Source organism: Vipera ursinii (genome assembly GCF_947247035.1).
Source record: "Vipera ursinii genome assembly, chromosome: 7".
NCBI lineage: Eukaryota > Metazoa > Chordata > Lepidosauria > Squamata > Viperidae > Vipera > Vipera ursinii.
In genome coordinates, this window is record NC_139521.1 from 71,743,847 (window position 1) to 71,815,935 (window position 72,089).

The 72,089-nt window shown below is 44.7% G+C and overlaps 1 protein-coding gene across 1 annotated transcript; it reads right to left on the minus strand.

Moving 5' to 3' along the window:
- Positions 1–11,494: 11,494 nt before the first annotated feature.
- Positions 11,495–33,277, minus strand: GC (GC vitamin D binding protein; the record flags this gene model as incomplete). The annotated part of the gene is made up of 10 exons (XM_083368041.1): positions 11,495–11,608; positions 11,758–11,899; positions 16,803–16,897; positions 17,489–17,621; positions 20,689–20,891; positions 21,525–21,654; positions 25,149–25,243; positions 26,703–26,925; positions 30,026–30,237; positions 33,215–33,277. 10 exons carry the CDS (start codon positions 33,275–33,277, stop codon positions 11,495–11,497), a joined length of 1,410 nt encoding a protein of 469 aa, XP_083224167.1.
- Between the last annotated feature and the right edge of the window lie 38,812 nt (positions 33,278–72,089).

Genomic DNA, 72,089 nt, shown 5'->3' on the forward strand with positions numbered 1-72,089 from the left:
AGAGAGAGAGAGAGAGGGCTCAAAGTCATTCAGCTGGCTTTGTGCCTAAGGCAGGATTAGAACTCACAGCGTCACGGTTTCTAGCCTGGTGTCTTCTGAATAACAGAGTTGGAAGGGACCTTGGAGGTCTTCTAGTCTGACCCCCCCTGCTCAAACAGGAAACCCTATACCTGGGGTAGGCAACCTTGGCTCTTTTATGACTCGTGGACTTCAACTCCCAGAATTCCTGAGCCAGCATGGCTCAGCTTGGAAACCTCTCCCTTTCCCCTCAGCATGGCTGGCTCAGGAATTCTGGGAGCTGAAGTTCATGAGTCATAAAAGAGCCAAGATTGCCTAACCCTGGCCTAGGCCTAGGCTGCTTTATGACTCATGGACTTCAACTCCCAGAATTCCTGAGCCAGCCATGCTGAGGGGGAAAAGGTGTGATTTCCAAGCTGAGCCATGCTGGCTCAGGAATTCTGGGAGTTGAAGTCCACAAGTCATGAAGGGGCTATAATTCCCCATGCCGGCTCAGGAATTCTGGGAGTTGAAGTCCACGAGTCATAAAAGAGCCAAGGTTGCCTACCCCTGCCCTGTACCATTTCAGACAAATGGCTGTCCAATTTCTTCTTAAAAACCCCCAGCGATGGACCACCCACAACTTCTGAAGTTATGGGTGCTGATTAATTGTTCTCACAATCAGGAAATTTCTCCTCAGTTCTTAGGTTGCTGCTCTCCTTGATAAGTTTCCATCTGTTGTTTCTTTTTTCTGCCTTCTGGTGCTTTGGTGAATAGCTTGACTCCCTCTTCTTTGGGGCAGCCCCTGAGATACTGGAAGACTGCTATCGTATCTCTCTTAGTCCTTCTTGTCGTTAGAGTAGACAAAACCAATTCCTGCAACCTTTTTAATGGGCTGCTCTGCAAATCTGATCATGATTAAATCCATCACATTGAGCAAGTTGTATAAATGCCGCATGTAGGTTTGCAGCTGATGTGGTTTTGTTTCGGGTGAAAAGACACCCAACAGGTTTTGGAAGCTCTTATGATGGCACAGAGATTTCTGGATAGGTAATAACTCCAGTGTTGGAATGGAGTGGCTTTGCTCTCTTTTTATACACTAGTCTAGGGGCCTGCCCTGTCAGTATTGGTGGGAGTTTTCTGGGTGATTCCTTGATTAGGCTGTGGTTTACTGTCAGCTTGTTTGTCTGAGTTGGTAGTTCATTGATTGGGAACAGCACTGATAACGTTACCGAGTTGGGTTATGAAACGTCTGCAAGAAAAACACCAAGCTCAGAGAGCAGCAAGGACCCCACAGTCCTCCTCCTCCTCCTCCTCCTTCTCCTCCTCCTCCTCCTCCTCCTCCTCTCTGCAAACCCTTCTCCCTTCTAGCACTGATGATGTTACCTAGTTGGGTAATGAAACGGCTGCAAGGAAGCCACCAAGCTCAGAGAGCACCAAGGACCCCACAGTCCTCCTCCTCCTCCTCCTCCTTCCAAACCCCTCTCCCTTCTAGCACTGATGATGTTACCTAGTTGGGTAATGAAACGTCTGCAAGAAAAACACCAAGCTCAGAGAGCAGCAAGGACCCCACAGTCCTCCTCCTCCTCCTCCTCCTTCCAAACCCCTCTCCCTTCTAGCACTGATGATGTTACCTAGTCGGGTAATGAAACGTCTGCAAGAAAGCCACCAAGCTCAGAGAGCACCAAGGACCCCACAGTCCTCCTCCTCCTCCTCCTCTTCCTCCTCCTCCTTCCAAACCCCTCTCCCTTCTAGCACTGATGATGTTACCTAGTTGGGTAATGAAACGACTGCAAGAAAACCACCAAGCTCAGAGAGCAGCAAGGACCCATCATTTCAATCCTGAGCTGCAAATGTTCTCTTCTATTGATAACTTCTGGTTATATTTCCTGTCTGGTCCGGTCAAACTTGAAGTTCTGACCTTATAATGCCTCTGTTTGATTGCTTTATTGATCTACATGAGCTTGTCTGGAGACAAATAGGGTTTTGAGACACACAGTCCTCGTCACCCCTGGCAACCCTGGCTCCGATAAAAGCTGTAATTCAAGATTTGATCCAGAAGCTGGGTTAATGAGGGGTCCCTAATCCCTTCTTGGGAAGCTCAAACCTGATTTTTCTCAGCTTCTTGACCTTTACAGACAGAGTGATTAACCACACATTTAATGAGAAAAGGAGAAGAGAAAGAAATCACAGCCAAATGTGTGATTCCTGGGGAACCAGCTAGCAGCGTCTATCTGGCGGGGCCCTCGTGGGAATTAACGAAGCGCCTTGAACTCTGAGGGAGGCTAAATAATTAGATGGGTTTGTGATATTTAGAGGCATTGATCCTGTTTAGGAATAATCATGGGAAAGTTCACTTCTTCTCAAATGTCAGCCAGGACATAAATTTAGAAAAAAGAGAAAGAGTAAAACCCACAAGGCCATCCCTGTCAGAACAATAGCAAACTAACACAACACATTAGTCTAAAGATAAGAAGCTGCCTTACATTAATCTAATTTTTTTTAAAAAAGAAATCTTATTTGATTTTCTGTTCTAAGAAGCCACCCCTTCTGTTCCTGGAATAGGGGGGTGTGGGGGGACCAAATTTTAGGTACCGTCTGCAGACAATCCAGGTTTGCCACAAAATAGTGATAATTTTTTCCCCCCAAGAGCCAGGAAGGACAAAATAACTAAATACAGGTGGTCCTCAGCTTACGGCCACAACTGAAGCCAGACTTTCTGTTGCTAAGTGAGACATTTGTGAAGTGAGGTTTTGCCTCACTTTACGAGCTTTCTTGCCGCGGTTGTTAAGCGAATCACTGCAGTTGCTGAGTTAGCAACCTGGTTGTTAAGTGACGCCGGCTTCCCCCGTTGACTTTGCGCATCAGAAGGTCACAAAAGGTGAGCATGTGACCCCCTGGGACACAGGAACGGTTGTAAGTATGAAGCCATGGGCAAGCATCTGATTTTTGATCGTGTGATTGTGGGGATGCTGCGAAGGTCGTAGCTGTGAAAAATGGTCATAAGTCATTTGTTACCGGCCCTGCAGAAAAGGCAGGGACAACCCCTTTTACAAGAAGGCAAGAGGCTGGAATTACGCCTGCCAAATTTATTGCTACAAAAACAAATAGAACAAGACACGAACCAAGAAACAGGAGCTTTTCAAGCGGTTGCCTTCAGCAAACCAGCCCTCCCACGCACTCCCCCTTAAATACAGTTCAGGGCGTGGCTTCTCTCTGCCTCCTTCCAAGGAGCCCCATTGCCTTCCTCTGTTTACTCCTGATTGACTGCCTCCTGCGTCGGGCGTCCTTGAACAGGGCCAGCTGTGGGTCACCTTCATCCACGCTGTCAGGCTCACACAGCTGGGTCTGCGTGGTGACCAGGTGAGAGGGGCCTGGCTGGGGGCTCTCATCAAGCTCTTCAACACCCCCCTCCTCCTTCTCCTCTGAGTCGTCCGACCCAACTGCCGAACCCACAGGCTGACCCTGAATCACAACATTCAGGTGCTTTGGAGAATAGCTTGTCTCCCTCTTCTTTGTGGTAACCCCCAAGATATTGGAACATAGCTATCGTGTCACCCCTTACCCTTCTCTTCATTAAACTAGACATACCCAATTCTGGAGTTGTTTCCTGTTCCTGTTTGAGGCTTTGTATTTCCTGTGCCATGTATTCTGCCCTGAGTCTGGGTGTGCCCTTTGGAATCTGTGGGTTAATCCTATTATGTCCTGTCTTAGACTTTGGGTGGAGTATGTAGATTTTAAGGGTCTTTGTCTTCCTAAGCTTCTAGCTGGAGGGCTTCCAACCTTCCTGAATGGATTATCACATCTGCATTTCTACAGAGCTGGTTTCTGCTTGGGGGAGGGAGACTTGTGGCTATTAAGAAAAACTGGGCATGCTTTTTCCTGCCTCTTGAAGATCCTTTGCGGAAATATATTTTTCTGCCCTTTTAATATTTTCTTCTCTGGGGGGGGATGACTTGCCACGAATTGAAGGAAAAGTCTTCATCAGTTCCATACCCATTTGGAGTCTGATTCAAGGGGCTTATACCGCCATCTTGGATATTTAACTCGCTTCCTTGTGAGAAGCATAAAGCCTTCATTTTTCACTCGGGGACAACCTGATGTCATTCTGATGGTGTTGCTCGGGAAAAAAAAATGTATGAATCTGTGCCAATGCTCAGTGGCACTTAAAAGTCTACCAAGTTAATATTTGATACGTTGATAATCTCATACTTTGGACTGCCTGTTGAAGATGCAAAACTGGGAGGAAACAACCTTCATTTTAATAAGTTATGGAAAAGTTGTTGACTTAGAAATAACCAATGGCCGTTTCTCTGCTAGGGGCTGGAAAAAACAACAACCCACAGTCCAGTTCCATTTGGTTGATTGATAACTTACATTGGGTTGAGTCTTTGATCACAACCTAGGACAGAAGGTCCAATGTTTTTTGGTCAGCTGAAGGTTGAAAGACAGCCAAACCCTTTTCCCTTTGGTCTCACAGATTGTGGTGATTGATGAGGATTTAAGAAGCTTGTGGGAGATATGAGCTCACAAGATCCAGGAGTACCCACTGGGGATTTATCAGTTTTAGGCATTTTCCACATAGCTGCTAGTGAGGACTAGAAACTGCTTTATTTATTCTTGTCTATCTCGTTCCCTGGAGAATGTAATCCTGACAGACTACGTTTCTCTAACACGGAGGGCAGTGAATTTTATGCTCTTTCTAGATATTTCTCAAAGAGAACCATTTTAGCATCCCTAGATGTTGCTGTATTCTCTCTTTATTTCTACTAACTTTATTCAAGCTATATCACAGGTTTTCTTAACCTTGGCAAGCTTTAAGACCTGTGGACTTCACCTCCCAGAATTCCCCAGCCAGCCATCAATATATATATCACAGGGCTGAATACAAGATACAACGGAGAACTCAAACTCTTGTGAACTCAAAACAAATTAAACAATTAGCCGGAACAATGTCACGCAAAGATGCCATGCTGGTTAATACCTAACACGAAGGGAACAAAAATAGGTTTGTTCTGTGTGCACTTCACTTGATGCCTTCATACCTCTAGGAAATTAATGGCCATCCCCAGGCGAGACAAAGAGATGAAATATGATGGCCTTCAGTGCTATAACAGAAAATAGCTAGCGATCTATTAGGTGTTAAAATTAAGGGCATAGCAACCCTTTTTTTCTCCTTTCATAACCTACATAGAGGGTTTAAATTTTCCTCAAGGTTCTGAGAGCATGATTAGTGGACGAGGATGAGGGATACTATTTTGAGAAAGTTCCAGGTTGGGGAAGGTGATGGAAGCCCAGCCAGTGGCCTTATTACGAAGGGTTAGGGTTAAGGTTATGAAGAACGGCTACAGGACTTGGGTTTGGCCAGTCCAGGGGTAGGCAACCTGGGCTCTTTTATGACTCGTGGACTTCAACTCCCAGAATTCCTGAGCCAGCATGGCTCAGCTTGGAAACCTCTCCCTTTCCCCTCAGCATGGCTGGCTCAGGAATTCTGGGAGTTGAAGTCCACGAGTCATAAAGCGGCCTAGGCCTAGGCCAGGAGTAGGCAACCTTGGCTCTTTTATGACTCCTGGACTTCAACTCCCAGAATTCCTGAGCCAGCATGGCTCAGCTTGGAAACCTCTCCCTTTCCCCTCAGCATGGCTGGCTCAAGAATTCTGGGAGTTGAAGTCCACGAGTCATAAAAGAGCCAAGGTTGCCTACCCCTGGGCTAGTCTAAAGAAAAGAAGAAACGGGCGGGGGGCGGGGGGGAACATGATAGCAGTATTCCAGTATTTAAGGGGCTGCACAAAGAAGAGGGAGTGAAATTATTCTCCAAAGCACCTGGAGGTAGGACAAGACGCAATGGTTGGAAACTCCCAACAGTGCTAGTGCACACGTGCATGTGCAAACTGGAGTGCTAGTGCCCACGTGTATGGGCAAACGGGGAGCTAGCATGAGTGGGGGGGCAGTGCGTACACACAGCGATTCCCATGTCCTGATGGTCAGCAGGCCACGGACCGGTAGTGGGCTGTGGCCCACAGGTTGGGAACCCCTGTCATAGGGTTTAAAATGGCACAAAATTATCCTGGTTTATGATCTAAATCCATGTTTTTATTCTAAGCACTAGAATAGAATAGAATAGAATAGAATAGAATAGAATAGAATAGAATAGAATAGAATAGAATAGAATAGAATAGAATAGAATAGAATAGAGCTGAAAGGGACCTTGGAGGTCTTATAGTCCAGCCCCCCATTGAAGCAGGAGAACCTATACCCGTGGTAGCAAACCTATGGCACGCGTGCCACAGGTGGCACGCAGAGCCCTCTCTGTGGGCACATGCGCCGTCGCCCCAGTCCTAGGCCGTTAGCTGGGTTTTATAAAACCTTTTCGCTTTAGGCCTCCGCCGCCGTGTGCAAAAAAAAAAAAAAGGTTCAATCAATCAATCAATCAATTTCAACTTCTCGCAGGAAAACAAAAGATCTCGCAAAGTTGGAACTGATTGATTGAACTAGTCCCACCCAGTCTGCTGTTACCACCGCAGCCACGCCCACCCAATGGGTCACGTCCACCCAGTGGGCCACACCCACCTGGCACCCGATGATACATTAAGTGGGTTTGGGGTTGCAAGTTTGGGCACTCGGTCTCTAAAAGGTTCCCCATCACTGCCCGATACCATCTCAGAGAAGTGACTGCCTAGCCCAGGGGTAGGCAACCTCGGCTCTTTTATGACTCATGGACTTCAACTCCCAGAATTCCTGAGCCAGCCAAGCTGGCTCAGGAATTCTGGGAGTGGAAGTCCATGAGTCATAAAAGAGCCGAGGTTGCCTACCCCTGGCCTAGCCTCTTCTTACAAACCTCCAGGGATGGAGCGCCCACGATTTCCGGTGGCAAGCTGTTCCACTGGTTGATTGTCCTCAATGTTAGGAAGTTTATCCTTAATTCCAGGTTTCTTCTCTCTTTGGTCAGTTTCCAACCATTGTTTCTTCCCCTGCCCTCTGGTGCTTTGGGGAATAATTTGACCCCTAGCACCGAATGATGTTACCTAGTTTGAGTTACGAAACGTCTGCAAGGAAACAACCAAGTTCAAGGAGCACCTAGGGCCCCTCACTTAACGTCGTTGTATCTTCCACCACAATATATCGGAGGTGGTGACCCTTTGAGAGCTGTATGCAACGAAATTTCATTTTGATGTATGCCGATTGGTGTACATTCAAAGTGACAATAAAGTTATCATCATCAAGAAACCCACGAAACGCAAGAAGGTAGAAAGTTATAAGGTTTGATAGACGGTGCTCTACTCCCACCCGCAGGCTGAAACAGGAAGCATTTTGCTATGACCTAATTCTAGGTAGGACGATCTTTTCCAATTTGTTGGCCCAACTTATTTCGGAAATAATTCTGGACTTTTATGATAGAGATTTTCCCTCGTATCCCTTTGATACCGATTCCTTCTTCTTTTTGGGATAGAGTTTTTTTTTTAAAAAAGAAAACAAACGGAAAAATTAATAACAGGAGGATGGAGGAAGATAACAAAAAAATGTTCTTTTAGAGCAAAGTACTCCTGAGCGTTAAAAAAACACACACAAACCTACATATTTCTTTAGTATGCAATTTCCCCCCCCCACACCCTCTATTCTTAGGAGAGGGTTAGAAATGGAGAAGAATTCAATTCTACACATCAGGCCTCCAATCAAAGTTTGAAACGTTATCAACGCAACCTATGCTTGCTAATAAACCACACTACTTAACCAGGATTACTGGGGGTGCAATGGCTGAGTGGTTAAAGACACTGAGGTTGTCAGCTAGATGGGATGAGCGCCCCCCCCCCGTTCCTTGCTCCACCTCTTATCCATCTAGCAGTTTGAAAGCATGCAAAGTTTGGCATGCAATAAATCCGTTCTCAATTTTTGAAGGCGCCCAGATCTTTTCAACAGGCAATCTTGTTCCTCAGACCAGCAGGTGGTAAAAATTAAACACCTTTTTAGAATGAGGGCATCTGTTCATTTGGGGTGGGGGTGGGGGGCTTGCTGCAAAATCCGTTTGAAATGGAAAGTATGGACCAGATTGGAAGATCAGTCTAAAAAAACACAAAACCCAGCAACATCTCTGATGCTGGGGGATTTCATTCTGTTTTTTTTTTTTTAATGTGCAACCGAATTTTCTCTTTCTGGGTTCAGGTCAAGCAGGAATTTAATAAAACATGCATGGTGTGGTACAGGGTGCTTCCACTTCCAGACAGAATAACAGAGTTAGAAGGGATTTTGGAGGTCTTCTAGTCCACCCCTCCCCCTGTTCGAGCAGGGAATCCTATATCAAGAGAGGTAGTTGCATTTTGACCTGAAATGTGACAGCTCAGCCATTGTCTGAACCTGTTTCCATCATGATAAGCCATATTATGATTGAGAATACAGAATACAGTACAGACTAACAGAGTTGGAAGGGGTCTTTGAGGTCATCTAGTCCAGGGGTAGGCAACCTTGGCTCTTTTACGACTCATGGACTTCAACTCCCAGAATTCCTGAGCTAGCATGGCTGGCTAAGGAATTCTGGGAGTTGAAGTCCATGAGTCATAAAAGAGCCAAGGTTGCCTACCCCTGATCTAGTCCAACCCTCTTTTATTATAAATTTAATAAAATAAATTAAAATAAATAAATAAAATAAAGCAGGAGACTGTATACAAATGGATGTCCAATCTCTTCTTATAAAGCCCTCCATTGATGGAGAACCTAAAATTTCTGGAGAGAAGATGTTCCACTGATAGTTTCCACTGACAAGAAATTTCTCCTTAGTTCCAGGTTGCTTCTCTCCTTGGTTAGTTTCCATCCGTTACTTCTTGTCCTGCTTTCAGGTGCTTTGGAGAATAGCTTGACTCCCTCTTCTTTGGGGCAGCTCCTGAGATATTGGAAGGCTGCTATCCTGTCACCCCTCGTCCTTCTCTTCGTTAAACTAGACATACCCAATTCCAGACACCGTTCCTTATATGTTTTAGCCAGTGGTGGGTTACAAATAGGTGAATAACCGGTTCTCCGTGTGGATGCCGCTTCCAGAAGTCCGTTCTGGGCCTGGGCAACAAAAAATTCTGTCGAAGTGGTGCCAACTGGCTGAATCCCACCACTGGTTTTAGCCTCCAGACCCCTGATCATCTTTGTTGCTCTTCTCTGCACTCTTTCCAGAGGCACAGCATCTTTTTTATAATGTGGTGACCAAAACTGGATGTAGTATTCTAAGTGAGGCCTTACCAAAGCAGTATAAAGAGGTACTAACCCTTCACACGACCTTAACACTCCCAAAGCAGTTGTGTTTTCTTTAACAACATCAAGATGTTGGCATGCTAGGCTGGCCCAGCCTCACTCTTTTTCTAGTTTCCCTCCTACCTGACAATTATTTTTTTTTTTAAAGAGCATGTTCTCAGGATTTGTTTTCTAGGCAGACAACTAGGAAACAAATGGAAGCAATTAGGTCTTTGACCTGAAAAACAGCAACAACACCTTGATGGATTAATTCAATTACAGCTTTTAATTCTTTTGTGTACATTTTTGGGACAAGAGACTTGGAACACATGTCCCAGTTCCACTTAATCAGGTCTCATCCAGTTAAACTTGACTCATTAATTGCTGTAAAGAAACAAGATTTAATGTGATGAGTATTTTCTAAACGGAACACGACTTGCCCACAAAACACATATAGCTTCTTCTTAGATGTTTTTTCTGACTTCCTAGTCTACTTCATCCTTCTGCCCTGGTCTCTCTGATCCATGTATTAATGAGGTCTGAGCTTTTTTGAACCCTGTCGATCAGTCCCAATTAACTAACACCTCTCAATTTCAGTGATGGTGACCTGATTCACCTACATCAGGGGTCTTCAAACGTGGCCCTTTTATGACTTGTGGACTTCAACTCCCAGAATTCCTCAGCCAGCGTGCCTAGTTGAGGAATTCTGGGAGTTGAAGTCCACAAGTCATAAAAGGGCCAGGTTTGAAGACCCCTGTCCTATAAGCTGCTGGAGCACAGCTGTATACTTTATTATACTTTGTCTGAAAGCATATAGTCTCCTGTTGGAATAGGGGTCTTCAAACTTGGCCTTTTTATGACTTGTGGACTTCAACTCCCAGAATTCCTCAGCCAGCGTGCCTGGCTGAGGAATTCTGGGAGTTGAAATCCACAAGTCATAAAAGGGCCAAGTTTGAAGACCCCCTGACCTACATTATTGGGTGCTAAGGGGGATTGGTTCATTCATGGCTGATTTAATCAATCTCTATTAGGTGGGTTCACACAACTTGCTAAATCCTAAACCTGTTTGACCAACCATAATAGTGAGAATTGAAGACTAATAACCCCAAATTAAATAAAAAAAATGTTATGGCTTAAGTCAAAGATGGGCAACCTATAACTTCAAAGTGTACTCTCCCTTTCTTTGACTCTTTGAAATTATCGGGAAGCTTAACCTCTGCAGATGCCTACAAGCAGAAAGGGAAAGAGGTTTTTTTTGGAATTTTATTGCTGAGGCAGGCCTTTAGATGTCCCCAATTATTTAAGGATGGAACCAGGAACCCTTGTGGCGCAGTGGTTAGATTGCAGTATTGTAGGCTAACTCTGCCCACTGTCTGGAGTTCGATCCTGATGTGGCTCAAGGTTGACTCAGCCTTCCATCCTTCCAAGGTCAGTAAATTGAGGACCCAGATTGTTAGGGGAGAGGGTCGATATGCTGATTCTGTAAACTGCCCAGAGAATGCTGTAAAGCACTGTGGAGAGGTATATAAGTGCTATATACCTCTCCAAAAGTGCAGTGTGTGGAAGGAGGATCAGGATAAGAGAGTTGGGAGGGACCTAGGAGGTCTTCTAGTCCAACCTGCTGCTTGAGCAGGAGACCCTATACCATTACAGACAAATGGTTGTCCTATCTCTTCTTAAAAACTCCAGTGTTGGAGCATTCACAACTTCTGAAGGCAAGCCGTTCCACTCATTAATTGTTCTGTCAGGAAATTCCTCCTTAATTCTAGGTTGTTTCTCTCCTTGATTAGTTTCCATCCATTGCTTCTTGTCCTGCCTTCAGGCGCTTTGGAAAATAGGTTGACCTCCTCTGTCACAGCTCCTTAGATATTGAACACAACTATCATTTCACCCTTAGTCCTTTTCATTAAGCTAGACAGACCCAATTCGTGCAACTGTTCCTTCATATGTTTTAGCCTCCAGTCCCCTGATCATCTTTGTTGCTCTTCTCTGTACTCTTTCTAGAGTCTCAACATCTTTTTTACATCGTGGTGACCAAAACTGGATGCAGAATGCCAAGTGTGGCCTTACCAAGGCCTTGTAAAGTGGTACTAACACTTCATGTGATCCTGACGCTATCTCTTTGTTAATGCAGCCTAGGACTGTGTTGGCTTTTTTGGCAGCTGCAGCACACGGCTGGCTCATATTTAAGAGATTGTCCAGTAGGACTGCTGTCCCCAACCTTTACAGCTTGGTGGCCCAGCAAGGAGGGGAGTGGGGAGAGGGCAACCGCCCCCACTGCTTGCTACTTGTGTGAGTCGAGCTGCGGCACGCACGCCTGTGCTGTCCAGCTGCTTGCATGGCCCGATTCCGAACAGGGGGGTTTGTGATCCTTCACTAAGATGATTTCCTGCATAACCTGAATAAGTTACGGCGAATTGTCAGGTGAGGAATTTGAGGTGTGATTATGTTCTTTGTTCAGAAGAACGTACTAGCAAGTTGGCTGGGAGTCCTCATGAGTTAAAAGACTCTTTTGCTAAATGTGGCGCTTGATAGCTCAGACCTTACCTGTATTCCACAATATATTGGAGGTGCGTTCAGATAGCAGCACTTGGTAACGTAACTAATCCTTTGTTCAACCAGAGCAGGCACCTGATCCTCGGTCTCCAAAGTACCAGGAGGAAGCCGGGTTAATACATTTGTTTTTAGCCTGCAATTCGATACAGGAACGCGTTAGCAACCCCTTTTTCAGGTGAGGAAACACCGTCGCCCCCCGAAAAGGTCTGATGTTAATATCTTCAGGTGCAAGAAAAGCTACTACAGGTAGTCCTCAACTTAAAACCACAGCTCAGCCCAAGCTTTCTGTTGCTAAGCGAGGCTGTTCTTAAGGGAGTTTTGTCCCAGTTTACGACCTTTTCTTGCCACAGTTATGAAGGGAATTATCGCAGTTGGTAAGTTAGTGACGTGGTTGTTGAGTGAATCTGGCTTCCCCATTGAAATTGCTTGTCAGTAGGCCGCAAAAGGGGATCACAGGACCTCAGGGCTAGTGGTGGGATTCAGCTGGTTCGCACCGGTTCGGTAGAACCGATAGCTACATTTTGTTGCATTTGGAGAACCGGCTGGCTTCCAGAAGTCCACTCTAGGCCTCGGAGGCCTGGAGGAGGCCTCCCAGGCCTAGAAGAGCCCACTGGAAGTGCATGGATGCCACTTCCGGAAGTCCGTTCTAGGCCTCGGAGGCCTGGAGGGGGCATCCCAGGCCTAGAGCAGCCCAATGGAAGTGCATGGATGCCATTTCCGGAAGTCCGTTCTAAGCCTCGGATGCCTGGAGGGAGCATCCCAGGCCTAGAACGGCCCACTGGAAGTGCATGGATGCCACTTCCGGAAGTCCGTTCTAGGCCTCGGAGGCCTGGAGGGGGCGTCCCAGGCCTAGAACGGCCCACCGGAAGTGCATGGATGCCACTTCCGGAAGTCCGTTCTAGGCCTCGGAGGCCTGGAGGGGGCGTCCCAGGCCTAGAACGGCCCACCGGAAGTGCATGGATGCCACTTCCGGAAGTCCGTTCTAGGCCTCGGAGGCCTGGAGGGGGCGTCCCAGGCCTAGAACGGCCCACCGGAAGTGCATGGATGCCACTTCCGGAAGTCCGTTCTAGGCCTCGGAGGCCTGGAGGGGGCGTCCCAGGCCTAGAACGGCCCACCGGAAGTGCATGGATGCCACTTCCGGAAGTCCGTTCTAGGCCTCGGAGGCCTGGAGGGGGCGTCCCAGGCCTAGAACGGCCCACCGGAAGTGCATGGATGCCACTTCCGGAAGTCCGTTCTAGGCCTCGGAGGCCTGGAGGGGGCGTCCCAGGCCTAGAACGGCCCACCGGAAGTGCATGGATGCCACTTCCGGAAGTCCGTTCTAGGCCTCGGAGGCCTGGAGGGGGCGTCCCAGGCCTAGAACGACCCACCGGAAGTGCATGGATGCCACTTCCGGAAGTCCGTTCTAGGCCTCGGAGGCCTGGAGGGGGCGTCCCAGGCCTAGAACGGCCCACCGGAAGTGCATGGATACCAATTCCGGAAGTCTGTTCTAGGCCTTGGGGGCCCAGGACTGCATCGAATAAGAGAACCGATTGTTCAGGTATTTGAATGCCATCACTGCTCAGGACACTGCGACTGTCATAAAGATGAGGCAGTTGCCAAGTGTCCAAATTTCGATTATGTGGCCATGGGCAGTGGCGGGATTCAAATATGTGAACAGCCAGTTCTCTGTGTGGATGCCGCTTCCGGACGTTCATTCTGGGCCTGGGCAACAAAAAATTAGCTGCCGGTTCTGCCGAACTGGTGCGAACTGGCTGAACCACCGGCTGAACCATGCAAACCACCACTGGTCAAGGGGATCCTGCAATGCTCATAGGTGTGAAAAACGGTCATCTGTCACTTTTATTCAGTGCCATTGCAGCTTCAAATGGGCACTCAATGAACTGTTCTAAGTTGAGGACTGCCTGTTAATCTGTATAGCCAAGCCAGCTATGTCTACATGCATATCAACGTTACAGCTGCACAATATTTTTTTTTTGAGTGAGGATTTGAAATTTTCAGTCTCTGAGGGGTACAGCCTATGTTGATGGATGAAGCCGTTACAGAGTCAAAGTTTGTCCCTTTTCCTTTTCCCAAGTTTGAGCCCAATTTACAAAAAAACACAAACAAACAAGTGTATAGTCAATGAAACTCAAGCTTATACTCTGGACAGGTAGTCCTCGACTTACAACAGTTGGTTTAGTGACCATTTGAAGTTGCCTCCGAGAAAAGGGACTTATGGCTGTTTTTCACACTTACAACCATTACAGCACCCCCATGGTCACGTGATCAAAATTCAGATGCTTAGCAACCGACTTGTATTTATGACGGTTGTAGAGGCTCCGGGGATTATGTGATTCCCCCTTTTGCAACCTTCCGACCAGTAAAGTCAATGGGGAAGCCCAGATTCAACTAATAACCGTGTTACTAATTTAACAAGTGCAGTGATTCGCTTAACAACTGTGGCAAGGAAGGTCGTAAAATGGGGCAAAACTCACTTAACAAATGTTCTGACCTAACCACGGAAATGTTGGGTTCAGTTGTGGTCATAAGTTGAGGACTACCTGTATTCAGACTAAACCAGGGGTAGGCAACCTTGGCTCTTGTATGACTCGTGGACTTCAACTCCCAGAATTCCTGAGCCAGCCACGCTGAGAGGAAAGGGAGAGGTTTCCAAGCTGAGCCAGGCTGGCTCAGGAATTCTGGGAGTTGAAGTCTATGAGTCATAAGAGCCAAGGTTGCCTACCCCTGGCCTAGGCCTAGGCTGCTTTATGACTCGTGGACTTCAACTCCCAGAATTCCTGAGCCAGTCACCCTGAGGGGAAAGGGAGAGGTTTCCAAGCTGAGCCACGTTGGCTCAGGAATTCTGGGAGTTGAAGTCCACGAGTCATAAGAGCCAAGGTTGCCTACCCCTGGCCTAGGCCTAGGCTGCTTTATGACTCGTGGACTTCAACTCCCAGAATTCCTGAGCCAGTCACCCTGAGGGGAAAGGGAGAGGTTTCCAAGCTGAGCCACGTTGGCTCAGGAATTCTGGGAGTTGAAGTCCACGAGTCATAAGAGCCAAGGTTGCCTACCCCTGGCCTAGGCCTAGGCTGCTTTATGACTCGTGGACTTCAACTCCCAGAATTCCTGAGCCAGTCACCCTGAGGGGAAAGGGAGAGGTTTCCAAGCTGAGCCACGTTGGCTCAGGAATTCTGGGAGTTGAAGTCCACGAGTCATAAGAGCCAAGGTTGCCTACCCCTGGCCTAGGCCTAGGCTGCTTTATGACTTGTGGACTTCAACTCCCAGAATTCCTGAGCCAGTCACCCTGAGGGGAAAGGGAGAGGTTTCCAAGATGAGCCACGTTGGCTCAGGAATTCTGGGAGTTGAAGTCCACGAGTCATAAAAGAGCCATGGGCATAAAACCAAGGAAGGTGGAGACTGAGCAGTGAGACCAAGAGGAAATATGGACACATTTCCCCCCCTTTATTTTTTTATTTATTTTATTTTATTTAATCCCATTTATATCCCGCCCTTCTCCGAAGACTCAGGGCGGCTTACAATTTTAAGCACAAACCAATGTGCTTAGCAATTTTGACCCAAAGAAGCCCAAATTTCTGCAATTGGCATTTTAAAGAGGAATCCCTACAGCTCTACAACAGGCATGTCAAACTCGCGACGTCACGTGACATCGCGCAATGTACTGGAACTTTTTCCCCATTGCCGGCCATGGGGTGGGCGTGGTTTTGGCGTGATGCATCCGGCCCGCGGGCCGGCAGTTTGACATGCCTGCTCTACAGGGACCTTATAAATAAGGACGCACCCTGAAAATGTTCTTCTGTCTGAAAAACAAATGAGAACAAGCAAGGAAGCCATTTATAACGGCTTCATGCAGATTGTGGGGCGAGCACAGCTGGAGATTACAACTTGATTAATCCAATGTACGGTAGTGGCGGCCAAAATTGTGGAAACCTTTTTTTGGAAAAGTGTACAGTAGAAATGCCACCTTTGGTTAAGTTTCCACCAATTTTTCTTCTAATTTCTTCATAACTGTAGCCTTGTTCACTTAATAATTCTATTATACATCGCTTTCTGGGTGACCGGTCAACTCTTTGCACCGTTACTTTAATTTTATTACGTTTTACAAGCTCACTAAATGAAAGAACGCAAAAAACCCCCAACCGACTTGATAGCCATCACATCACACACTGAGAAATGTCCTCCTCTCAGCTTCAATACAGGACATCGATAACCGGATCCTACCGTGATCCGATTGGCTCATTGCCAAAACAAGATGACACCCGATTGGCTCTCTCAACACTCGTGCTCATTGGCTACGATCGGATGAAGGAAAGCTACCCGATCTCAACCTAAGCAAGTTGTGCTTCCTTTTTCTGGTTAGTTGGCTATAACTTTTCCTAGAACACAGCACAGATAAACGAACAAACTTTGTTGCATTACGTTCTTGATTAAATCATCTTTCCATTGATATATAATTTTGTGGTATTACAAAACAGGGGGGTGTTGTTATTAGCCATCAAACCTCAAAAATACGCTTTTCCCAAAAGGTTCCCACAATTTTGGCCACGGCCGTATCTTATCGCATTGAAAAACTCAAATCGTCTGTTCCAGTGGATTTGTTTGACAATGTGATTCTTGGATTGAGTATATCCAGAACAAATATGGGACTAAGAAGTTTCATGTAGCATTTGAATAAGTCTTCCTTTTTTTTCTCCTCTTTTTTTCTGTTTTCCTTTTCTTATATATCTTATATTAATAGTGTTTGTAATTACCCTATATGAGCTAGAGAGAGATGGATTTCAGAGTTTATGGTTGTTAGCATATGAATGTTTACGATTGGTTTTTTTTTGTTCTTTATACCTTGTACTTAGCTCTGGGAAGTCGGGGGGGGGGGGGAAGGGGTAGGGAGGGAGGGATAGGGGAGGGCTAGGGGGGATTGTTAAAGATAAAATGTATGATAAAACTTTTCAATAAAAAAAATGTGATTCTTGGTCAGAGAGCCAACCCCTGCAGTGTGGATAGAAATCAGATTTTCACGCAAGCACGGTGGAAACTTTTACCTCTTGAGGAATTCCATGTAAGTATGATCTGCATATTCCCCACAAATCTCATTTCCTTTTTCAATCAAAGCCAGCAGAGGCCCTATTCTGGAGTCCTAGAGGTCAGAGGAAAGGGTCACAATGCATTAGTGAAAAATCTTGCCACATGATATAGTATTCCAGCAAAGTTCTCCCCAACAGCTTCCTGTTGAGCTCTGGATGGCTCCCGACCTTCGCTCTTTCCACCGCGACCTGAAGACTTGGTTATTTGAACTTGCTCGCCTGGACTGAGGGATTGGGGTTTTAGATTTTAAATTTTAAATTTTAGAACGTGTTTTATTGTTTAGGGCTAACTTGGTTTAATTTATTTTAATTTTTGTATATTATGTGTTGTATATAGTGTTTTAATTGCCCTATACACCGCCCCGAGTCCTTCGGGAGAGGGGCGGTATATAAATCCAAATAATAAATAAATAAATAATAAACACAGGTAGACTCGGGACCAAAATTGAGTCCCAAATTTCTGTTGCTAAGCTAGATGGTTGCTAAGTGCATTTTCCCCCATGTTATGACTTTTTTTTTTACCACAGTCGTTATGTGAACCCCTGCAGTTTTTAAATTAGCAATAAATGGCTTTTCTTTGGACCTTCACACATGGACCTGATCTTTTGTGCCTGACATCATCTCAGAAGATTCTGAATTTTTACCCTGTCCGCGAAACATCTTTTGACGTCTAGCAGGTCACAGCAGTCAGTGGCAGCAGCTTGGCTGGCAGAATACAAGGTAATGATAAGGGCCTCTGGAGCACGGGTATATATCCGAGCCACGTCAAAAATATTTCTGCGAAAGAAAGAAAGGTCAGGTAGAAAGGTAGAACTTTGGCGTCCATTGCAGCTGTGAGCTCTGGAACGTAACGACAGTAACACATATCATTTTAGAGGGACGGGCGGGGAACAATTCTAATGCGGGTCGTCCTCAACTTATGACCGCCACTGAGCCTAAAATTTATGTCGCGGAGCGAGAGAGTTGTTTCATGAAATTTGCTCACTTTTTCAACCTCTCTTGCAACAGTTGTTAAGTGAATCACTTAGTAACACGGTTGCTAAGTGAATCTGGCTTCCCCATTGACTTTGCTTGTCAGAAGGTCACTGAAGGTGATCACCTGCCCCCGGGACACTGCGACCGTCATAACTACCAGTCAGGTGCCAAGTGTTTGAATTTTGGTCACCTGATCGTGGGGATTCATTAGTGGTCATAAGTGTGAAAAATGGTCCTAAGTCACCTTTTTTCCCAGTGTTGTTGTGACTCCAAATGGTCATCAAACAGTTGTAAGTTGAGGACTAGCTGCAAATCAATCAATCAATCAATCAATCAATCAATCAATCAATCAATCAATCAGAAGTTGTGAGTGCTCCATCACTGGAGGCTTTTAAAAAGTGACTGGAAGCCATTTGTCGGAAATGGTATAGGGCACAGGTCTGCAAATATGCAGGGTAGGTGCATATCTCGCCTTGGCTCCACTCTTCAGTCAAACCCTGTTCTGCGCCTGCGCGCATGTACGCTCATGTGCACACATTTTTTGCGGCTCCCAGTTTTTCCTTTTGTGAGGGAACCGGTTCCGAGTGGCTCTTTCACTGTTTCAGGTTGCTGACCCCTGGTATAGGGTCTCCTGCTGGAGCAAGGCGTTGGACTAGATGACCTCCAAGATCTCTCCCAACTCTGTTATTTGTTATTCTGTTTGATTGTTCTCATTGTCAGGAAATTTCTCCTTAGTTCTAGGTTGGATCTCTCCATGATTTGTTTCCATCCTTTGCTTCTTGTCCCGTCTTCAGGGGCTTTGGAGAAGAGGTGGACCCCTCACATCTTTGTAGGAGCCCCATAGATATTGGACCACTAACTATCTCAAAGGTACTTTTCCAAAAGGCAACCGGGCTTCCTTCCCCCCCCCCCATCGAAATGTTTAGCTTCTCGTGCAAGAAGCTTCTTCAGTTCTGAACTGAAGAAGTGAAACATTTTCAAAGGGAAAAAACGACCCCGAGAAAATCCAGTTGCCTTTTGGAAAAGCAACTTTATTTCAGCCACGACTTGGATGACTGAGAATCTCCACAGACATTTAGATCACAGGCTAACTTGCAAGGCTAACCTTCTCTCTGGGATTTCATTCCTCTGGATTCAGTTTACCCAAAATATTGGCCTTGGGATCATTTGGAACACTGACAAATATTGATCATTCTGCATAGTGTTGCCTTTACAAGATCAAAGGGAGGTGGTGATGAGCCTGGAGACCCAGTTTGATCTCAATCCTGGCCAATTCCTGGGTGACCTTCGGCCAGGCCCTCTCCTTCATCCCGACATACTTCACACAAATAATGTTTGAAGAAAGAAGTGAAGAAGAGGAAACACTGTATGGATGTTCTCCTGAAGGAAAAGCAGGGTATAAATCAGAATCAGAATAGAGGTAGAAGGGATCTTGGAGGTCTTCTAGTCCAGCCCCCTGCTCTAGCAGGAGACCCTAGACCAGAGATGGCGAACCTTTTAGAGACCAAGTGCCCAAAGTGCAACCCAAAACCCACTTATGTACCATCGGGTGCCGGGTGGGCGTGGCCCATTGGGTGGGCGTGGCTGCGGTGGTAACGGCAGACTGGGTGGGACTAAAAAGTTCAATCAATCAATTCCAACTTTGCGTGATCTTTTTTTCCCCCGTGAGAAGTTGAAATTGATTGATTGATTGAACCTTTTTTTTTTGCACACGGCGGCGGAGGCCTAAAGCGAAAAGTTTTTATAAAACCCAGCTGAAGGCCTAGGACTGGGGCGACGGCACGTGTGCCCAGAGAGAGGGCTCTGCGTGCCACCTGTGGCACCCGTGCCATAGGTTCGCCACCACGGCCCTATACCATTTCAGACAAGTGGCTGTCCAGTCTCTTCTTAAAAACCTCCGGTGATGGAGCACCCACAATGTCTGAAGGCAAGCCGTTCCAGTGGTAAATAGTCCTCACTGTTAAGAAGTTTCTCCTTAGTTCCAGGTCGCTTCTCTCCTTGATTACTTTCCATCCGTCGTTTCTTGTCTTGCCTTCTGGTGCTCTGGAAAATAAGTTTACCCCCTCCACTTTGTGGCAGTTCCTCAAATACTGGAATACTGCTATCATGTCCCCTCAGTCCTTCTTTTCTTTAGACTGGCCATACCATATGCTTTGGTCTCCAGGCCTTTAATCATCTTAGTTGCTCTTCTTTGCGCTTTTTCCAAAGTCTCAACAACTCTTTTGGTCATGTGGTGACCAAAACAGATGTGGCCTTACTAAGGCTTTATAAAGCGGTACTAATACCTCATGTGATTTTGATTCGAGGCCTCTGTTTATACAACTAAAGATTGTATTGGCTTTTTTGCCTGCTGCCGCACATGGCTGGCTCCTGTTTATCATGTTTTAAATCTAAAAAAATAAATACATCTCTGGGTTCTAGAATGAGTGACATAATAATAATAATAATAATAATAATAATAATAATAATAATAATAATAATAATAATGATGATGATGATGATGATGATGATGATGATGATGATGAAGAAGAAGAAGATGATGATGATGATAAAGTTGGAAGGGATCTTGGAGGTCATCTAGTCCAACCCTCTGCTCAGGCAGGAAACCCTATACCATTTCAGACAAATGGCTGTCCAGTCTCTTCTTGAAAACTTCCAGTGTTGGAGCATTCACCACCTCTGGAGGCAGGTTGTTCCACTGGTTAATTGTTCTAACTGTCAGGAAGTTTCTCCTTAGTTCTAGGTTGCTTCTCTCCTTGACTAGTTTCCATCTGTTCCTTCTTCCTCAAATCCCTACGAAATTGTTTAAAAGCACTGCAGGCGAATCCTGTCCCTAGAGAAGGAGAAAAACAGTTCCAAATCCACTTACCGATAAATGTCTATTTCACCACCGTCTCTGCAAACACCTTCATCAATCGAACTGGGAGACTGAGGGACTTCTGAACGTTTGGCCCACGGGAGCGAATAAATGCACAAGTATTTTCCCACGTCATCTTTAGAAGTGCAACAGGTTCTGATCCTTTCATTCCCAGCACAGGCCGTGTTGCAGATGTGGGTGATGTGAAGTTTGAGCTGGAAGACAGGAGAACATGGCGTTTACAACGCAAGCAAGGCAGACCGACCGGATTGACAGAGCTGCACTTCAGTGAATGGATCACGAGCTCCTCAGAGCCTTCCTCTGACTCTGATGTCACTCCAGGCCCCTCCTCCTCCTCCTCCTCTGATTCCTCAGACTCAGCTGCCGGATCCACTGATTGGTGAGGAATCACAACAGTTGAGTCCCCAACCTTTTGGCCACCAGGGACCGGTTCCGTGGAGAAAGGTTTTTCCACGGAGCACGAAGTGTGTGTGGTTTTGTGTGCTGCCTGCATCCCACGGATGGGGCTTCGCTTGTTTGTGCATACCGGTTGCTCGCATGCCGTGGCCCGGTACTGGTCCACGGACCGAGGGTTGTGGACCCCTGGCTTAGGGCATCGCAAGTGAACCATCCAGGATGACCAGCGCTTGATCATTGTAAGTTAGAAGATCTGACATTATAATAACTTCAGATAAGGACAGAGAACTCTTCTGCCCCCATATAATTATTTCTCCTCTTCATCGCTGCACTGATGGAAATCAAGTCCAACAAGAGCTGCATCGTCCTAGTCCTGCAAATTGTAGAAAATAAGATCTAAGGTGGGCAGTCTGCCTTTCCGGATCACTCACCTCATTCTGGATACAATTTTCTTCCAAACTAGCGCAGCACTTGGAAAGGATTTCGGATGCTTCTCCAGCCAGGATTATGGCGTTCTCAAAGGGCAGGGTTGGAGTCTGCTGGGTGAATTTTATTAAGTAGCTGGAGCATTAGGGAGAGAAAAAGAAAAATATACTGTATATTAGAATTTAGCTAAGAAAGAGTTGAATTATTAGCCAATCAAAAATATCCGGCTTTCCTAAGCATTTTTGATACTGTAAGAACAGAGTGTCCAACCTTGGCAACTTTTAAGACCTGTGGACTTCAAGTCCCAGAATTCCCCAGCCAGCCTGGGGAAATTCTGGGAGTTGAGGCCCACAGGTCTTAAAGTTGCCAAGGTTGAGAAAACCTGTGATATAGCCTGAATAAAATTAGTAGAAAGATCGAGAGAATAAAGCAACATCTAGGTGGCTCAGTGGGTTAGGACATTGAGCTTGTCGATCAGAAGGTCGGCAGTTTGGCGGGTCGAATCCCGAGCGCCGCGTAACAGAGTGAGCGCCTGTTACTCTTCCCAGCTTCTGCCAACCTAGCAGTAAAAAATGCAAGTAGAAAAATAGGGACCACTACGGTGGGAAGGTAACAGCGCTCTGTGCGCCTTTGGCGTCTAGTCATGCCGGCCACATGACCACGGCGACGTCCTCGGACAAGCGCTGGCTCTTTGGCTTTGAAACAGAGATGAGCACCGGCCCCTAGAGTTGGAAACGACTAGCACGCGTGTGCGGGGGAAGCTTTACCTTTTTTAGGGATGATAAAATGGTTACCCTTGAGAAATATGTAGAAAAAGCATAAAATCCATTGCCACCCATATTAGAGGAATGTCGTTTGTCAAGATTAAATTCTCCAGGGAATGTGATAAGACAAGAAGAAATAAAGCAGTTTCTACAGCTCAGTAGCAGCTATTCAGAAAATTGATGAAACCACAGTGGGTAGGTCTGGATCTTGTCAGCTCATATCTCCCACAGGCTTCTTAAATCCTCATCAATAACCACAGCCAAATGGAAAGTTTTGTCTGTCTTTCAACCTTCAGCATCGTTGGCTAGGGGATTCTGGGAGTTGAAGTTGACAGGTCTTAAAGTTGCCAAGCTTGGACACCTCTGCTGTCGAATGTAGAGGTAGCCATTTGCAATTCTTATCACTGTTGTTATTTATTCGATATAACATTTAGGTTGCTAGGCAACAAATTAAAGGCCAACCCTGAGAAAAGCAAAGCAAGCGACACTTGAATTCTAGCCGACCTCTGGGCAGAGCTGAGATTTGGAAAGCATGGGGTAGGCACCCCAGCAAAATTTAATCCGCTAAAATGCAATTTCCCCTTCCCCAAAATGATTGCTCCACTCCATCTGGCCCCATAAGCCAGTAATCATTCACCTGTGTGATTGGATCCCCGCAATCCCCTTTGTAGGATTCCTTGCTAACTCAATTCAACCTTGTTCTTTGGGCATATCATCACGTTTCAAAACAAAAAATTAAATTGAAAGCCATTCAATTTTTTTTAAAAAAACAGTGGAAGGGGTTGCCTTCAGAAGTTGTGCGTGCACCAACGTTGAAAGTTTTTAAGAAGAGATAATAACAACAACAACAACACAACAACAACAATAATAAAAAGTTGGAAGGGACCTTGGAGGTCATCTAGTCCAACCCCCTGCTCAGGCAGGAAACCCTATACCATTTCAGACAAATGACTGTCCAGTCTCTTCTTAAAAACTTCCAGTGTTGGAGCATTCACAGCTTCTGGAGGCAGGTTGTTCCACTGGTGAATTGTTCTAATTGTCAGGAAGTTTCTCCTTAGTTCTAGGTTGCTTCTCTCCTTGACTAGTTTCCATCCATTGCTTCTTGTCCTGCCTTCAGGGGCTTTGGAGAATAGCTTGACTCCCTCTTCTTTGGGGCAGCCCCTGAGATACTGGAACACTGCTATCATGTCACCCCTCACCCTTCTCTTCATTAAACTAGACATACCCAATTCCAGCAACCGTTCCTTATATGTTTTAGCCTCCAGTCCCCTCATTATCTTTGTTGCTCTTCTCTGCACTCTTTCTAGAGTCTCAATATCTTTTTTACATCGTATTGACCATTTGCCTGAAATGGTGCTTAAGCAGGGGGTTGGACTAGAAGACCTCCAAGGCCCCTTCCTACTTGGTTATTTTGTTATTCTGAGGTGGACCAGACGGGGGAGATGGAGAGGGTGAAGTAGAAGGAGGAAGAGGAGGAGGAGAAAGCAGAGGAGGAGGAGAAAGAGGAGGAGGAGAAGGAAATGGAGGAAGAGAAGGATGAGAAGAAGGAGGAGACAGAGGAGGAGAAAGAGAAGAAGTGAACCCCACCCCAACAATGGTGTTTTCGGTGCACTGCCATGTTTTGTTGAATAGCAATTGAAAGGTTTTGCCTTTTGGTACTGTCCATAGGGTTTTCCTGGCAAAGATACTGGAGTGGGTTGCCATTTCCTTCTCCAGTGGATCACGTTTTGTCAGAACTCTCTGCTATGACCTTTCCGCCTTGGGTGGCCCTGCACGGCATAGCTCATAGCTTCATTGAATTACGCAAGCCCTTTCGCCACGACAAGGCAGTAATCCATGAAGGGGATGTCAACAAAAGTGCGTATAGTCAAGGCCATGGTCTCCCCAGTTGCAATGTATGGCAGTGAAAGCTGGACCATAAGAAAGGCTGAGGGCCAAAGAATGGAGGCCTTTGAACTATGGTGCTGGAGAAGACTCCTGCGAGTCCCTTGGACTGCAAGGCGATCAAACCGGTCAGTCCTAGAGGAGATCAACCCTGACTGCTCTTTAGAAGGCCAGATCCTGAAGCTGAAACTCAAATACTTTGGCCACCTAATGAGAAAGAAGGACTCACTGGAGAAGAGCCTAATGCTGGGAAAGGTTGAGGGCAAGAGAAGAAGGGGATGACAGAGAATGAGGTGGCTGGATGGAGTCACTGAAGCAGGAGGCTTGAGCCTAAATGGACTCCAGAAGATGGTAGAGGACAGGAAGGCCTGGAGGAACGTTGTCCATGGGGTCGCGATGGGTCAGACACGACTTCGCAGCTAACAACAACAATTGGAGCCTTGGTGGAGCAGTGGGCTAATGCCTCCTCAAGTAACACCAGCTGCCTGCAATTAGTGCAGGTTCGCATCCCACCAGGCTCAAGGTTGACTCAGCCTTCCATCCTTCCCAGGGAGGTAAAATGAGGACCCAGATTGTTGGGGGCAATAAACTGACTTTGTAATAATGCCACTTGGGGGGGGGGGCGAAAGCCCTAATAAGCAGGCATATACATAGAATGAAGGCTATTGCTAAGCACATTGGTTTGTGCTTAAATTGTTAGCCGCCCTGAGTCTTCGGAGAAGGGTGGGATATAAATGGGATTAAAATAAAATAAATAAATAAAAGAAATAATTGAAAGGTTCATAGAGAAAAATCTATTTATGTGATCACTAAGAGTCAATACTAGCTTGATGGCACCTAATCAAAGTATACAGAGGCATATATACAGAGGGTGGCCAACGGAACCATCAATTTCATGGCTCAACTGTGAATTTTCAACTGCTAAAGCTTTATCCTTCTGACCTAACATAGTTTTGTGAGACAAAAGGATTTCCACTCTACCTGACTTTCGTTTTATTTTTCCCAAGCAAGGCGTAGAGAGCGCACGCTCTGTTTGATAGACGGGTAAATGCCCGGATAGGTTTGTGTTGTAACCTCTGCAAAAGAAAAGGAATTGAAAACGGTGAGACAGTGACCGCACTTGTGCTTTATATGGGCAATCCCTAACCCAAACAAATCAATAGAGCTTCAGCTAATTTGGTGGGGCGACAGTGCATTTTTATTCAACTTTTAACAGACAGGAATTTTGATCTGGGATTCCTGATTCAAGGCACAGAGCTGCGGGACCCTTTAGCAGATCTGGGATACTTTCTTAAAACATTGTCTATAACTTGGAAACAACGCATTCACCGGATAGAATAAAAAAACCCTCCCCTTTTATGACCCTGTAATCTCTTAATTTGGGATAGAGTCAGGGTAACTGGATGGAGTTGAGCGTTTACTGGCTGGATGCCCTTCCTGATGCCACATGGAGTTTGCAGCAGATTTCTTTTTAATTTGTGCCCAGAGAGAGAAAAACATCTATTGCTACCTAGGATTGAACTCTCAACCTTCCAAGTGGGAGGTGAGCACCTTAGAATATGCTGCTAAAATGTATCAGTTCTCTCTCTCCCTCCCTCCCTCCCTCCCTCTCTCTCACACACAAACACACACACATCTATATGTATCATCTATCTCTCTATCTCTATCATCTCTCTATCTATCTATCAATCATCAAAGTCTGTATGTCTATCTGTCTCTATCTATCTATCTTTATCTATCTATCTATCTATCTATCTATCTATCTATCTATCTATCTATCTATCTATCTATCATCAGTCTGTCTGTCTGTCTGTCTATCTATCTATCATCAAAGTCTGTATGTCTATTTGTCTATATCTATCTATCTGTGTCTATCTGTCTATCTATTCTCTATCATCAGTCTATCTATCTATCTATCTATCTATCTATCTATCTATCTATCTATCTATCTATCTATTATCTATCATCAATCAGGCTATATGTCTGTCTATCTGTCTATATCTACCTATCTGTCTGTCTGTCTGTCTCTCTATATCTATCTGTCTATCTATTTCTATCTATCTATCTATCTATCTATCTATCTATCTATCTATCTATCTATCTATCTATCTATCTACCTACCTACCTACCTACCTACCTACCTATCTATCTATCTATCTATCTATCTATCTATCTATCTATCTATCTATCTATCTATCATCAATCAGTCTGTCTGTCTATCTATCTATCTATCTATCTATCTATCTATCTATCTATCTATCTATCTATCTATCTATCTCTATCCATGCATCATCTATATCATCTAGAGATAGAGATAGCTTGAACATTTGACACCTTGGCTTTGCTCTGCTTTAAAAATATTCTATTCTTTGGGTCAACTGTGATAGTCTTAACACAGAAAAATTATTTGACGAAAGAATGGTAATATAACCAGGTTTTTTTCCTAATGCAATGGAAGGCCAGAACGGAGGTGGCATGAAGTGAGATGACAGTTTGTAGGGCAGCTGATAAGAACAGGGAGAAGAACGCACTCACCTCTTTCAAAAAGCAGACGGTACGTTGTGTGCTGGCACAGCAAGTTCTAACAAGGGACAAATAATTTCTGGTAGAGTTCAGCAAGATTGGCAAAGGAGCATAGCTGTAGTCACTGGAATACTCGGCCAAAAACCTAGAACGCAGGCCAGAAAAAATAAAAATAAAATAAATAAATAAAGGAATAACATGGAAGACTAGTTGAGTAAGTACAGGTAGTCCTTGACTTAAGACCACAACTGAGCCCAAAACATTTGTTACTAAAGGAGACGTTTGCTAAGAGAGTTTTGCTCCATTTTACAACCTTTCTTGCCACGGCTGTTAAGTGAATCTCTGCAGTTTGTTAAGCTAGCAGCAGGGTTGTATAAAGTGATTCTGGTTTCCTCGTTGATTCTGCTTGTCTGAAGGTCACCAAAGGTGATCACGTGATCCAGGTATAGGGTTTCCTGTATGAGCAGGGGGTTGGACTAGATGACCTCCAAGGTCCCTTCCAACTTTATTATTATTATTATTATTATTATTATTATTATTATTATTATTATTATTATTATTATTAGGTTGCCAAGCATCCAAATTTTGATCACATGACCCTAGGGCAGGGCTTTTCAACCAGTGGTACGGGTACCACCTGTGGTACATTGGCACCCGGCAGGTGGTACACGACCATCCTAGAAAAGTGGTAGCGGGGGAAGGGAATGACCTGAACCGGTGGCAGCACCGCACAAGCCTGAGCGAGAGACGGCTGGAGCTGCAGGGCTGTCAGGGCTCAGCGGAAGCGCCAGGATCAGCGCTAGGATCCAGCTGGAGCTCGGTGCTGATCCCGGCACTTCTCCTGAGCCCAGAAGAAGCGCCGATCAGCTGGAATGTTGCAGCATCTCCAGGGTCTTGTGATTTACATTCAGATGCTTGGCAACTGATTCATATTTAGGACGGTCACAGTGTCCCAGGGTCATGTGAAGTGACCAAAACCTGCTGCAACCACCCAGCAGACGGGGGGAATAAAAACCAAACACCCCCCACCCCACCCCTGCTGCCAATCCTCAACAGAAATGCTCACAACAATGAAAACCTCGGACAGGAGGAAGAGCGCCACCGGGCGGGCAGGCAGGTGTCTTGCTCGGCTGTGGCTTGGGGGGCACTTTTTTCAGTGCCACTGTAACTTCGAACAGTCACTAAGCGAACTGTTGTAAGTCGAGGACTACCTGTACTTCATCACTTTTTCCCTTTTTTTTTGTCATCATGTTTTTGACACCTTGCTAGGCAACTGGTGGTACTTGGATGTGGCCATATCCCAAAAGTGGTAGAATGGGTGAAAAGGTTGAAAAGCCCTGCCCTAGGCAATGCTGCAGTGGCTGTATAAATGGTCATCGGTCACTGTTTCCAGTGCCGTTGTGACTTTGCACAGTCCCTAAATGAAGTGTTGTAAATTGAGGATTACCTGTACTTCACAGCTTTTGCTAGATAATTACTCTTAGTATTATTAAATTTTAAATTTAATTTTGTTAAATCAATTTAATTTTTTTATATCAAAGTTAGCCTAATTTCCTTCAGGATCTCTTAATTACACACACACACACACACACACACACACACACACACACACACACACACACGAAGTACATAATTTCTGGCTGCACCAGGGGTCTTCAAACTTGGCCCTTTTATGACTTGTGGACTTCAATTCCCAGAATTCCTCAGCCAGCGTGCCTGGCTGAAGAATTCTGGGAGTTGAAGTCCACAAGCTGGGGTCTTCCAACTTGGCCCTTTTATGACTTGTGGACTTCAATTCCCAGAATTCCTCAGCCAGGCAGTTAACATCTGATTCCCTGTACAATATTTCTAACACAGTTATATACATATATAAATTCTTCCCGCAGTAAGATCTTCAAGTCCTTACATGGCATGGGTCCGGGGTACCTCGAGGACCACCTGCTGCCGGCGTCAACTCCCCTCCGCCCTGTGCGTTCCCACAGAGGGCCTCCTCAGGGTGCCTCCGGTCAGGGAATGTCGACTGGTGGCCCCCAGGGGGAGGGCCTTCTCTGTGGGCGCTCCGGCTTTATGGAACGAACTGCCGGTTGAGCTCCGGATGGCATCCGACCTTCGCTCCTTCCGGCGTGGTCTGAAGACCCACTTACTTGAACTAGCTGGTCTGGCCTGATGGGGAACGTTAGGGTTTTTAATGGGTCTTTTATTGTTATTGTAATTTTTAATTGGGCACTTGTTTAATTCCTTTTTAATTTTTGTATTGTTATTTATATATGCCCTGTTAACCGCCCTGAGTCCTTCGGGAGAAGGGTGGTATACAAATTTAATAAAAGTAAAGTAAAGTAAAGGGGGATAGTCGAGCTACATCTTTAGATTAAATGAAGGAAAGGGAAAGTTTCTTGACCTGGAACTAAATTCGCAACAGGCGCAGAAATTGTCTATGGAGAGTCCCAACCATGTACTTCCTGGGTGCCCCACCGGTGCTTTTTCTTTTTCTTTTTTAGAAAATTTTATTAAATATACATTTAAAAAACAAACGTGGTCATGATTCAACTTCCCTAGCTACAACACTACTATTAGTATTATCTTATGTTACAGAAAACAAATAACAAAAACCTAAAATACAATCTGTAACAGGACAAAGTATATAAAAAACTGTACATATAAGATCTGTCTTTTTTTTAGTAAACTGTCATTCAGTCCTCAGCGTTATATTTACGTATCTTTCAGTTACGTCCATTAGATAGATGCTAATAAAATATCCTTACATTATCAACCAATCAGACAATGTTCATCTCAGCGATCCTCCTTAACTCTAACCAATGGTACAAATTTGCCCAATTTCGTAATACTCCATTTCGTTCTTATCTTTGATCTCTAGGGTTAACCTGTCCATTTCCGCGCAGGATGAAATTTTATCTATTATTTCTTCTTCAGTGGGTGTTTCCTTTCTTTTCCATTTTTGGGCCTATGCCAGTCTTGCTGCGGTTAAGATTTGTACCGGTGCTTTTTCAAGTGGCAGCTGGACTTCCTTTGAAGACGTTTTGCTTCTCCTCCAAGAAGCTTCTTCAGTTCTGACCGAACGGTGGAGAACGGAAAGTGACCCTGAGGGCACCGATAAACCTCCGAGTGGCCTCAACGACTCTCCGAAAGAGGCCTAAGGACCAGATATTCCGCAAGGAGTATAAATCCTTCCGTTCTCCACCATTTGGCCAGAACCGAAGAAGCTTCTTGGGCGAGAAGCGAAACGCCCTCAAGGAAAAACAAAGGAAGTCCAGCGGCCTCTCAGAAAAGGACCTGCCGCAATTCCCCACACAGTGAAGACGCTTTCCGCCTCTCACCTCTCTTCAAATCCGTGAGGGTCTTTCTTGAGGGCGTCGCATATTTCCTCGTTGGATGGCTCCACGTAGGTGGGGAACTCCTTGGGTAGGTGTTTCAAGGCGGCCAGGCACAGCTTTCGAGAAAGTCCTTGTTCCGCGCAGCATCCAGCTATCCCCGGGTGTCTTGGGAAGGGAGCATCTGGGCGGCAGGATTTTTCAGAGAAAGCAGTCGACTTTTTTGGGGTGGGGATGGTGGTGGTGGTGGTGAGGTTTGGTGGGAATGGAAGAGAGGGGGCAGATAGGGGAAAGAAAGGTGTGTTATTAGCCCCATCCGACTTTGGGGGGGGGGTCCTTGGTGCTCTCTCAGCTTCGTTGTTTTCTTCCAGACGTTTCATGACCCAGTTAGGTAACATCATCAGGGCTAGAAAGGAGTAAGGTTTGCATATATATATATAAGGTAAAGGTTCCCCCGCACATGCGTGCTAGTCGTTTCCGACTCTAGGGGCCGGTGCTCATCTCCGTTTCAAAGCCGAAGAGCCAGCGCTTGTCCGAGGACGTCTCCGTGGTCATGTGGCCGGCATGACTGGACGCCAAAGGCTCACGGAACGCTGTTACCTTCCCACCGTAGTCATCCCTATTTTTCTACTTGCATTTTTACGTGCTTTCGAACTGCTAGGTTGGCAGAAGCTGGGACGAGTAACAGGCGCTCACTCTGTTACGTGGCACTCGGGATTCGACCTGCCAAACTGCCGACCTTCTGATCGACAAGCTCAGTGTCCTAACCCACTGAGCCACCGCGTCCCTTCTTTGCATACTGTATATGTATATATATACAGTGTGAGCATATCCCATTCCTTTCTATCACTAATGATATTACCTAGTTTGGGTCATGAAACATCTGCAAGAAAACAACCAAGCTCAGAGAACACTAAGGACCACACAGTCCTCCTCCTCTTCCTCCTCCTCCTCCTCCTCCTCCTCCTCCTCCTCTATGCAAACCCCATTCCCTTTTAAGTCGATGTTACCTAGTTTGGGTAATGAAACATCTGCCAGAAAACAACCAAGCTCAGAGAGCACCAAGGAGCCCCCATTTCCAACCTGAACTACACGCTTTCTCCTTTATTCCCCCAACTTCCTCTGGAGAGGGAGAAGGAAAAGGCAATTCCATCCTATATCAGCAAAGTTCCCTTTACCTTACTGTCCTGTTTTCCACTGAATCCAGCTAGCTATCCTAAGAAAGATCACAAACTGGCAGCATCTGTCTTCCATGCTAGCTCCCAGAAGTTGGTTTTTCTCATGCACAAGGAACCAGAACGACACTGTGAGCGGATCAGAGTTGCTTCTTTATTGCTCTCAACCTACTTACAAGAATCTCGCCAGAGTGACTGCATTCTCTTGGGAAGAGACAGATAAAGGTTGCAGGGATTATTGTTATATTTTTTTTGGTGTGTGTGTGTGTGTGTGTGTGTGAACTGCATTGCTTCCTGTTCTGCAAGGACTCTAAGCTCACCAGTCTCTTCACACACACACACCCACACACCCACACCCACAGATAGATAGAGAGATGGGGGACAGGGAGGGAGGGGGAGAGAGGGAGAGAGGGAGGGGGAGGGAAGGAGAGAGAGATGGGGAGAGGGTGGGGGGAGGGAGAGGGAGGAAAGGGGAGGGGGAGAGAGGGAGGGGGAGGGGAGAGAGGGGAGAGAGGGAGGGAGAGGGAGAGAGGGAGGGAGATATATATATATGGGGGACAAGGAGGGAGGGAGGGAGGGAGAGGGAGCTGGGGAGAGGGTGGGGAGAGGGAGAAGGACGATAGGGGAGGGGGAGATAGAGGGAGGGGGAGGGGAGAGAGAGAGAGGGAGGGAGGGGGAGAGAGAGATGGGGAAAGGGAGGGAGGGAGAGAGATGGGGAGAGGGAGGGAGAGGAAGAGAGAGGAAGGAAAAGGGAGGGGGAGATAGAGGGAGGGGGAGGGGAGAGAGGGAGGAAGAGAGAGATATGGGGGACAAGGAGAGGGGGAGAGAGAGGGAGGGAGGGGGAGGGAGGGAGAGAGAGATGGGAGGGAGATGGAGGAAAGGGGAGGGGGAGATAGAGGGAGGGGGAGGGGAGAGAGGGAGGGAGGGGGAAAGAGAGAAATGGGGGACAGGGAGGGAGGGAGGGGAAGAGAGGGAGGGAGAGAGAGGGAGGGAGAGAGATGGGGAGGGGAAGGAAGAGAGAGAGGAATGAAAAGGGAGGGGGAGATAGAGGGAGGGGGAGGGGAGAGAGGGAGGGAGAGAGAGGAAAGTAGGGAGAGAGATATGGGGGACAAGGAGGGAGGGGGAGAGAGAGGGAGGGAGGGGAGGGAGGGAGAGAGAGATGGGAGAGGGTGGGGGGAGGGAGAGGGAGGAAAGGGGAGGGGGAGATAGAGGGAGGGGGAGGGGAGAGAGAGAGGGGGAGAGAGAGATGGGGGACAGGGAGGCAGGGGGAGAGAGATGGGGAGAGGGAGGGAGAGGGAGGGGAGAGGGAGGGGGAGGAAGAGAGAGAGGGAGAGAGAGAAAGCATCTCTAGCTGGAGATTCCACCACAGTTTTCAATGATAGATTTCTTTCAAACACGGAGTACATATATAGTCTTTGTAAATAATCCTAGATGATGTTAAAGCTACCTGAATTCCGGGGTATATGGAGATGTGCAACCCGATTGTGCTAGTTCTCGAACATAAACAGCTATTCCCAGCTTCCAGGTAGGAATTCAACCGTGGGGTCCTTGGTGCTCTCTGAGGTTCGTTGTTTTCTTCCAGATGTTTCATTACCAAACATTACCAGGCTGAGAATTTTAATTTTAATTTTGATTTTAACTGGGGTTTTATTTGTTCAGGGATGGATATAATTTTTTAAAACTGTTTTTAACTTTTGTATTTTTTGTTTTAATCACCCTGTAAACCGCCCTGAGTCCTTCGGGAAAGGGCGGTATATAAATATAATTAATTAATTAATTAATTAATTAAATAAATAAATAAATAAATAAATAAATAAACTAGGTCACCTCATCAGTGCTACGACTGCTAGCCCCGATGACGTTACCTAGTTTGGCAATGAAGCGTCTGCAAGAAAACAAGCAACCTCAGAGAGCAGCAAGGTTGAATCCTGAGCTACAAATCCTCTCTTCTCTTGGTGCTCATCCAACCCTCTCAGGTCTGAGGAAGGCTGGATCTGCCTGCACGGATGCCGAACTTTACCTCGTTTTCATAGCAGTCTGGAGCAGCTCCTGCGGCACAACATTTTTTGGCCAGGTCTACCATGTCGTTGACGAGGCTGATGATTTGATCGAAGGTGGCATTACAATACTTCCTGCTGTTTATGACGATTGACCTGCAAACAAAGTAATATCCTGAGTTGTATAAAACAGGCGTAGCATTCACAGCATTCACAGCTTCTGGAGAAAAGTTGTTCCACTGGTTAATTGTTCTGACTTTCAGGAAGTTTCTCCTTAGTTCTAGGTTGCTTCTCTCCTTGACTAGTTTCGATCCGTTGCTTCTTGTCCTGCCTTCGGGCACTTTGGAGAATAGCTTGACTCCCTCTTCTTTGGGGCAGCCCCTGAGATATTGGAACACTGCTATCATGTCCCCCCTCACCCTTCTCTTCATTAAACTAGACATACCCAATTCCAGCAACCGTTCCCTATATGTTTTAGCCTCCAGTCCCCTAATCATCATCATCATCATCATCATCATCATCATCATCATCATCATCATCATCATCATAATGTTGGAAGGGAACTTGGAGGTCATCTAGTCCAACCCCCTGCTCAGGCAGGAAACCCTATACCTTTGTTGCTCTTCTCTGTACTCTTTCTAGAGTCTCAACATCTTTTCTACAATGTGGTGACCAAAACTGGATCATTGAATCAAGATCACGCGAAGAATTAGTACCGCTTTATAAAACCCTAGAATTCTGCAACCAGGTTTGGTCACCATACTACCAAAAAAAAAAAAAAGATGTTGAGACTTTGGAACAAGTTCAGAGAAGAGCAACTAAGATGATCAAAAAAAAGCCTGCAGACTAAAACATACAAAGAATGGCTGCAGGACTTGGGTTTGGCTAGCCTAATGAAGAGAAGGACTAGGGGTGACATGATAGCAGTGTTCCAGTATCTGAGGGGCTGTCCCAAAGAAGAGGGAGTCAAGCTATTCTCCAAAGCGCCCGAAGGCAAGACAAGAAGCAACAGATGGAAACTAACCAAAGAGAGAAGCAACCCAGAACTAAGGAAAAATTTCCTGACAGTGAGAACAATTAATCAGTGGAACAACCTGCCTCCAGAAGTGGTGGGTGCTCCATCACTGAAGGTTTTTAAAAAGAGACTGGAGAGCCACTTGTCTGTAATGGTATAGACTAGAGTCTTCTGCTTGAGCAGGGGGCTGGACTAGACGGCCTTTAAGGTCCCTTCCAACTCTATACAATTCTTCCAAGAAAACTGACCTGACCCCTGATTTTAAAGTTCTGTTTGTTGCAGTTGTGGGGCTAAAGCTTGGCCACCATGGAGAGCTTTCTTTTCCAGAGCAGAGGCATATTAAAAAGAGACACAGCTTTAACTGCAAGGCAGTCACCATCTTAACTTTCCTTGTGAATATCCCTGGCCCCCAAATAGCCCATATATTCTAGAATCTTCCAGATATTATGTGGCCCTTAGCTATACAGCTAGTCCTCAACTTATGACTACGATTGAGCCTGGAATGTTGATTGTAAATCGTTGCAGTTGTTAAGTGGGTCCCCCATTTTGCAGCAATTTTTTTTTTTGCGGCCGTTGTTAGCCGAATGTAGTAGTTGTTAAGTGAATTTGTTTTATGCAGTGGGTGTTTCTTTGCTGGAAACAGGAAGCAAGGGCTGGGAACTGGCAAAAAAAAAATAATCACCGAAAATGGTGGTCATGTGACTGCAAAATAGCCATAAAGGTGAGTCCGGTTGCCAAGTCCCCAAAAGGTGATCGTATGACCACGATAGGTGTGTTTGTGTTAGTGTGTGTGTCTGTTTAACGTCGAAATCAAGTCATAACAGATTGGGGGAATCTGTTGTAACTTAGAACAGTCGGTAAGCAATCAGTCGTAAGTCGAGGACTACCTGCACTTCCTATCTCTTGATGATACAGGTGGTCCTCGACTTACAACAGTTCATTTAGTGACCATTTGAAGTTACAACGGCACTGAAAAAGGTGACTTATGACCGCTTTTCACAGTTACGACCTTGGCAGCATCCCCAGGGTCACGTGATCCAAATTCAGACGCTTTGGTAACTGACTCATATTTACGACGGTCGCAGTGTCCCGTGGTCATGTGATCCCCTTTTGCGACCTTCTGAAAAGCAAAGCCAAGAATCATTTGCAGCGATTCACTTAACAGGTGTGGCAAGAAAGGCTGTAAAATGGGGCAAAATTCACTTAACAACTGTCTCGCTTAGCAACGGAAATTTTGGGCTCCATGGCGGTCGTAAATCCAGGACCATCTGTACTTTGATGCCATCTTTTGAGGCACCAAAGCTTTCTACGCACAGCAAGTATACAGTATATTTAAAAACACTACGTCAATATTCTGAACTCTGAAAAGCTGAAAAGAATCCGGCTTCAAAAACACCTACAAGGAGCGAAAATCCCTTTCTCCCAGTGCATTGTATTCATTGCAGACTTTTTCTTTGAAGTAATCCTTGCCTGTCAAAACAAAAGATGAAACGTGGGTTAGCAATCATTCAAATGTTGAAGAGAAAGAAAACAGCAGATCCAGCAAGGGCCTAGGTCAGGGGTAGGCCACCTTGGCTCTTTTATGACTTGTGGACTTCAACTCCCAGAATTCCTGAGGCAGCCATGCTGAGGGAAAAGGGAGAGGTTTCCATGCTGAGCCATGCTGGCTCAGGAATTCTGGGAATTGAAGTCCACGAGTCATAAAAGAGCCAAGGTTGCCTACCCCTGGCCTAGGCCTAGGCCACTTTATGACTCGTGGACTTCAACTCCCAGAATTCCTGAGGCAGCCATGCTGAGGGAAAAGGGAGAGGTTTCCATGCTGAGCCATGCTGGCTTAGGAATTCTGGGAGTTGAAGTCCACGAGTCATAAAAGAGCCAAGGTTGCCTACCCCTGGCCTAGGCCTAGGCCACTTTATGACTCGTGGATTTCAACTCCCAGAATTCCTGAGGCAGCCATGCTGAGGGAAAAGGGAGAGGTTTCCATGCTGAGCCTGCTGGCTCAGGAATTCTGGGAGTTGAAGTCCATGAGTCATGAAGGGGCCATAGTTCCCCCATGCTGGCTCAGGAATTCTGGGAGTTGAAGTCCACGAGTCATAAAAGAGCCAAGGTTGCCTACCCCTGGCCTAGGCCTAGGCCACTTTATGACTCGTGGACTTCAACTCCCAGAATTCCTGAGGCAGCCATGCTGAGGGAAAAGGGAGAGGTTTCCATGCTGAGCCTGCTGGCTCAGGAATTCTGGGAGTTGAAGTCCATGAGTTATGAAGGGGCCATAGTTCCCCCATGCTGGCTCAGGAATTCTGGGAGTTGAAGTCCACGAGTCATAAAAGAGCCAAGGTTGCCTATCCCTGACCTAGGTGAGACTTGGTGACGATTCTGATGCTTGCCAAAGGTTTTGCCTAGAAGGCAGAATTCCCGCTTACATTCCAGCTAACTCAAGAATGGTCACGGATTACACTCAACTTACAACAGTGACTGTTCAGAGTTACAACGGCACTGAAAAAAGTGACTTAGGACCATTTTCCACACTCCTGATCGTTGCCACATCCCCTTGATCACGTGATCAGGTGCTTGGCAAATGACTCATATTTATGACGGTTGCTGGGTCCTGGGATTATGTGATCTGCTTTTGCCATATTTCATGATAAGCAAAGTCAGTGTGGAAGGCAGAGTCACTTAACAGCCGTGTTACTAACTTAACAACTGTGGCAAGAAAAGTCGTAAAATAGAGCAAAACTCACTTAACACATGCCTCGCTTAGCAACATAAATTTTGGGCTCAGTTGCAGTTATAAGTTGAGGACTACCTATATTTGAAGTGGAAAGACACTCCTATTGTCTCATTCCTTCCTTCCTTCCTTCTTTCCTTCCTTCCTTCCTTCCTTCCTTCCTTCCTTCCTTCCTTCCTTCCTTTTTTCCTTCCTTCCTTCCTTCCTTCCTTCCTTCCTTCCTTCCTTCCTTCCTTCCTTCCTTCCTTCCTTCCTTCCTCCCTCTCTTCCTCCCTCCCTTCTTTACAATTCACATTTCACATTTAAAAATGGTGAACAAGGAGCTATATTGTACGCAAGAGTAATCCAAAGGATAACAGTCATAGGCAAACAGACTTTGTCTCTCCTCAAAGTCATTTGGGTATGTGGCATTTTTGTTGGGTGGGGATGACAGGTAGATGTATTTGCAATGCAACAAAGAAAAAGGAGGAGGAGGAGGAGGGGAGGAGGAAGAGGAGAAGAAGGAGGAGGAGGAGGAGAAGAAGAAGAGGAGGAGGAAGAAGAGGAGAAGAATGAGAAGAAGAAATAGAAATAGACTGAAGGGGTTTTAGCTTTTAATATTGTTTTAATTGTTGGGCTTAATTAATTTAATCTTGCAGTGTATGCCTCCCAGCATACACAAAGGACAGCACAGCAGGAGACTGATGGTGCAGATCAGCAGAGGGGCTGGACAGCTCCGGGCGATGACTGCTCACTCAGGATAAGCCTAATGACTTAAGCTGTTGACAGCCCCAGGCGTGGTCAGCCTGGTGGGAAGCCAGGATCTACACCCATTGTCACCTGCACTGGCAGGAAGCCCAGGTTTGAACTGATTGGATGCCATCCACCTGGGCAGGTACAAATAGACGCCAGGCTTCCCTGTTTCCCCAGTTCGTTCTGTTCAGAATAAACTCATCTCTACCCCAGCTCTGTGTCCGTCTCTATGTGAAGCACGCGACTTTACAAATCTATTTTAATTTTATACTATTTTTATATTGTATTTTATGTTGCCCTGTAAACCGCCCTGAGTCCTTCGGGGAAAAGGGCGGTATAAAAATTTAATTAAATAAAATAAATAAATAAATAAATAGATGTAGAAGAAGAGGAGGAGGAGAATGACAAGAAGAAGAGGAGGAGGAGGAGGATGAGGAGGAGGAGGAGGAGGAGGAGGAGAACCTGCTCATTACAGTGAGCAAGGATGGAATAAGCCGCCTCTTAGCCATAACAAATCCTATTATCACTTTGATCACAAGTAGACCAGAAAAGCTCTTTGAACATTCATCCTATCTCTCATAAATCATACGCACTGAACAAATATATGTCCATTTTTTAAACAGCCCTGTATAAAAAAATTACATCGATCTTTCTTCTTCCGACAGCTGAGTTGATAGAAATGGAGTTTAAAAACCTCCCCCCAATCGCCCTGCCGATCTCTTAAAGCTTTATTTCTATCTCTTTAGCAATGGCTTTGGCTAGAGAGAATTCCTCCTTGAGAGAGAGAGACAGAGAGAGAGAGGGGGGGGGGAGAGAGAGAGAGAGAGAGAGAGAGAGACTATAAATCTTGGTTTAAATGGAGAGCATCCATTTTAAATAATTGCTTCTGTGTACTTAAGGCTGCTCAGTGCAGTCTGAGGATCCCTGAGGAAAAGAGCGTTTTAAATGAAGGCCTCCCTCTCTTTCTTCTCTCTCCAGCTACTTAGGAGATACTCCTCCCATTAGTTCTCTGCTGTCTTCCCTGATTTATTAAAACCACGAGAAGAGAGAAATCTTAAACTCCCCCTTCAGAGTTTCTCTTATCTTCAAGGTCCACCTGGGAAATCAAAATGATGCTAGATTTAAAAAAAAAGGCCTTGGTTGCTCTCCTGCATGGAGCCGATGCGGCGCAAAGTCAGTAATTCTGGAAAAAAGGGAAAATTTGAAAGAAAAAGAATTCCCTCGTTTGTCAAAAGGCTCAGAGGCACGTGGTTTGAAATGTACCATCCCTAGAAATTAGGCTGATAAAAATGTGGTAAAGCTGGCCAGGTAAAGCTGGTGGACGTAAGGCACCTATTGCAATGAATTTCAATATAATAATAATAATAATAATAATAATAATAATAATAATAATAATAATAATAATAATAATAATAATAATAATATAATGAAATGTGAAACTGTTTCACATTTAATATGTGAGTGCAGCAAAATCGCGCAAACTGATTACAAAGCTAGACATGGCCGAGTTGCTAAACTAATCCACTGGGCATTGTGTAAAGAATACGACTTGCCTGTGTCTGAAAAGTCGTGGGAACATAGGGTGGAAAAAGTTGTCGAGAATGAGAGGGTGAAGATCTTGTGGGACTTCCGAATACAGACAGATCGCCATTTGGAACACAACACGCCAGATATCGCAGTTGTAGAGAACTGAAGCATACAGCTGATTGATATCACTGTGCCAGGAGATGCCAGAGTCGAAGAAAAAGAACTGGGAAAAATTACGACATACCGCGACCTGGCCATCGAAACTGCACGATTATGGAAGAAACGTGTAACAGTGATACCCATTGTCATCGGGGCGCTGGGAACGATGTCCAAAAACTTTCCAAAACACATCAAGAAATTGCAGCTTCCTGCAATAACTCCAGCAAAGCTATAAAAAAATGCACTAGTCGGAACATCTTACATTTTAAGGAGATACCTGGTTGATACTTAGGATGCTGGCAGCAACCCGTGTCAACCATTAGTGCCAGTCAGTTTGAGTGTTCAGTTGACTGAGTTTCATGTTTTATGAATAAAAGTTTTATAATAATAATCACAATCTTTCTTTATTGTCATTTTTTTACTGTGGGCACAACGGGGCCGCTCTCAAAGTGAAACACATAGATGACACACACCTAAAACATACTACACACAACATATGTATAGACCCACACAACCCTACATATACATAACTCTGCCTTGGTGGAGCAGTGGGCTAATGCCTCCTTAAGTAACACCAGCTGCCTGCAATTAGTGCAGGTTCGCGTCCCACCAGGCTCAAGGTTGACTCAGCCTTCCATCCTTCCGAGGTAGGTAAAATGAAGACCCAGATTGTTGGGGGCAATTAAGCTGACTTTGTGACAATGCCGCTTGGGGTGTGTGTGAAAGCCCTAATAAGCAGGCATATACATAGAATGAAGGCTACTGCTAAGCTTGTAAGCCGCCCTGAGTCTTCGGAGAAGGGCGGGATATAAATGGAATTAAAATAAAATAAAATAAAATAAAATATGTCCTTGGATGATTGAAACTCTGCCCCTTTTCACTGGAATGCTAAGAGTGGCCCTCAAATGTAGGTCCTCTTTCTAAAAGGAAGAACGTCTTGGGGGGAAAAAAAATAAGACTTTCAGTTGAGCTGTGCTCCCATCTAAGGGGTTTTAGTTTTGTTCTGTTTTAAAAAAAAGTTTTCAGCTTTGAATTTAAAAGACTGAAATTTATTTATTGATTGATTTTGCTGAAAATGCTAAAGCTCTCTGGGCAGCTTAGCACGACAACGACTGTATGTAGATCAAAGCTGGGAAATAAAGAAGGAAGAAAGAAACGGTTGCACTGTGACAAATGGTTAAGTGTCAGCTCACCTCAGGGGTTGACACTGTTTTCCAGAAATTGAAAGTAAAATGGATCAGAAGGGAAGCTTCGCTCCTTGAGGGAATAAAGGAACAAAGAGAGAGACTCCTTAACTAAACGCAGTAAAACCAAGAAGCCAAAGAACCGCAGAAGCATTAAAGTACACAGTAGCCATCATAACTCATCTGAAAGTACATCGCTTGTGTTTCCAAACGGAAAGACAAGAGAGCAAATCTCAAACTGAGGAAAAAAAGGAAGAGAAAGCTAGTTGGATCCTTTTTCAGGAAGGAAGGAAGAAACAAACCAACTTAAAAGTGTTTGGATGGTTGCAAGCAAAAAAAAAAAGAAAAAAAGAAAAGAAGAAATTCTAGTTCATTTTGTATTTTTATATTTGGAAAAGGCATTGTTCATAATGGATCTAATATAGGGTATTATAAGAGGGACGCGGCGGCTCGGTGGGTTAGGACGCTGAGCTTGTCGATCAGAAGGTCGGCAGTTTGGCGGGTCGAATCCCGAGTGCCGTGTAACAGAGTGAGCGCCGGTTACTCGTCCCAGCTTCTGCCAACCTAGCAGTTCGAAAGCACGTAAAAATGCAAGTAGAAACGGGGGGAAGGTAACAGCATTCCGTGCGCCTTTGGTGTCTAGTCATACCGGCCACATGACCATGGAGACGTCCTCGGACAAGTGCTGGCTCTTCGGCTTTGAAACGGAGATGAGCACCGGCCCCTAGAGTTAGAAATGACTAGCACGCATCTGCGGGGGAACCTTTACCGTTACCTTATATGGTATTATCCAAGTAGACATGTAAAATGGTTTGCAGGTTCAGTTAGAAGGCAACCTCTCCCCGGGATTGAAAGCCGTAGAGTTTTTGCATATTTGTGTAGCGATGTTTTCTTTCCCAATGTACACATACAACATCATTGATCTCCGGTCTACACAACACAGGCCTTACAGCAGTTCCAAGAATGCTCCACACCCATTTGTGCTAGTCAGGTGACCCTGAGGACACAGGTAAACCTCCAAGTGGCCTCAACGACTCTCTAAAATGCAAATGACCAGCCCCCCCTCCACACAATGTGATCTAACAAAATAACAGGATTGCAGAGTTTGAAGGGACCTTGGAATTCTTCTAGTCCAGCCCCCTGCTCAGGTAGGAAACCCAATATACCATTTCAGACAAATGGCAAATCCAGTCATTGAAGTTTTGGAACAATGGTTGATACCTTCATTTTATGGAAGATGTGGACCTCTGTGGGTTTGCTAACAAACCACTATGTTTTGATAACACAAAATGTTAATCTAGGCCAGGGGTAGGCCACCTCGGCTCTTTTATGACTCATGGACCAGCTATGCTGACTCAGGAATTCTGGGAGTTGAAGTCCATGAGTCATAAAAGAGCTGAAGGTGGCCTACCCCTGAATTCTAGGCAGTTGTAAGAAAACCTATTTCTTCCTAATACGTTTTCTTTCTTTTAAGAAACCAAGCAAACCTCTTGCACAGTATGGGAAAACCAGATTCCAAAGTAGCTGTATTTTATTGCACAAGCAGTTTTTCTAGATTTTAGTTTTCTAAATCTCTTTTTAAAAATTAGAGCATATGGCTGGCTCAGACAGCACCCAATGCTTGTTTAACCACAGCTGCAAGAGCAAACAAAAATATCTCACTTCAAAATCCCACTAAACCAGACCAAACAAACCATCGTATGCCTTAATATAATGCGGGAATTCAGTCTTAGGAAGCAAAGCTGTAGAGATTTACCCACAAATAACTCCCCCCCTCTCATTTCCAAATAAATCAGGACACAATGAAGCCTAAACCAGCAAAAGTTTCTTTCCTTCGTACTTCAAGTGTAATAAAGACTTATAATCATGCATAAAATGCGCAACCTCACAATGAATATTCACAGGTTGTTCCAAATGAAGGAAGCTTTATTCCAGAGGTTTTGATTTAATGGAGATTCGACTGGACCTCTGAACTGAAACAATTTTTATCCACATAGTCACCAATTTACAACCCCAGTTGAGATCAGAATTTCCATGGCTAAACAAGCGGTATAGTCTGAAGCAGATGTTAGAGTAAGCAGATGTTTTACAGGCTGACAGCAAGACAGCAGGCTCTTATTTCAATAGTCAAAGTATTCTCTGTTAAATGCATATACCGTATATAAAAAATCAATTTCAAATCCTCTGCCAGAGACCTGGGGGTTTGAGGGTTTCTGCACAGTGAGGGGCCCTTGGTGCTCTCTGAGCTTGGTGGTTTTCTTCCAGATGTTTCATGATCCAAACTAGGTAACATCATCAGTGCTAGAAGGGAGTGGGGGAGGAGGAGGAGGAGGAGGAAAGGAGGTGGAGAATCAGCTATCTATCTTATCTCTCTCTCTCTCTCTCTCTCTTATCTATATCATCTATTATCTATTGCTCTATTGTCTATCTATATCATCTCTCATTCTCTCTCTCTCTCTCTCTTTTATCTATCTGTGTCTATCATCTATCATCTAAACCTATTATCTATCTCTCATTTATCTATTTCTATCATCTATTATCTATCAATCTATCATCTAGTGATCTATCATCTATCATTTTCTCTCTACATAACTTTTATCTATCTATCTCTATCATCTATCATCTATTGACCTATTCTCTATCGTCTATCATCTATCTCATTGTCTCATCTATCTATCTATCTATCTATCTATCTATCTATCTATCTATCTATCTATCTATCTATCTCTATCTTTTATTTATCTATGTCTATCATCTATCATCGATTGACTTATCTATTCTCTATCAATCAACTATCTATCATCTGTCTCTCATCTATTTCTATCATCTATTATTTATCAATCTATCATTATCTATCTATCTATCTATCTATCTATCTATCTATCTATCTATCTATCTATCTCTTCTATCATTCTCTCTATCTTTTATCTATCTATGTCTATCATTTATCATCTATCGGCTTATCTATTCTCTATCACCTATCATCTGTTTCTCATTTATCTATCTCTATATCTATCATCTATTATCTAGCAATCTATTGTCTGTCTGTCTCTGTCTGTCTATCTATGTATCTATGTATCTATGTATCTATCTATCTATCTATCTATCTATCTATCTATCTATCTATCTATCTATCTATCTATCTATCTATCTATCATCTGTCCGTCCATCCATCCATCCATCCATCCATCGTATATGTACGTATATGGTTAAAAAAAACCCAAAATGTTTTTATTGAGAGTTTTGTTTGTTTGGCTTTAGTATAATATCCAGAACAATTTTTTTTCTGCTGCTCTTGTTAATGCTTTTAATTGAATTGCTCTGAGCAGGTGGCTGTAATCGAGGGCGTCTATAAATTTTGTAAATAAATTTATAGTTGGCTTTTCTCTTGCTTCTCTGCCTTATCTTTTTTTTATTTAATGTTCACTGTTAGTTTTATAGCTGTTCCAAGGTCTTGGGTGTGAAGGCAAAGAACTGCGTTGTTCCCTCTTTCCAAGGCTAGAAACAGCTTGTCAGAGGAGGGGGGGGAGAAAAGGGAGTTTTCATAACCTTCAGAGTTGACTGTTTTAGAGATTGCAAACTCCGGGCCTCAGAAACATTCCAGACAGAAGATGGAGGAGATAGAAAGGACTGAGAATGTGAAAGAACTCAACTTTTTCTATAGTTTAAGCCCAAAGGAGAAAAAGTTGAACACAACCACTCTTTCCTGTTTACAATCTGTAACAAATCCAGTTTTAGAACTGCTGGAGTTCTCTACTCCAAGCAGCCAACAATCTGATTCTTTCTTCAAATGTCCAGGGATATAGCCAATTACCAGCATCTAGGCAACCTTGGTTGATCCCCAGAAGATAAGCTAGGACTAGATCTGGTCAATACTTGGAAAGGAGCCCGGCAGAAGATTTTCAGGAAGAAAACAATGGCAAATCACCTTGTAACATTGTAAAGAACGATACAGGCAGTCCTTGACTTATGGCTACAATTAGGATAAGAATGTCCGTCGCTAAGCAAGGGGGGGGTGTTAAGTGACTCGTGTCCAATTTTGCAACACTTGGTGCCATGGTTGTTAAGCAAATCACCGCCATTGTTAGAAGAATCATGCAGTGTTTAAGGGAATCCAACTGCTCCCATTGACTTCGCTTATTGGAAGCTGGCTGGGAAATTTGCAAACGGTGATCACGTGTTCTGTCCCAGCCTATGTGAGTCCTTGCTATGTTCACAAGGAGAAACCCCTCTTCCAATCGAGCAGGCAGGAACCGCAAGAAAAAACTGCAAACAAACCTTTTATTATTCACAGACCTGAGTCAATGTCCAAGGCAAACAAAATGTCCAGAGAAACTCGATCCTCAACACGAACGGATTGCCTTCGGCAACCAGCACCTCCCACACCTTCCCTTTTATTATTCAGCCAAGGCGTGGCTTCCTAATGCCATCTCCTTTGCCTTTGGAGCCGCCCCATTGCATCCCTCTGTCTTACTCGCTTCTCTTGCTGGCGTTTTTGTGCTTCCTGAATATTTCCCAGCTGTGCTTCATCACTGTCCAACTCAGGCTCCCAGCACAGCTGTGTCTCAGCCTGAGCGCGAGTAGAGGGGCCAGGCTTCTCGTCAGACTGTAAGTCTTGGAGTTCCTCAGAGCCTTCCTCTGACTCTGATGTCACTCCAGGCCCCTCCTCCTCCTCCTCATCTGATTCCTCAGACTCAGCTGCCGGATCCACTGGCTGGCGAGGAATCACAACATCATGTGACCCAAGAACGCTGCATCTGTCACCAGTACATGCCTGTTGCTAAGTGCCTGCATTTTGATTCCTGTGACCGTGGGGGATGCTGCAATGGTCATAAGTGTGAGGACCGGTCATAGGTCACTATTTGCAGTGCTGCTGAAACTTTAAATGCTTGCTAAGTGAATGGTTAAATTTAAAGATTGTAATTTTTTTTGTCACTGTAGCTCTCTATCTCTATATCCTAAGGCAGTCTTTGATGTATGACCAGAATTTAATTGAGAATTTTGTGATGTGAGTTTTGCCCCATTTTACAACTTTTCTTGCCACAGTCGTTAAGTGAATCACTGCAGTTTTTAAATTAGTAACAGGGTTGTTAAGTGAATCCGGCTCCCTCATTGTCTTTGTTGGAAGGTCGCAAAAGGGGATCACATGAACCCCCGGGACACTGCAACCGTCATAAATATGAGTCAGCTGATCGTGTGACCCTGGGGATGCTGCAAAGGTCATAAGTGTGAAAAATGGTCATAAGTCACTTTTCCCAGTGCCTTTAAAACTTTGAACAGTCACTAAATGAACTGTTGTAAGTCGAGGACTATCTGTATCTCAAACTGAAAAGTAGGCTACTCAATAAAAAAAGAATTAAAATAAACTATCCAACGCAAGCACGACAGGTAGAAACTAAAATAGTAATGGTGACAGTGATGTCATAATTCCTTTATCTTATAAAAGGATATGGAGGAAACATTTTAAATAGACCTTTTGAAATCTTAGGAAATTATTTGCTGGGAAAACAGTGTGGGAGGTCAGCCCTCCAACCCCCCCCCCGAGAAAGAAATATTTTTGGGAATATTAAAAGGCAGAATTTTATATTTCCCCAAGGGATCTCTCTGCCCCAAACAGAAACCTGGTCTGCAGAAATGGAGATGTGATAATGTGGCTTCCCTTGAAGACCACTCGGAGGCTCCAACTGGTACAGAATGCAGCCGCGAGAGTTGTCTTGGGAGTTTCCCGGTACTCCCATGTTACACCTTTGCTCCACGAGCTGCATTGGTTACCAGTTGTCTTCCGGGTGAGGTTCAAGGTTTTGGTTATGATCTTCAAGTCCTTACATGGCATGGGTCCGGGATACCTCGGGGACCACCTGCTGCCAGCGTCAACTCCCCTCCGCCCTGTGTGTGCCCACAGAGAGGGTCTCCTCAGGGTGCCTCCGGTCAGGGAATGTTGACTGGTGGCCCCCAGGGGGAGGGCCTTCTCTGTGGGTGCTCCGGCACTATGGAACCAACTGCCGGTTGAGCTCCGGATGGCACCAGACCTCCGCTCCTTCCGCCGCGGGCTGAAGACCCACTTCTTTGAACTAGCTGGTCTGGCCTGATGGGGAGGGTCTTTTTAACGGGTTTTTTTACTATTTTATTGTTGTTGTATTTTAATTGGGCATTGGTATAATCTTTTTTAATTTTTGTACTGTTATTTATTTATATATGCCCTGTTAACCGCCCTGAGTCCCTCAGGAGAAGGGCGGTATAGAAATCGAATAAACCTAACCTAACCATAATCCTTTCAGAAAGATTGGTACCAGGAGGCTTTTGAGCTGATGGGATTAGAAAGACAAAGATCCTTAGAATCAACAATCCCTCCCACCCAAAAATCCAACACAGGACATAGTCTCATCAGCCACAGCTCCAGGGAAGCAGGACTTGGCCTTTGGAGCATAATAGGATTAACCCACCACCATCAGAATACCAGAAAGGCACACACAGACTCAGGTCAAAGTTCATGCCACAGGAAGAACTTCAAATACAAAGCCTTAAGGAGGTATAAAAGTCCACCACTCCCTGCTACATGTGGTCAGCTTTCCCAGAGTCACCTTTCTGTCTGGATCTGCTCTTCAATAAATAATAAACCTTTATTGTCAAAGTACAACATGTGTAGATTGAGATTAGCTGAGCCTCCCCCCGTGCTCTCTCCCCCCAACACACAGTGACAACAAACCCTCCATCCTACCACACCATATGAACCAACCACACCACACACCGGCCTCCCAAGTCAATTCTGCATAAGATTATGTCCCATTTAAAAGCCTAACAGCCCACGGATAAAAGCTATTTTTCAGCCTGTTGGTACGGCTGGCTATACTCCTATATCTCCTACCGGATGGTAGGAGAGTAAAGAGATACCGTCCAGGGTGTGAGTCATCCCTGAGAATCTTCCTCACTCTTCCAAGGCAACGAGCCCTGGCAAGGTCATCCAGCGGTGTCAGGGGACAGCCCACAATGTCTTGTGCTGTGCTCACTACCCTCTGTAATACTTTCCTGTCCGTGGCTGTCAGACCAGCATACCAAACCACAATACTATACGAGAGGACGCTCTCTATAGTAGACCGGTAAAAGAGAGTCATTAGCCGTGGTTCTACCCTGTTCTACAACTACAACTTTCTTTCTGAAGCAGTCTCCATTTTGTTTATTCCCAGCTCGGACTGGACCCCGATGAAGATTTTTCTTTCAATAACAGCAAGGAGAGTCTGCTTTTCCCGAGCTATTACTCAGATGAGCAAACGGCTGAAAACAGCCTTTCCCCTGATGTGACAGAAACACTTGGCTGGCATTTGATTTGATGAGGAGTTTATTAGCACACTGATCTATGGTAATTGAGAGACACTTTCGTTGTGGCCTGAGGTGTTGAGCCAGTGATATTGATATTGCATTGTCAAACCGTATTACCATGAAATAGCTAAGGAAAGATACAGTCCATAACTTCTAACAGCCATAAAACGGGTTTCTGCCAGGAACAAGGCTGCAGAAAGTCATGATTCTGAAATAACTAGAGCACAAAACATAGAATTACAAAGTTGGAAGAGACTCTGGAGATCCTCTAGTCCAGAGCTCCCCAATCTTTCTGGCTTGGTGGTCCGGAAGTAAAGGGAGCAGCAGCGAATTGTGCGAGTACGTCCCTGCGCACGCATGTGCAAATGGGCACATGTGTGACGGCGGCGCTAGCACACACGCACATGCACAAGGTCATGTGCACCCACAGCGCATGCACTGGTGCCCATGTGAATGCGCAAGCGAGCCATTGGTGCCTGTGTGCATGCACAAGCGAGCCACTGGCGCCTGTGTGTGTGTGTGCGAATGGGCTTCCGGCACCCCACCCATGTGTAAATGGACCACTAGTGCCCACGTGACTCTGGTGGCGGTGCTAATGTCCCCACACATGCACAAATGGAGCCCCTACTGCCCATGTGGCAGTGCTACCATGAGTTGGGGGGGGCTCACCAGCTAGTCCCAGGGCCTGGTGGCCAATAGGCCACGGCCTCGTACCAGGCCACGGACCATAGGTTGGGAACGCCTGTTGTAGTCCAACCCCTGTTCAAACAGGAGACCCATTACCATTCCAGACAAAAGGTTGTCCAGTCTCTTTTTTGAAAGCCTTCAGTGATGGAGCACCCACAACTTCTGAAGGCAAGCTGTGGTTGATTAATTGTCCTCCCTGAGAAGGAATTTCTCTTTAGTTCTAGGCTGGATCTCTCTTCAGTGATCTTCCAGCCCGTTAGTTCTTGTCCAACCTTGAGGTAGTTTGGAATAAAGGTTGACTCCCTCTTCTCTCTGACAGCCCTTCAAGTACTGGAAGACTGCTGTCCTATTGCCTTCGGATGTGCTCTCCTGATTCCCGCCACGGCCAGTTGCCAGATCCCATTCTTTGCTCAGTTGCAAAACAGGAGAGGTGGAGTAGTTGTTCCTGATTCTCTGGGCGTGGAACAATCAGCTCTGATCCTCCTATGAAGATCAGAGGATCCTTCATCTGGTGAATTTCCACTACTGTCTCAGTGTGGGAGGTGGGAACGACTAGAACAGGGGTCTTCAAACTCGGCCCTTTTATGACTCATGGACTTCAACTCCCAGGATTCTTCAGCCAGCGTGCCTTTCTCTCTCTCTCCTTCCTTCCTTCCTTCCTTCCTTCCTTCCTTCCTTCCTTCCTTCCTTCCTTCCTTCCTTCCTTCCTTCCTTCCTCCCTCCCTCCCTCCCTCCCTCCTCCATTTCTGTCTTCTTCCTTCCTTCCTTCCTTCCTTCCTTCCTTCCTCCCTCCCTCCCTCCCTCCCTCCCTCCTCCATTTCTGTCTCCTTCCTTCCTTCCTTCCTTCCTTCCTTCCTCCCTCCCTCCCTCCCTCCCTCCCTCCCTCCTTCATTTCTGTTTCCTTCCTTCCTTCCTCCCTCCCTCCCTCCTCCATTTCTGTCTCCTTCCTTCCTTCCTTCCTTCCTCCCTTCCTCCCTCCCTCAATACATCTTTCCCAAAGAAGTAGCCCTGTCTTTTTTTCTACCTATTTTAATCGTCTCGGGAGTTGTCATTTGACAGTTTAGATTCACAAATAAAAAAAAGAGCCATCCGGAAGTGAGTTACCTAACAAGACAAGCAAACAAAGGGATAAACTGCCTTTGATTTGGCTTGGCCAACTGCTCCATTTGGGAAGCCACCAAAGTGCAGGTTTTTAACTTTGGCCCCCAATTTGTTCTTTCCTTGGATAGAGAATGAGGGCCAGCCTAGCCAACATCCCCTGCAATCATGGCCCATCAGGGGTGCGTGATATCAGAGCAAATGGAAAGGAAAAGGCAGCGTGAGCGCAAGGCGCAGCTTGCCAATCTGACTCTTCCACTGGAAGATGACCCCTGCTAGGAGCCGACGTGCTTTGCTTCCCATCAAACAGGCCAAATTGCACTGAGTCACAATTGCCTCGAGATCGCTTACAATGGTGAGGCAGGGGGTGGAAATTAAGGCTCAGCCATGCTATTGCCATTTCCAACACCTGTTCTTAAGAAAAGGGGAAAGGCTGGTTCATTTGGAGCCAGCAGCAGGATAGCCAAAATAGGGCAAACAGCATGACACGCATTAATCCCCTCTTTTACTCTATTTCATCCCCCTCCCCGCTTCTGTATATGGAGTTGCACAGTGAAGCAATGGAAAGTATAACGCAGACACCCTCCAAGGGCCCTGCCAACTCTCTCATTCTGTACTACAGGTAGTCCTCGACTCACAACCATTCGTTCAGTGGCCGTTTGAAGCTACAACAGGAAAAAGCGACGTAAGACCGCTCTTCACACTTAAGAACCGTTGCAGCATCCCACATGGTCAACTGATCAAAATTCAGACTCTTGACAACTGACGGTCGGGGTGTCCCAGGTTCACGTGAGCTATCTTTTGTGACCTCCTGACAAGCAAAGTCAATGGGGGAAGCTGGATTCACTTAACAACCGCGTCACTAACTTAACAGCTGCAGTGATTCCCTTAACAGCTCTGGCAAGAAAGGTCATAAAAAGGGGCAAAATTCACTTAACAATTATCTTAGCAACAGAAATGCTTGACTCAATTGAAGTCGTATGTTGAGGACTTCTGGGATACACCCTTCCAACTGTGTGAATACATTAGAATAGAATAGAAAAGAAAAGAAAAGAAAAGAACAGAGTAGAGTAGAGTAGCAAGGAATAGAGTAGAGTAGAGTAGAACAGAACAGAACAGAACAGAATAGAATAGAACAGAACAGAATAGAACAGAGTAGAGTAGAACAGAATAGAATAGAATAGAACAGAGTAGAGTAGAAAAAATAGAGTAGAGTAGAGTAGAGTAGAGTAGAGTAGAGTAGAGTAGAGTAGAACAGAGCCGAGCAGAGCAGAGCCGAGCAGAGCCGAGCAGAATAGAATAGAATAGAATAGAATAGAATAGAATAGAATAGAATAGAATAGAATAGAATAGAATAGAATAGAATAGAATAGAATAGAATAGAATAGAATAGAGCTGGAAGGGACCTTCAAGGTCTTCTAGTCTAGCCCCATGCTCAAGCAGGAGAACCTATACCATCTCAGACAAATCTCCAGTGATTTTTAACAGTGTTATTCTGTATTATTTGATTGTCAACTGTATAAGAAAGAGAGGGACTTGTATCTTCGTCTGCACATTGGATGAATGAACTATTGGGATCCTGATATTAAAACAACACATTTCATGTGTGATCCCAAATCCAAAATGACAAAGAAGTAGTCCTTTATTCACAATCACAACTGAGCCTAAACTTTCCATTGCTAAGCGAGACAGTTGTGTAGTGAGTTTTTCCCCATTTTCGGACCTTTCCTGCCACCATTGTGAAGTGAATCACTGCAGTTGTTAAGTTAGTAACACAGTTGTTAAATGAATCTGCCTTCCTCATTGACTTTGCTTGCACAAGGGAATCACAGGACCCAGGGACGCTGCAACCGTCATAAATATGAGTCACTTGCATAAATACATGCATACTGCCAAGTGTCTGAATTCTGATCATGTGACCATGGGTATACTGCAACCATCGTTAAGTGTGAAAAATGGTCATAAATCATTTCTTTCAGGGCTGTTGTAACTTTGAAAAGTCGCTAAATCAATGATTGTAAGCTGATGACTACCTATATAACATGGCCCTCTATTTGAATAAAATAGTTCAGCTGAGATCTATATAATGTGGGTCTGATCGGGGTAAATTATAGGCATCACTCAGGAACCTGATATTATCCTATTGTATTCTTTTCATTTAATCTGTTTCTTGCATTCCACTTTTATATATGGTTCTATTGTGCAATGTCATATCTTTCATTCTGTATTTTGATATTGTGATTCCTCACCAGCCAGTAGATCCGGCAGCTGAGTCTGAGGAATCAGAGGAAGAAGAGGAGGAGGGGCCTGGAGTGACATCAGAGTCAGAGGAAGGCTCTGAGGAGCTCCAAGACTTACAGTTGGGCGAGGAGACTGGCCCCTCTACTCGCGCTCAGGCTGAGACACAGCTGTGCTGGGAGCCTGAGTTGGATGGTGATGAAGCATAGCTGGAAAATATTCAGGATGCACGAAAATGCCGGTAACAAAAGAGAGGCCAATGTGTTGTGCAATTAGCTCACATGGTGTAACAAGATGGTGGGTTTGTTGTCACTGTGAGTTGTGGTGGTGGTGGGGGCACGAAGGGAGGCTCAGCCAATCTCAATGTATACATGTACTTTGATAAGAAAGGTTCATTCAGAGTAGGACAGAGGAATGCAATGGGGCGGCTCCAAAGGCAAAGGAGAAGGCATTAGGAAGCCACACCTTGGCTGAATAATAAAAGAGAAGGTGTGGGACGTGCTGGTTGCTGAAGGCCACCATTTGTGTTGAGGATCAAGTTTCTGTGAATTGTTTTTGTTTGTCTTGGACATTGACTCAGGTCTGTGAATAATAAGAAGGGTTGATTTTCTTGCGGTTCCTGCCTGCTTGATTGGAAGAGGGATGTCTCCTTGTGAACATAGCAAGGACTCACGTGGGCTGGGACAGAAGAGATATGGCCTATATTTATTTATTTATTTATTTATTTATTTATTTATTTATTTATTTATTTATTTATTTATTTATTTATTTATTTATTTATTTTATTGGATTTATATACTGCCCTTTCCCGAAGGACTCAGGGTGGTTTACAGGGTATTTAAAACCAAATCGATACAGAAGTTAAAAACAATTTAAAAAGATTAAATCAAATCCCTAAAAAATAAAAACCCCTGTTAAAAATTCTCAGCCTGGGCTGGAGAGCTCAAAGAGCCAGGTCTTCAGTTCCCAGCGAAATGAACGAAGGTCGGGGGCAGTCCTAAGCTCCGCGGGCAGCTGGTTCCAGAGGGCAGGCGCACCCACCGAGAAGGCCCTCCCCCTGAGTGTTATCCGGATGAAGGGAACTTGATGCAGCAGGTGTTCCCTCAGATATCCCAGACCCAAGCCATTTAGGGCTTTATAGGTCATCACCAGCACCTTGAATCTCACCCGGAGGGCAACTGGAAGCCAATGCAGCTCGCGGAGTAGAGGTGTTACATGGGAGTATCGGGAAACCCCCATCACAACTCGCGCGGCCGCATTCTGCACCAGCTGAAGCCTCCGAGTGGTCCTCAAGGGCAGCCCCATGTAGAGAGCGTTTGCAGTAGTCTAAGCGGGAGGTCACGAGCACATGAGTGTGTAGGGCATCTCGGTCCAGGTAGGGTCGCAACTGGCGCACCAGGCGAACCTGGGCAAAAGCCCCCCTGGTCACGGCTTTTATATGCTGATCAGAAACATTATAGATATTATTTCAAAGAACTTTCTCTGACTTTGAACCCATTTGGAGAAAGGTGGTTTTTTTTTCTTTTTTCGGATGAACTTTCCATTTATTGCATCAAAAACATTCCAGTTAGAGGTGTGTGCAGAGCCCTGACTGCTTTAACACCAGTGTAATGGAAACATTAATTATAAGGTAGTTTGTAGCCCTTAAGCTCTGGGGAAAAAAAGCTTTGGGGTTTAATGAAAAATATCAGCGGGAGAATTATCCCCCATTTTTCATGACGCAACCAGGCACCTCTTGGCTGCTCATTTTCTCGCATTAAAAGTTCCAACAATTCTAACATGGAAAGCTGCAACAATCCTCGCCACTGAAATGGATAGAAAAACACACACACAGGCAATCATCAGAGATGCCCAAACTGTCTGCTTTTAACAATTATAGAATAGAATATATCCCCCTCCTTTTATTTCTACTTGGAAAAAGTTTCTAAACTTTTGTGCTCAAGGCAGGGGGAAAAAAGCAATGAAATTCTGATTTCGGGATTTTCTAGTAAGTTGGTTGTTAGTACAAGGGTCTTCAAACTTGGCCCTTTTATGACTTGTGGACTTCAACTCCCAGAACGCCTCAGCCAGCGTGCCTGGCTGAGGAATTGTGAGAGTTGAAGTCCACTCCTCTTAAAGTCTATATCAGGGGTCTTCAAACTCGTCTCTCTTATGATTTGTGGACTTCAACTCCCAGAACGCCTCAGCCAGCGTGCCTGGCTGAGGAATTGTGGGAGTTGAAGTCCACTCCTCTTAAAGTCTATATCAGGGGTCTTCAAACTCGTCTCTCTTATGATTTGTGGACTTCAACTCCCAGAACGCCTCAGCCAGCGTGCCTGGCTGAGGAATTGTGGGAGTTGAAGTCCACTCCTCTTAAAGTCTATATCTGGGGTCTTCAAACTTGGCCCTTTTATGACTTGTGGACTTCAACTCCCAGAATTCCTCAGCCTGCATGCCTGGCTGAGGAATTCCGGGAGTTGAAGTCCACAAGTCATAAAAGGGCCAAGTTTGAAGACCCCCCCCCCCCCCCGTTATATTAAGCATGTAAAAATAAAAAGATGAGGCTATACAGGTAGTCCTTGACTTATAACGGTTTATTTAGGGACTGTTTGAAGTTACAAAGGCAATGAAAAAAGGGATTTATGACTGTTTTTCACACTTCAGGCTGATGCGGCCTTTCCGTGGTCACGTGATCAGAATTCAGATGCTTGGCAACCGACTCATATTTACGACGGTCACGGTGTTCCAAGGTCACGTGATCCCCTTTTGCGACCTTCTGTCAAGCCATCTGGGAAGCCAGATCCACTTAACAACCCTGTTATTAACTTAACAATTTGCAGGGATTTGTTTAACAACGGTGGCAAGAAAGGTCGTGAAATGGGGCAAAATTCACGTAACAAATGTCTCGCCTAGCAATAAACACGTCATTAAGTCGAGAACTACCGCCGTTTTATTATTTTTATTCTACTGTACTGAGTGAAGTTGGAAGTTAATGCCTTTTTTTCTTCTCCCTCCCCCCCACCCTTATTCCATACTTTCCTTCTCTCTGATTTTCCTTCGCCCATTTCCCTATTATTGTGGTTTTCTTTTGTTTTTATGGTTCATTTATTGACGAAATTTGAATGCCACCACATTTCTCTAGCAAGCGACTCTGGGCGTCTTTAAAATAATAACATTTTAATAAAATGTCTATGGAGATTCTCAGTCATCCAGGTCATAGTTCTCCCAAAGATGCTTTTTCAGGAGGCAACTGGACTTTCTTGTTTTCTTTGAAGACGTTTCACTTCTCATCCCAGAAGCTTCTTCAGTTCTGACCGATTGGCGGGGAAGGGAAAGATTTATACTCCTTGCAGACAGCTGGTCGTTTGCCTTCTTTTAGAGAGTCGTTGAGGCCAATTGGAGGTTTATCTGTCCCCTCAGGGTCACCTGAGTGGTGCAAATGGATATGGAACTTTCTGGAACTGCTGAAAGGACTGTGTTGTAGACTGGAGATAGTTAGAGGATGTCGTATCCCTCCCCCTCTGTTGAGAGAGGGCTGTTCAATTTTGATCCAGTCAGAGCTGAAGAAGCTTCTTGGATGAGAAGTGAAACAACTTCAAAGAAAAACAAGGAAGTCCAGTTGCCTCATGAAAAAGCACCTTTGGGAATAATAATAATAATAATAATAATAATAATAATAATAATAACAACAACAACAACAACAGTAATAATAATAATAATGATAATAGTAACAACAACAGTAATAATAATAATAATAATGATAATAGTAACAACAACAACAGTAATAATAATAATAATGATAATAGTAACAACAGTAATAATAATAATAATAATAATAATAATAATAATAATAATAATAATAATAACAACAACAACAACAACAACAACAATAAATCCTGTGGCTGGGCCTGGACAGCTATCGGGTGCGGTCTCTATGGTTATGGGATTACCGGTCTTCTGATTGGTCGTGGCTTAGCCACCGTGAACCAACCCAGGCACCTCCCATCACCAATGATGAGAAGAAATTTAAAAAAATCCATACTGGATCAGTCGTCACCCGGGTCAACAAGGACCGCGTCAGACGCTATGGCTCCTGGACATCTGTCGAAAAATGGGCCACAGAGCTCAGTTGTTACTGCTGGGGAGCCAGAGCGTACAATTGTAAAGCGACTGGAACAAAAGCGCAAAACTTGGACAACGGAAGAAAATCGAGAAATCACCCAATGCTACTACCAGGCAGAACCAACAGCCAGGGGATTTCAAAAAAGGATGATGCAACTGTGGAAGGAAAAGCAAGTGGCCAATAGGATCTTGGATAAGGCAATCAAGTTGATCAGTTAGAAAAGAAGCTTTTTATATCAATGTGGCTATTATTTGCAGAAACATTAAAAAGATGCCTATATTTAATTGTTATTTATCCAAAGAAGAATTGTATTAATTCAAGGTTGGCAAAAGAGAACATTTTTGGAAGAAGAGAACATCAAGCAAAGCTATTAGGTGGAACTGTAGAATTATAGAAATGAATTGTTATTGATTGTTTTTTTTTAATATAAACCAGGACAACAGGATGTTTAACAAATATTAAGATGGTTATGTAAAAAAATAATAATCAATAAAACGTATTTTTAAAAAAGAATTGGACATAGCTTAGTGACTGAACAGCAACAACTAATGACTCTTTTCTTGCTACTAAACAAAGAAAAAAGACAATCAATGCATCTTAGCAGCCCATTCAACGGAATCTCTCTCCACTTTTCTGCCTTTTACGTCGGAAAGGAAAATCTTTCTTTTTATCAGAGCGAATTAAAGTGTGTAGACGATCAATATAAAAAACCATACCTCTCTGAAGTCCATGTGTACATGTGAACAGGAGCAGTAGGAGGCTTACAACCTCAGCCTTCATCTTAGTTCCCTAACAATCACACTGGATTGTCACGCATGTAACGATGCGTGCTTTCTATGGCTGGAATTGCAAGTGGGGCTGACAAACAAACCCTTGCCTTTATATCTTGCTTCCCTTTATATTTTTCGGATCAATGATTAATTGCCACCCAAGGGTCAGAGAGTAGATACCCTTGGCCTGGCTGAGATGAAGGCAAGGTCCAGAGATAGTCAAACAGATGGGAGAAGAAGAGGATTTGACCCCAAACTATGCTTAGACTTAAACATTAACTCAGCAGTCTTAACCGTGTTAATACCACTTTAATAATGCCTTGGTAATATGACCATGCTGCATTTAGTTTACGAAGCCATGATATAAAAAACATGTTGAGACTCTAGAAAGAGTGCAGAGAAGAGCAACAAAGATGATTAGGGAAGGTTAAAACATGTGAAGAAAGGTTGCAGGAATTGGGTATGTCTAGTAGTTTACGTAAATCTACACAGCACACTAAAAAGCAGAGATATCACACTGCCAACAAAAGTGCTTATAGTCAAGGCTATGGTCTTCCCAGTTGCAATGTATGGCAGTGAAAGTTGGACCATAAGAAAGGCTGAGCGCCAAAGCATGGAGGCCTTTGAACTCTGGTGCTGGAGAAGACTCCTGCGAGTCCCTTGGACTGCAATGCGATCAAACCGGTCAGTCCTAGAGGAGATCAACCCTGACTGCTCTTTAGAAGGCCAGATTCTGAAGCTGAAACTCAAATCCTTTGGCCACCTAATGAGAAGGAAGGACTCACTGGAGAAGAGCCTCATGCTGGGAAAGGTTGAGGGCAAGAGAAGAAGGGGACGACAGAGAACGAGGTGGCTGGTTGGAGTCACTGAAGCAGTAGGCGTGAGCTTAAATGGACTCCAGAAGATGGTAGAGCACAGGAAGGCCTGGAGGAACGTTGTCCATAGGGTCGCGATGGGTTGGACACGACTTCACAGCTAACAACAAGTAGTTTAATGAAAAGAAGGACTGGGGGGGACATGATAGTAGTCTTCCAATATTTGAGGGGTTACCACAAAGGAGAGGGGGTCAACCAATTCTCCAGACCACCTGAAGGCAACACAAGAAACAATGGATGGAAACTGATCAAGGAGAGAAGCAACCTGGAATTAAGGAGAAACTTCCTAACAGTGACAACAATTAATCAATGGAACTGCTTACCTTCAGAAGTTGTGGGTGTTCCATCACTGGAGGTTTTTAAGAAGAGACTGGACAGCCACTTGTCTGGAATGGTATAGCATTTCCTGTCTGAGCAGGAGGTTGAACTAGAAGACCTCCAAGGTCCCTTCCAACTCTGTTATTTTGTTAACCCCTCATGGCTTCAAATATGAAATGATTGACGCTGAAGAAGGATCTTCTCTCTCTTAACAGGACCAGGTTTTAGACTTCAAATCTGGTCTAATGGCTTCTCCAAGAAAGAGATCTTACTTCTTCCTTGCAGGCCCAGTTTGCTAAATATGGTAGAAGAGAATATTTGTAGCTCTGGGTTGAATGGAAGGATCCTTGGTGCTCTCTGAACTTGGCTGTTTTTTTACATTTCATGTAAGCTGGGGAGGCCTCCCAGGCCCAGAACGGCCCACCGGAAGTTCAAAGACGGCACTTCCGGATGTTCGTTCTGGGCCTGGGAGGACTCCCTGGCTCAGAACGGACTTCTGGAAGTGGCATCCATGCACTTCCGGTGGTCCGTTCTGGGCCTTGGATAAAAGGGCTAGGGCAGGGGTCTGTAACCTTGACAACTTTAAGACTTGTGGACTTCAGCTCCCAGAATTCTAGGAGCTGAAGTCCACAAGTCTTAAAGTTGTCAAGGTTGCTGTTGTGCATTGGGTTCGTTGCACAGGAATGAAGACGAGGCGAGTGAGTTCAGCAAAGAGCATGGTTTATTTCTTGCAGGATCTGAACTAGAGAACTGGGCTGCAGCTGCAGCAATTTATAGCCTGGCCCCTAGGCGGCAGCCAATAGGTTTAAAGCAACCTATTGCTGCCTAGGGGCAGCCAATAGCAGCACTGGAGACGGGGTGTCTGATGTGCTGGGAGCCGTTAGCTAGCTCCAGCTTACCATGTGGTGTTACAATCAAGCCCAATACATTACAGTTGCAGACCCCTGGGCTAAGGCATCAGCCAGTTCGCCGAAGTCAACAAAAAATTAGTTACCAACCGGTGCAAACTGCCTGAATTCCACCACTGCATTACCCAACTAGGTAACATCTCCAATGCTAGAAGGAAATGGGGTTTGTTCTCTGTTTATATGCAAGTGTCGATGTTGCTGAGAGGGCTCTTAGTGGTTCCTTGATGAGGCTGTTGTGCATAATCCCTGTGTGTCTGTTGATGACTTATTTGTCTGAGTTCCAGGCCTAGAGAACGCGTGGAAGCCAGGCACTCAAACAAATCTGCCATTAACAGGCACATAGAGGTAAATAACACTTGCATACTATTCAAAAATGATAATTTAAAAAGCTAAAAAGGAACCCCTAAAGACCAAGACACCTCCTTGCCAGCAATCAACACCCAGAGAAGCAAAGAGGAACCCCAAGATTTATACTAGATCAATGACCGAGAAGTAAACAATACTCCAATCAAGGAACTAGAATCAAGGAACTAGAATCAAGATCACGTGAAGTGTTAATACCACTTTACAAGGCCTTGCTAAGGCCACACTTGGAATACTGCCTCCAATTTTGGTCACCATGATGTAAAAAAGACGTTGAGACTCTAGAAAGAGTGCAGAGAAGTGTAACGAAGATGATCAGGGGGCTGGAGGCTAAAGCATATAAGGAACGGTTTCTGGAATTGGGTCTGTCTAGTTTAATGATGAGAAGGATGAGGGAGGACATGATAGCAGTCTTCCAATATCTCAGGGGCTGCCCCAAAGAAGAGGGAGTCAAGGGATTCTCCAAAGTGCCTGAAGGCTGAAGAAGAAGCAATGGATGGAAACTCATCAAGGAGAGAAGCAACCTAGAACTAAGGAGAAACTTCCTGACAGTTAGAACAATTAACCAGTGGAACAACCTGCCTCCAGAAGTTGTGAATGCTCCAAAACTGAAAGTTTTTAAGAAGAGACAGACATTTGTCTGAAATGGTATAGGGTTTCCTGCCAGAGCAGGGGGTTGGACTAGATGACCTCCAAGATCCCTTCCAACTTTATTATTATTATTATTATATTAACTGCTAACTCAGGGAAATTCAAACAATGAACAATAGCCTAATCAGGGGATGCTGCAGCCTTCATAAATGCATGTCAGTTGCCAAACAGCCAAATTTTGATCACACGGCCATGGGGATGCTGGGATGGTAATAAGGGTGAGGACCGGTGGTAAGTCCCATTGCAACTTCGAACGGGTGCTAAACAAATGGTAATTCTTCCTGATCCATAGCCCAAGATGAATTCCAAACTTTTAGAATTTTTTTTCCGGGTTCAACGAGGCTTGGAACGTTTCATAAACATTGAGGTTACAATGGGAAACACGCATCAGAGCCACCTGGTAGAGTTGGGCGGCCACAGAAATTCATTCGATCAATCAATTATCAATCGACGTCCGATTTTATTTTATTTATCAGATTTACACAGTTGCCCTATATTTATATTTAGAAATGTAGCTGCCCTACATTTATCCACACAGGTAGTCCTCAACTTACGACCACAACGGAGCCTAAAATTGATGCGGTAAGTGAGACATTTGTTAAGTGGGTTTTGCCCCATTTTGCGATTTTTTTTCTTGCCGCAGTTGCTAAGTGAATCCTTGCAGTTGTTAAGACAGTGAGTAAATTGTAAGTTGAGGGTCACCTGTATAGGGCAGCTATATCCACAAGCCCAGTGGTGGGATTCAGCTGTTTCGCACCACTGTGGCAGAGTTTTTTGTTGGCCAGGCCTAGAATGGACTTCCGGAAGTGGCATCCACACAGATTGTTCACATATTTGAATCCCACCACTGCAGCTGGGAGACTTTGGGCCAATCAGCAGGAGTCTGTGAGTTCTAGTTCCGCCTTAGGCATGAAAGCCAGCTGGGAGACTTTGGCCCAATCAGCAGGAGATGATGAGTTCTAGTCCCGCCTTAGGCATGAAAGCCAGCTGTGAGACTTTGGCCCAATCAGCAGGAGAGGATGAGTTCTAGTCCCGCCTTAAGCATGAAAGCCAGCTGTGAGACTTTAGGCCAATCAGCAGGAGCCTGTGAGTTCTAGTCCCGCCTTAGGCATGAAAGCCAGCTGGGAGACTTTGGGCCAATCAGCCGGAGAGGATGAATTCTAGTCCCGCCTTAAGCATGAAAGCCAGCTGGGAGACTTTAGGCCAATCAGCAGGAGCCTGTGAGTTCTAGTCCCGCCTTAGGCATGAAAGCCAGCTGGGAGACTTTGGGCCAATCAGCAGGAGAGGATGAGTTCTAGTCCCGCCTTAAGCATGAAAGCCAGCTGGGAGACTTTAGGCCAATCAGCAGGAGCCTGTGAGTTCTAGTCCCGCCTTAGGCATGAAAGCCAGCTGGGAGACTTTAGGCCAATCAGCAGGAGCCTATGAGTTCTAGTCCCGCCTTAGGCATGAAAGCCGGTTGGGAGACTTTGGGCCAATCAGCAGGAGAGGATGAGTTCTAGTCCCGCCTTAAGCATAAAAGCCAGCTGGGAGACTTTAGGCCAATCAGCAGGAGCCTGTGAGTTCTAGTCCCACCTTAGACATGAAACCCAGCTGCTAGCTGGAAAAAAACATTAGATCAACTGAACAGTTTCCTAACACAATTACTTTTGCTTCTATTTTGTACTTCCAAATTCATAATAGAATTTTCTTGAAACTTCTCTGGGGGGGGAGGGCAGGGGCGGGGGCGGGAGGGAGAATAACTGTGGGAGCCAAAACTAGGCAGCGGCCAATAGGTTTAAAGGAACCCATTCCTGCCCCAAATCAACCAATGATCTTCTTGGAGACAACAAGTCTGTCTGAGTCTGTTACACAGACACATCACTGAGCAACCTTAAGCAGCATTCAAACAGACACCTGAATCAGTTCAAGTAAAAATCCCAATACATTGCAGGAGAAGTCCTTGGTGCTGAGCTTGGATGTTTTCTTGCAGAGGTTTCATTACCCAAACCAGGTGGCACTGATGATGTTATTTCGTTTGGCTAAATGAAACATCTGCAAGAAAACAACCAAGGCCAGAGAGTAGCAAGGATCCCTCCTTGTAAGACTTGGGTAAAGTTTTTGTGCTGGACTTGAAATTCTTCACACTCTTTTAATTCTCCCCCATTTGAGAGCTGGAGGTGAATTAAAGGGAAACTAGCAGAAATTTTACGTTTTGCTTGAATTCATAGGATGGGGCAAGGTGGACACATAATCTGAGAGTGGGTGTTTGAAGGCTTAACCTTTGCCTCCTACTTGCTCTCATAAATTGGAACCTGTTGGAAGATAAACAGCACAACTTAGATTGCATGAAAGGGGTCAATTTTCCTTACCTGAGATCTTTACTATTGCATCAAAATTCATGCAATCCCAAAGAAAGAAACGGTGAGTAGGAATTGTTAAAGTTTCCCAAGTGATAATTATTAACACAGTCAGTCAATAGACTTTGGCTAGATCAATGACTGCAGAGTTAAGTGTTTTGTTGGGACGTTGCCTGTGCACAATAACAAGACTGCAGTCCAATCCTATTAACCAACAAGCTGGCTGAACTGGGCTATAAGATATAACTCTCCAGTTTAAAACAACCTATTTAAAAAGATAAAAAACAACAAAAAAATCCCCAAAGACAACCCAACTCACAGCGGCATACAGAACTAACTCTTAGTAGCAGCTCAAAAAGAGACTCTGAAATATTTATAAACTCAATGTTTGAATGTTGGTATGATATTAATCATTAATAGGGACGCGGTGGCTCAGTGGGTTAGGACGCTGAGCTTATTGATCAGAAGGTCGGCAGTTTGGTGGGTCGAATCCCGAGTGCCGCGTAACAGAGTGCCTGTTACTCGTCCCAGCTTCTGCCAACCTAGCAGTTCGAAAGCACGAAAAAATGCAAATAGAAAAATAGGGACCACTACGGTGGGAAGGTAACAGCGTTCCGTCCGCCTTTGGCGTCTAGTCATGCCGGCCACATGACCACGGAGACGTCCTCGGACAAGCGTTGGCTCTTCGGCTTTGAAACGGAGATGAGCACCGGCCCCTAGAGTCGGAAACGACTAGCACGCATGTGCGGGGGAACCTTTACCTTTACCTATGATATTAATGAGGGTGTGATGGCTCAAGGGTTAAAGACACTGAGCTTGTCAGCTGGAAAGATGCCAGCTCAAGTTTGAGACCCAGCGCCATGCAATGGAGTGAGCTCCTTGCTCCAGCTCCCACCCACTCCCTAGCAGTTTGAAAGCTTGCAAATGCGAGTAGATAAATGAGTAACACTTAGGTAGGAAAGTAACAGCATTCTGCGCACCTTTGATGTACAGTGTGATGCTGGCCACATGGCCACAGAAAATGTGTTCAGAAAAGGCTGGTTCCCTTGGCTAAGAAACAGAGATGAGCAGCATACACCTTTTTTATAATAAGGCTTAGAAAGCTAACAAACCTCAGAGGCTAAAAAAGAGCACCATCTCATCTGTCTTTGTTTATAGAAGAACGTGGAACATGTTCAACTGAACAGTTTCCTAACACAATTACTTTTGCTTCTATTTTGTACTTCCAAATTCATAATAGAATTTTCCTGAAACTTCTTGGCTGGGGTGGGGGGCGGGCGGGAGGGAGAATAACTGTGAGAATAACTGTCTTCATTCCTGCACCAAAGAACCCACTATTTAACAATTAAATTCCTCTTTGGATGTGAAATCCTCTTTGGATGTCCACTTTCCCCCATCAGTCCATGATCCTCTTTCAAAACAGACAATGAGTGAAATCATTTGAAGTTTGCCTGGTTGCTATTAAACATCTTGCTAAGAAGTTATTGTGCAAAATAGACTGGGGTACTGCCATCCTTAAACCACAGTATCTGCTAGAGAGGAGAAGAGGCTATAACAAAGAGAAACTCAAGGCTGGAATTCTGGCAATTTTACACCAAAATAATTTACACCTTTTCATAGTTTAACAGCAACCAGGTAAACAATTTCACTCACTGTCTGTTTTGAAAGAGGATCATGGACCGATGGGAGAATGAAGACGTTTCTGTTTACATCCAAAGAGGATTTTAATCACAGCTAATAAACATCCACTTTTCTGAATTACCTGTCAAAGGTAACTCTTCCACAGTCTCCACATTTCTAACGATCTGGCTGGCAGAGATGATAGATTCTGATTAATTTGGAAGGAGAGGATAAACTGACAAAGAATAAAAGATTGGAAGTCCATCGTTGTACATTTTAATGGTGGCAGCATGACATAAGGATTATATTAGCAGGAGCCCAGTAAGTCAGCATGAAGAAATAAACAAAACAGTCTCTGTGCTGGTCCAAGACTTTCAACAGAACCGAGATTTAATTCCCAGAAATCACTAAGATATTTGGAGAAGCGTTTCTGCAAACAAATTTCCTATTCAGGGTTGTTGAAAACGGAAAAGACCCACAACAGTTCTCAGGTTCCTGGCCATCAACAAATTGCCAATTTGTAACTTTAGGATACCTGTGGGACAAGTTTACTTTCTGAGCTATGGACTTACAAAGATGTGATCTGAATCTACAACATGGATGTTTTCTAACGTAAGAAGGAAAAACTCTCGTATCACCCCCGTGCCATCCACACCACTCACCAACTCTGACCGTCCGTGACCCCAGACAAACCTTAAGCCTTTCGGCCCATAACAGTTGATCTTCAATTTGCGACAGTCCATGTAGTGACTGTTGGAAGTTACGACATCACTGAAAAATAGTGACTTGTGACTTAGGTTTTTCACACTTAACGACCGTTGCAGCATCCCTGTGGTCATGTGATCAAAATTCAGATGCTCACTCTGGCCATTGAAAAACACGTTTTAGACCAGGGGTCCTCAACCCCTGGTCTATGGGCCAGTACCGGCCAGCAACTGGTCCGCACAAACGTGAAACCACGCCCCCTCCGTTCCGTGGGAAAAACCTCTCTCCATGCAACCGGTCCCTGGTGCCCAAAAGGTTGGGGACCTCTGTCTTAGACATCCATCTTGACAGCATAGCAGGAATGGCAATTTTGAAGGGAATAAAACCTGACCGTTGGCACGAGAAAACTGCTAGAAGAATTCACAACACACACACACACACACACACACACACACACACACACACAGACACACGTGTAGTTTAATGAAGAGAAGGGTGAGGGGTGACATGATAGCAGTGTTCCAATGTCTCAGGGGCTGCCTCAAAGAAGAGGGAGCCAAGCTATTCTCCAAAGCACCCGAAGGCAGGACAAGAAGCAACGGATGGAAACTGATCAAGGAGAGAAGCAACCTAGAACTAAGGAGAAACTTCCTGATCATTAGAACAATTAATCAGTGGAACAACCTGCCTCCAGAAGCTGTGAATGCTCCAACACTGGAAGTTTTTAAGAAGAGACTGGACAGCCATTTGTCTGAAATGATATAGGGTTTCCTGCCTGAGCAGGGGGTTGGACTAGATGACCTCCAAGGTCCCTTCCAACTTTATTATTATTATTATTATTATTATTATTATTATTATTATTATTATTACTATTACATATATACACACACACAAATATATACATATACATATATACAGTGCTTTTTTGGTAAAAGAAAAAGGTGCTGGAACACATACATACATACATACGCACACACACACATACATACACACACACATATACAAATACACATACACATATACATATACATATACATATACATATACATATACATAAGGTAAAGGTAAAGGTTCCCCCGCACATGCGTGCTAGTCGTTTCCGACTCTAGGGGCCGGTGCTCATCTCCGTTTCAAAGCCGAAGAGCCAGCGCTTGTCCGAGGACATCTCCATGGTCATGTGGCCGGCATGACTAGATGCCAAAGGCACACGGAATGCTGTTACCTTCCCACCGTAGTGGTCCCTATTTTTCTACTTGCATTTTTACGTGCTTTCGAACTGCTAGGTTGGCAGAAGCTGGGACGAGTAACAGGCGCTCACTCTGTTACGCGGCACTCGGGATTCGACCCACCAAACTGCCGACCTTCTGATCGACAAGCTCAGCGTCCTAACCCACTGAGCCACCGCGTCCCTATATACATATACATATACATATACATATACATATACATATACATATACATATACATATACATATACATATACATATACTGTACATATACATATACATATACATATACATATACATATACATATACATACACATGTACATATACATATATATATACTGGCATGCAATAAATCCATTCTCAAATTTTGAAGGAGCCGAGATCTTTTTAAGAGGCAATCTTGTTCCTCAGACCAGCAGGTGGTAAAGATTAAGCACCTTTTTAGAATGAGGGCATCTGTTCACTTGGGGTGGGGGGGTGGGGGGCTTGTTGCAAAATCAGTTTAAAATGGAAAGTATGGTCCAGACTGGAAGATCAGTCTTAAAAAAAACAACAACAAAAAACCAGCAACATCTCTGATGCTGGGGGATTTCAATTGTCTTTTCTCATGCTGTATCTCACCCGACAAACCTATAGTTGGGCTAATAGACAGCTCACACCACGGTTAGGAAATGGGGGACACGATGGCTCAGCGGTTAAAGGCTCTGAGCTTGTCAACTGGAAAGCTGAGAGCCCAGGCTCAAGACCCAAGTGCCGTGGGATGGGGTGACCTCCTTGCTCCAGCTTCTGCCCACCTCGCAGTTCGAAAGCATGAAAAAGTGAGTAGATAAATAGGTACCACTTTGGTGGGAAAATAACAGCGTTCCGTGTGCTTCAGCATAAAAAGGTAGTCCTCGACTTACAACAGTTCGTTTAGTGAATGTTCGAACTTACAATAGCACTGGGAAAAGTGACGTACGGCCGTTTTACACACACTTACGACCGTTGCAGCATGCAGCATGGTTACGGGATCAAAATTCAGACGCTTGGCAACTGACTCACACTTGTGATGGTCACAGCGTCCCGGGGTCACATGATCCCCTTTTGCGACCTTCTGACAAGCAAAGTCAATGGGGGGGAAGACAGATTCACTTAACAACCGTGTTACTAACTCAACAATTGCAGTGATCCCCTTAACAACAGTGGCAAGAAAGATCGTAAAATGGGGTAAAACTCACTCGACAAATGTCTCGCTTAGCAACATAAATGTGGGGCTCAATTCTGGTTGCGAGCCGAGGATTGCCTGTACTGTAGTCACGCTGGCCATATGACCGAGGAAGCATGACGTGAAGATTGAGGCAATTCTGTTGCCAAGCTACTGTCTACTTTCAGTTGTGTTTCTGCTGAATTGGCTAATCATTCTTTTGCTAAATGGAGGCTTTGCACACAGATTCCCCCAAACCCATGTTCTGTAAACAGCGAAGAGGTCGGTGAACTTTTAAGCTGGACTGCTTGCACAACGGGCAAAGACAATTCATGTCAGCTAAACATGAAGTAGTCAAGAGGAGAAGGTATTATACATGCTGATGTTGACATGATAGCTGCAGTGTATGCCTCCCAGCATACACAAAGGACAGCACAGCAGGAGACTGATGGTGCAGATCAGCAGGAGGGTTGGACAGCTCCGGGCGATAACCGCTCACGAGGGATAAGCCTAACGACTTAAGCTGTTGACAGCCCCAGGCATGGTCAGCCTGGCAGGAAGCCCAGGTTTGAACTGATTGGATGCCATCCACCTGGGCAGGTACAAATAGATGCCAGGTTCCCCTGTTTCCCCAGTTCGTTCTGTTCAGAATAAACTCATCGTTACCCCAGCTCTGTGTCCGTCTCTATGTGAAGCACGCGACTTTACAATAGCAATCTTCCAGTATTTGAGGGGCTGCCCCAAAGAAGAGGGAGTCAAGCTATTCTCCAAAGCTCCTGAAAGCAGGACAAGAAGCAACGGATGGAAACTAACCAAGGAGAGAAGCAACCTAGAACTAAGGAGAAACTTCCTGACAGTTAGAACAATTAACCAGTGGAACAACCTGCCTCCAGAAGTTGTAGGTGCTTCATCACTGCAGATTTTTCAAGAAGAGGTTGGCCAATGATTTGTCTGAAATGGTCTAGGCCTGACCGTTGTTGTTTTTTTTATAACTCTCATGACTTCTAACTGTGATGGGCAGGCTCCATTATGATTGTAAATTGAGCTCTACCCATATATTATTTAGAAAGCAGGCAGGGCTAGAAGGAGAAAAAAAAGAGGTCCAGCTAACCTCGTCACCATCATCTTTTGCAATCACGAACATTGAAATCTTCCCCCGTTGCCGTATTTCAAAAGTTGTACGTCATTAACCACAATGTTCTTTCTTTTCTTTTGAAAAAAAAGGGACATCATTTCCCACTCCGCTTCTTAAGAAGAATAACAGATAGGGGGTGTAAGTGGATGACAGCTTTCCCCCCCCCTCTAATGAAAGCCATCTTCTTGGTCATTAGAGGTCTGTTGTTGTTATTATACGGGTAGCTTTTTGAAGAGATAAGATGGCTTGGTGAAAATACGGCTTTGATTTTGAAAGACCAATTTTCTCTCTCCCGCCCAACTTTTTCTTCTGCCATATGTTTTTTTGTGAACGTGGAGGGAGGGCAGAAAACATATCTTTGGAGTATGAAAACACGGACTAAACTTACATGAGAAGCTTACTTTTCTATCTTGGTTGCCAGCCACAAAAATCTTGAAAAAATAAAATAGCGTATTCCATGGAACTAGCTGTGGGTTCGTTCTATGGGTAATCCTCAACTCACAACTGCAATTGAGTCCAAACTTTTGGCTGTAAGTTGTTGTTGTTATTGATTGAGTCACCACAAGACTGGACTTGATTTAACACTCTTTTTTTCCTGATGGTTGTTAAGAAAATCGTGGGATCGTTAAGTACTAATCCTTTGCTAAATGGAGGCTTTGCACACAGATTCCCCCAAACCCATTTTCTGTAAACAGCGAAGAGGTCGGTGAACTTTTAAGCTGGACTGCTTACAAAATGGGCAAAGACAATTCATGTCAGCTAAACATATCCAATGGGCTTTTTCCCCCCTAGAGAAATGTAAAAAAGGCATCAAACACAAACTTGTGACAACCAGTCACAAATGTGAGCCATTTCCAAGGGCTCCAAATGTAATCACGTGACTGACAGGTTATGCAGCAGTCATAACTTGGTGAACTTTTTTTGAGTCCTTCGTAACTTCAGACAATAATTAAGTAAATGGACATAGGTCGTAAAGTTGTTCAACTACATATTTTCCTGCCCATCTGCTCCAAGGAGTATCAATATGCTACCAGACTGGAGCAATAGATACTACTGTCTACAGTAATATTTTTATTTTATTTTTATTTATCTTTTCTTATTTTCTTTTTCAATGGGGAAAAAATTGAAGTCTTGCTTAGATTTACCTTCTTGGAATGATAATTATTCCTCCTCCTCCCCCTCCCCCTCCTGCTCCTCCTCTTCCTCCCCCTCCTCCCCTCCTCCTCCTCCTCTCCCCCCTCCTCCTCCTCCATTGTCCCTGGTTCATTCAGAAGAATTTAGTGTAACTCAGCTGCAGCTGCCAAAAAAGCCAACACAATGCTAGGCTGCATTAAAAGAGGGATAGAATCAAGAGCACGCGAAGTACTAATACCACTTTACAATCCCTTGGTAAGGCCACACCTGGAATACTGCATCCAGTTTTGGTCACCACGATGTAAAAAAGATGTCGAGACTCTAGAAAGAGTACAGAGAAGAGCAACAAAGATGATTGGGGGAATGGAGGCTAAAACATATAAGGAACGGTTGCTGGAATTGGGTATGTGTAGTTTAACGAAGAGAAGGATGAGGGGTGACATGATAGCAGTCTTCCAATATCTCAGGGGCTGCCCCAAAGAAGAGGGAGCCAAGCTATTCTCCAAAGCGCCTGAAAGCAGGACAAGAAGCAACAGATGGAAACTAGTCAAGGAGAGAAGCAACCTAGAACTAAGGAGAAACTTCATGACAGTGAGAACAACTAACCAGTGGAACAACCTGCCTCCAGAAGTTGTGGGTGATGCAACACTGGAAGTTTTTAAGAATAGATTCTGAAATGGGATGGGGTTTTCTGCCTGAGCAGGGGGTTGGACTAGATGACCTCCAAGGTCCCTTCCAACTCTTCTTCTTCTTCTTCTTCTTCTTCTTCTTCTTCTTCTTCTTCTTCTTCTTCTTATTATTATTATTATTATTATTATTATTATTATTATTATTATTATTATTATTATTATTATTATTACTATTATTATTTAAAAGAGCCTTGGTGGAGCAGTGGGCTAATGCCTCCTTAAGTAACACCAGCTGCCTGCAATTAGTGCAGGTTCGCATCCCACCAGGCTCAAGGTTGACTCAGCCTTCCATCCTTCCGAGGTAGGTAAAATGAGGACCCAGATTGTTGGGGGCAATTAAGCTGACTTTGTAATAATGCCGCTTGGGGTGTGTGTGAAAGCCCTAATAAGCAGGCATATACATAGAATGAAGGCTATTGCTAAGCTTGTAAGCCGTCCTGAGTCTTTGGAGAAGGGCGGGATATAAATGGAATTAAAATAAAATAAATAAAATATATTATTATTATTATTATTATTATTATTATTATTATTATTATTATTATTATTGTTATTATTATTATTATTACTTCTTTTCCTACTTCATCTAAAAGTGAACACAAACAAATCTTGAGCTATCCCAGAAAAGTTTGTATAGGGAGAATGATGTCAGATTTCTTTGAGAATTCGAGTCTGAAAACAAGAAAAATGGAGCAGTAGAGGCCCTAGGCCTACGCAAAATCTGGGGAACAAAAAAAGGCTATTGGATATACCAAGGCCCCCAACCTTTTGGGCACTAGGGACCGGTTCCATGGAGAGAGGTTTTTCCGTGGACCGGAGGGGTCGTGGTTTTGTGTGCTGCCTGCATCCCGCAGATGGAGCTTTGCTTGTTTGCATGGACCGGTTTCTGGCATGGCGTGTTCCGGGACCGGTCCACAGAACGGGGATTGGGGACCCCTTGGGATATACCATAAGATTCTAGAGCAGGGGTAGGCAACCTTGGCTCTTTTATGACTCATGTACATCAAGTCCCAGAATTCCTGAGCCCGCATAGCTGACTCAGAAATTCTGGGAGTTGAAGTCCATGAGTCATAAAAGAGCCAAGGTTGTCTACCGCTGTTCTAGCATGAGGCAAGAGTGACAGATGCTCGCCCTGTCCCAGAGTGCTAGGACTTAAACCTTTTCCAGTGTCTTTAAGCCACTGAGCCACAATGTCTCATTTCTAATAAGGAAAATACCAGGAAGAAGAAGAAGGAGAAGGAGAAGGAGAAGAAGAAGGAGAAGGAGAAGAAGAAGGAGAAGAACAATAAAGGAAAATAAATAAAGGTTATTCTTTTATAAATTGTATCAAATGTAACACCAACAAAAGTGCATATAGTCAAGGCTATGGTCTTCCTAGTTGCAATGTATGGCTGTGAAAGTTGGACCATAAGAAAGGCTGAGCACCAAAGAATTGAAGCCTTTGAACTCTGGTGCTGGAGAAGACTCCTGCGAGTCCCTTGGACTGCAAGGCGATCAAACCGGTCTGTCCTAGAGGAGATCAACCCTGGCTGCTCTTTAGAAGGCCAGATCCTGAAGTGGAAACTCAAATCCTTTGGCCACCCAATGAGAAGGAAGGACTCACTGGAGAAGAGCCTCATGCTGGGAAAGGTTGAGGGCAAGAGAAGAAGGGGACGACAGAGAATGAGGTGGCTGGATGGAGTCACTGAAGCAGTAGGCATGAGCTTAAATGGACTCCAGAAGATGGTAGAGGACAGGAAGGCCTGGAGGAACGTTGTCCATGGGGTCGCGATGGGTCGGACACAACTTTGCAACTAACAACAACAACACCAATGAATTGTATCAAATGTAACACTAATATGTGGGCCTATCTATTTCCTGCTCAGACAGAGAACTCACAAATGGTAATCAACAAAGTTCTTTTGAAATGTTAAAAAGGATAGGAACATCTCAAGGTTGTGAGAAAAACAAGATAATGTATTGACGGAAATAAATTTTTGCCTTTGTTAACCAGACTTGTCTTTGAGTTGTGAGTATCAAATTTTGGGCTTTTAAATCTCACAACAACAACAACAACAACAACAACAACAACAACAACAACAACCTCTGGTTCTCCATACTACATCGGACCATAGGAAAATCTGAAATCAGTTGCTGGGGTCCCGCTTGTGGATATAAAGACCACAGTGTTTATGTATTTCTGCTTTGCCAGATCAAGCCTACA